The sequence below is a fragment of the Gymnodraco acuticeps genome, unplaced genomic scaffold (genome assembly GCF_902827175.1).
Source record: "Gymnodraco acuticeps unplaced genomic scaffold, fGymAcu1.1, whole genome shotgun sequence".
Lineage (NCBI taxonomy): Eukaryota > Metazoa > Chordata > Actinopteri > Perciformes > Bathydraconidae > Gymnodraco > Gymnodraco acuticeps.
This window is the reverse complement of record NW_022992344.1, coordinates 725,858-797,946: the sequence shown is the minus strand read 5'-3', so window position 1 is coordinate 797,946 and position 72,089 is coordinate 725,858. Positions and strand designations below refer to the sequence as shown.

Genomic DNA, 72,089 nt, shown 5'->3' with positions numbered 1-72,089 from the left:
GAACACAGCCTTCACCCGCAACCTGCTTAATGGAAAGAGTAGAGCCGCACCGCTACTCGCCAAACAGAAAGAGGGATGTAATTACACCCACGTTACCGGCAGAGGGAGCGGGAGCGAGAGCACTGCCTTCACCTAGCTGGATTAATAACTAAGGCAGTTTACCAGGAGCGGGGGCGAGAACACTGCCTTCACTGGTTGAGCTAGAGGCGAGTGCCAGATGCAGCGTAACCGGGAGCGGGTGCGGGAACACAGCCTTCACCAGCTACCTGTTTAACGGAAAAAACAAGGCAGTTTAGCATCTACCAGGAGCGGGGGCGAGAACACTGCCTTCACTGGTTAAATTAAGACGAATGCCAGATGCAGCGTAACCGGGAGCGGGTGCGGGAACACAGCCTTCACCAGCTACCTGCTTAACGGAAAAAACAAGGCAGTTTAGCGTCTACCAGGAGCGGGGGCGAGAACACTGCCTTCACTGGTTAAATTAAAGACGAATGCCAGATGCAGCGTAACCGGGAGCGGATGCGGGAACACAGCCTTCACCAGCTACCTGCTGAACGGGAAGAGTAGAGCGGTGCTGCTACTCGCCGAACAGAAAAAGGGATGTAGCTACACCCACGTTACCGGCAGAGGGAGCGGGAGCGAGAGCACTGCCTTCACCTAGCTGGGTAACTTCTAAAGAAAAAACAGCACGGGAAACTCCGGTGCTTAACCCGGCGTCAGCCGAGTGGCTGCAGCCGCTACTGCTAACTAGCCAAACAAGAAACACAGCTCAATGCTAATGAATTTTGGCACAACGCCGCGGCCAGAACAAGTACAAAAGCACAGCAAGGGCAACTCCTGGGAGAGGGAGCGGAAACACCTCCGTCACCAAAAACGTTCAAGCCCAAAGCAAACAGTAATCAGGACAACTAGGCTGGGAGAGGGAGCGGAGACACTGCCATCACCAACCAAGCCGACACCAACCTGTCCGAATGAAGTCTCTGCGCAGCCAGCCACAGCTACTGGAGGACGGGTAAGCCCGCGGCCCCGACTGGATGAGTCGCGAAGCTGCACGCAGCCAGCTGTTTGCAGAGAATCCTTGACAAATGTTCCAACCGAACGAACGCTGTAGGCTACAAAAATGTAGCCAAGGTACTCTCGCACAGCGAGAAGATGAAAGGAACAGATCCTCTGACGACACCGGCTGATATAGCCGGTGTCACGTGGGTCACAGGTGACTTTGTTGTTATTGGTACTCGAGCTGCGCATGCGCGCGATGGACATATCCAGTGCTAAAGCACCGCCTCTGGCGGTCAGTAGGGACGAAATAGAACCCATATCTGGACCCAAAGTGTTCTGTTTGATTCCCATAGCAGAAATAAAGGTAGACAATTACTAAATCAACCCCTGCACTGAAATAGAAACATTTTGTAAAGGCTGTGTACTAGTAGATAATGCATCCAATGCTCAAACTGTATGCATCTGTACATGTTGCAAACTTATAAAAATAACTATAGTAGCAGTATGCAAGCATTCACAGAAATGCTGAAAAGTTCATGTTAGAAACTGCAGAGTAGTGCATAAAACTAATGCAAAGTAGATGTACGGTGTGTCCTGTCCACATCACCATAGTGGCACTTTGCATGGACGGGTCCCCTGTGACCGCTGCCTGAAAGAGTCCATGATGGGGGAAATGTATAGCTCTGCTGACAACAGGGGAATCAATAAGTGATTATGTGGATGCGGTGCAGCATGATGTTATCACCCCTAGGGCAACACATACTACACATTCACAAACACAATCAGCTCAAAAAATAGACACTTAATGTCTTTTTTTACAATGCAACACAACAAGAGGTGAGTAAAAGGAAGAGAACATAAGTGAAACACAGATAGAATACAATCAGTGCAAGGTGATGGATCCCACTGTTTTCTTCATGGTAACTTCCTTGAAACCCAAAGACCACTGTCACCCCCCCCAAGCCGAGCCCCGGGTCGTTGCACAGTTTGCTTTAAAAGGCTTGCCTGAGTCTTTCCTCCTCCAAAAACAACCAACAATGGCAGGCTTCCTCTCCTCCCTCCTGGGTGCTGATTTCACATTCACGTCCATTATGCATGAATGTCAATGGATGCAGTGAATCAATGCAAAACAGAATAATAAATCATGTATTCCATGGGTTCTTCCTGCCTTAAGCAATGCAGGGGAGAGAATTGAATGCCACAGCCTGCTTGGCAAAACAAGTTTTTATGGTGGGAAGGCGGGCCTGATGGTTTATATGGAGGAAGTGTTGATATTCTCTTTTCCGATGCTCTGTATGAACATTAATGGTAATGTTCAATTGCAAGTGGTGTGTTAATTTAGCCTCAGACCAGGTATGAATGTTACAAAAGTGTGACACAGCTGAAAACATGCACACACCTCTTCGTTTCTGCATCCTCCATGCATTTGGATCAATCAAGTTACATTTCATTAGAAAGATATAGCCCAATATCCCAAATTACACGTTTGTCTCAGGGTGCTTTACATGGTGTACACAGCATATGACACCCTTGCAGTGGACAAGGGAAACCTCCGAAAGAAACTCCGCAATTAATGGGGAAAAATTCAAGCGCAATAATGGAGGGATCCTTCTTCTAGGACCAACAGTTGTGCAGTAGATATTGTGTTTAACCATGACATTTAATTTCAACAAAAACAACCCAAATGGTGAAGATGATAATGTAAGGTGTACAACAAGTTACGGATCAAGGTGGATGTCCAAAATCCGCCAGGCGATTATAACGTGTGGCCAGGACTCATGAACTTTAATACTGGTAACCTGCCAGGTGAATTAGTAATATTCATTTTTGGGACAAGTTTGCATACAGATAAAGAGAAGAAAGATGAGAGGTGAAGGTCAAAGTCCCACCACAGCAAGCCTAGAGCAGCATAACTATGGGATGGTTCAATGTAAGTGTTGGAGCTATATCTCTTTATATTATTTAATACTTAAACATTTATTTCCTTGCTGTTTATAGGGTTTATTGTAAATGTATTCTTAGTTATTGTCCTAAGTTAAATTAATTTCTATGCTTTTATTTTGAAGGCATGTTTGAGTACTGGGTGATTAGAGCTAGTGTTAATTTCGTTGACTAAAACTATGACGAAATATGTTCGTCAACGACCTTTTTTTCCATGACGAAAACGAGACAATGACGAGACGGCACCGACGGCAGTAAACAATAACTGTAACGAAATCATCATGCAATATCGTTGACGAAAAGTGACGAGACGAAAATGTAGTTTACATTACATTGCATTTAGCTGACGCTTTTATCCAAAGCGACTTACAATAAGTAATAATTAGGGCCGGGAATCGATTAAAAAAATTAATCTAATTAATTAGAGGCTTTGTAATTAATCGAAATGAATCGCATTTTAATCACATATAAATATTTGACTTGAGAACAGTGAGAAGCAATTTTTTTCACATGGATTTTAGTATACCATTAGGCGCATTCACACCGCAGTACTTTTCCCACAAAGGTTCATGAGAACTTAGTTCATGAGAACTCTTTGAACCTGGGGGTGGATTAGGCAAATGAAGCCACTGATGTCACTTCTTCTTCTTCTGCTTTGGGTTTACTGGCAGGCCGCAAACCACTTCACGGCGTATACAACACATCCTCACTCCCAGGTCGGCCTATGTTGACGTTATGTCAAGTCCCCTGTCGGCTTTTTCCAACGCAAGGGGGGGGGGCCTTAGCGTCCATTTTCAACGCAAGGGGGGGGCCCTTAGCGTCCATTTTCAGCTTTCCGGGATGTCCATATGCTTCTATGGACGCTCATGGAAGCACGGCGTTCGTTTGTGTCGACTGCCCTTAAAGGCAATGTGAGCGTCCATTCTCATTGGATAACGGAGAATTGTAGACCCGGAAGTAAGTATTCCCCTTACTGTCGATTGATTTTACAGTGATATCTGCACTACTCATCGACTAAAAAACACCAGATTATCCTTGTTAATTACACAACATTGATTGGTTTAAATTGTGTGCAATGCTTTTGTATTTTTCCCCTTCGATTCGGAGAAACAAATGTTTTTTCGGAGTAAAGGATGGCAGAAGACACTACAATACCCAGAATCCCCAGCTATCGTTTGGACTACACCATGTGCTCTGTTTGACAAACCCTGTGATAGTCCTCAAGCTCTGTGATTGGAGAGTGTGCTCCGAGGGTTACGCCGAGCCTCGAACAGCACTTGAAATGGGATGGAACCACGCAGACTGTCCAAAACTGGATTTGAACGGGTCCACCGCGTCCCCCCTCCCCCACCCTGTCCCCAGAACTACAAATGTTGGCTATTCTGTTTCGCAACATGTTCTGTATCTATGGCACGTCTCTACTGGGAGTTGTAGTTTTAAAAGACGTTTTCGTATTTCCCATAATAAGAAGTTGCCAGTATTAAACTGTGTACATCCCTGGAGGTTAGGGGATAGGAAACACTCACATTTAAAACATATAATTAATAAATGGGTGAAAATTGCTTGTGCCCATAATGGGCAGCATTAATATATATATACACACGTGCCAGCTAAGGTCAGAAGAGCTTTATTTAACAGCTGGTCTTATGTTTGTGACCCCTGTTGTTAATTGATAACATTACATTACATTACATTAATTGATAAGCCTGAAACATGCACTTGTTAAGGTTCAGAGGCACATTTTGCAAATATGGCAGTATAGCCATCGATCAGCTTAAGATAAGATATACTTTATTGATCTCAAGTTGGAACATTTGCGTTACATCAGCATGTGTAACAGTTAAATATGCAGTGGTGTTTATTTGTAAATCATTTAGTATAATCACACAAATTCTGTGTTTTATATTCAACAATTCTGTGTTCTTTATTTATTGATTGTTCAATACCTGACAAGGTCGGAGATGAAATATCTTCATACATCTTATAAGAGTATAATACATTATGTATAATATCAGTTAAAATAAGTGCTTCAACATAGTTAACATTGCTGGAGGTACGCACAAATATTGATAGATGTCTTGTAATGCACTATTGAGGAACCTGCGACCCAAGTTTTTCATTCAATGCATAACTACACCATAGTTGTGTAGGCCTATATGATATGTCAATAAACCTTAGAAAATCTTGAAATCTTGAAAGGGATGTGCAAAATAGTCATTATATACAGTCTTTAATGAACTATTAGTAGAGAATAACGAGTAATTAATATACTTTATAGGGATCCTATTAATATCTAATGATAAAAATAATGAAATTCAATAACATGCTTTAACCACTAGGTGTCCCTTTATATCACATGTATGGTGTAAATACAGCCTATCTACCAATGGGATCAAATATAAAAGTCAGCCGAATTAGTGTTGATACTGCAAGGAGACGTATTGTGTGAAAAGAAATGTAAGATGTTGTTTAATGGCTGATATATTTATGATCCACGTCACGTTTTCAGTTCCTCATGTTTGTCTAGAAGTCTTCTCATCAGGGCTCTATAAATACAGAACTACGGCAGATATGTAATATTTAATGCAGCCGAACCGTGTATTACAATGCCGTTATGTGATGACTTCCAAAGAGAAAAGCAAGCACACTCGGAATAAAGTATTATTGTATTTTTTTTCAATGTTTTCGGTCTGTTTCCGTTATTTGTTAATGACGATGTGCTGTGAGATGTGAGACTGGAATTGCACAGGGGAAAATAACGTAGGCTATCTTTAGATGCGGATTTTGTTAAACTAATATGTTTTCGCTGTGGACCAACACTATACATTGACGGGGAAGGGGGTAGCAATAAAGATAACACCATTAAACAGTTACACAACATAACAGAAATAATATCGATAGCAGCGTCCCTAGCAACCACCTTGGTAACAATGAAAACGTTATGGACGCAATTTCCTGAAGTAATCTTCATAATAACTAGCAAACTAAAGATCATGTACATTCACTGCACACATAATCTGAAATAACAACTCATATTTCTCGCATCAAATGACATCAAAACGCATTTTAATGGCCAAACTAACTTTAAAATAGGCATTTTCCATCGAGAATAAAACGAAGTTCGGCCATGTTTTTTTTTTCTTCAGGGAGAAATGTGAAGATCACGTGATGTCAAACAGAGCACATGGTGTAGTCCAAACGATAGCTGGGGATTCTGGGTAGTGTAGTGTCTTCTGCCATCCTTTATTCCGAAAACATATTTGTTTCTCCGAATCGAAGGGGACAAATACAAAAGCATTGCACACAATTTAAACCAATCAATGTTGTGTAATTAACAAGGATAATCTGGTGTTTTTTAGTCGATGAGTAGTGCAGATATCACTGTAAAATCAATCGACAGTAAGGGGAATACTTACTTCCGGGTGTACAATTCTCCGTTATCCAATGAGAATGGACGCTCACATTGCCTTTAAGGGCAGCCGACACAAACGAATGCCGTGCTTCCATGAGCGTCTATAGAAGCATATGGACATCCCGGAAAGCTGAAAATGGACGCTAAGGGCCCCCCCCTTGCGTTGAAAATGGACGCTAAGGCCCCACCCTTGCGTTGGAAAAAGCCGACAGGGGACTTGACATAACGTCAACATAGGCCGACCTGGGAGTGAGGATGTGTTGGCGTATACTGCCGCCCAAAGTCCCCGGCCGGAAGTCCCCGAAGTTGGGGACTGGCTTCAGTAGAAGCTGCTGGGAGTCCCAGCAGCTTCTACTGAAGCCTTCCGAGTAAATCGCCAGAACGCCGACACCTCCTCATCTCCACCGCTCCCATGTTTTATTTTGTGTTGCCATAAGTTAGTCTCTCTGCGTTTCTGCGCTGGGCTAATGCTAATAATGCTAATGCGAGGATAATAAAATGGCGGCTTCACAAAACTTTTTGGGAGTTTTACGGGGCGTGGTTTGCAATCCGCCCAGCCAATCAGACATATAGCTCTTTTCTCACAAGAGAGCCGTACAAAAGTCCCTGCTCTCTAGCAGCTCTCTGCTCTCTAGCAGGGACTTTTGTGGGGGTAAAAAGGTTCTCATGAACTAATTTTAGTACCGGCTAAAAGAGGCTAACGTCCACGCTAGCTTCCACGCTAGCTGCTATATGTTTTGCATTGAGGTGATACTTGAGGCTTGATGTGCTGCGGTGATATGCGAATTCCTTTTTGCATAATTTGCACACAACCGTGCTCTTATCGACGCTTCCATCCGTCCGTTTTTTAAAAGAACATTTCCCACTGTTGTTCACTGTGGTTTGTTGTTGTCTGAAGTCATGAACGTTAGTTGGTGCTCCAGTATAATCGGTACGCCTGAAACTCATCCAGTGAGAAACGTTCCGCGGTGCAAAAATAAGTGCGATTAAAATGCGTTAATTTTTTTAACGCGTTAATTTTTGTGTAATTAATTAATCTTAATTAACGCGTTAAAGTCCCGGCCCTAGTAATAATATATAATATATTTTATTTCTATAGCGCTTTTCTTGAACCCAAAGACGCTTAGTCTTTATCTTAGTCTAAGTGCGTTCGACCAACAAAATACAAACTTGAAGAAAACAGAATCATATAAGTACATCAGGTTTCATAGAGCAAAAACATTTCAAGTGCTACTCAACTGGCTTTAGGTAAGCCAGTCCTTTATTAGTATATAAGTGCTTTGTTAATAGTTCTATTGCTCGAAGTGGAGTCAAAAGAGATGAGTTTTCAGTCTGCGCCGGAAGGTGTGTAAGCTTTCTGCTGTCCTGATTTCAATGGGGAGCTCATTCCACCATTTTGGAGCCAGGATAGCAAACTCACGTGTTTTTGCTGATGGGAACTTGGGTCCCCTTCGCAGCGAGGGTGCAGCGAGCCGTTTGGTTGATGCAGAGCGGAGTGCACTTGCTGGGGTGTACGGTTTAACCATGTCCTGGATGTAGGAAGGGGCAGATCCATTCGCAGCATGGTACGCAAGTACCATTGTTTTGAAGTGGATTCTAGCAGTTACCGGAAGCCAGTGGAGGGAGCGGAGGAGCGGAGTGGTGTGGGAGAATTTAGGAAGGTTGAAGACCAGACGAGCCGCTGCATTCTGGATGAACTGCAGAGGTCGGATGGCACATGCAGGTAGACCAGCCAGGAGGGAGTTGCAGTAGTCTAGGCGTGAGATGACGAGAGCCTGGACCAGAACCTGCGTCGCTTTCTGGGTCAGCTGGGGACGTATCCTCCTAATGTTGTAAAGCGTGTATCTGCAGCAGCGGGTTGTAGCAGCTATGTTTGCAGTGAAGGACAGGTTGTTATCTAGGATCACACCCAGATACCTTGCAGTCTGAGTCGGGGAAACAATAGAGGTGCCGATGTTGATTGTTAGGTCAAGAGTGGGACAATCTTTTCCCGGAAGGAAAAGCAGTTCAGTCTTGTCAAGGTTGAGCTTGAGGTGATGAGCAGACATCCACTGAGAGATGTCAGCTAGACAAGCAGAGATGCGTGCGACGACCTGGGTCTCTGAGCGGGGAAAGGACAGAATTAATTGGGTGTCGTCGCAGTGGTATGAAAAACCATGCGGGCTAATGACAGATCCGAGCGAGTTTGTGTACAAGGAGAAGAGGAGGGGACCAAGAACAGAGCCCTGAGGGACCCCTGTAGTTAATTGACAAGGGTCGGACTCCGACCCTCTCCAAGTAACCCTGTAGGTGCGGTCTTTGAGGTATGAGGTGATGAGGGAAAGTGCAGAGCCTGAAACTCCAAGTTCTTGGAGAGTGCGAAGGAGGATCTGATGATTCACCGTGTCGAATGCAGCAGACAGGTCCAAAAGGATGATGACAGAAGAGAGGGAGGCTGCTTTAGCAGTGTGCAGTTCCTCAGTGACAGCAAGGAGGGCAGTTTCTGTGGAGTGACCTGCCTTGAAACCAGACTGGTGCGGATCCAGAAGGTTGTTCTGATGGAGATAACAGGAGAGTTGTTTAAAGACAGCGCGTTCAAGTGTTTTAGACAGGAACGGGAGTAGAGAGACAGGCCTGTAGGTTATAACATCAGACGGGTTGAGAGTGGGTTTCTTTAGGTGAGGGTTTACTCTTGCCTCCTTGAGACTGTTTGGAAAGTGACCAGAAGTTAGAGAAGTGTTGATGAAATGGGAGAATATCAGGAGCGATAGTCTGAAGGAGGTTTGAAGGGATAGGGTCCAGAGGACAGGTGGTAGGGCGGGCAGAGGTAATGAGGGTAAGAACCTCACTTGGAGAGAGAGGGGAAAAGGAGGTCAGTGTGTGGGTGAAAGGAGGGTCTGGTGACCCAGTGGTGAGTAAAGGTGAGTCAGAAAAAGAAGAGCGAATATCATCAACCTTTTTTTCAAAGTGGTTAACAAAGTCGCTTGACAGAAGGGAGGAGGGGGAAGGGGCTTTGGGGGGGGTCCAGGAGGGAGGAGAAGATGGGAAATAGTTTTTTGGGATTGGAATAGGAAGATTGAATCTTATCTTGAAAGAAAGTGCTTTTTGCCTGAGAGATCGAAGCAGAGAAAGAGGAGGAGATCCTGATAGGTTAGGAGGTCGTCTTGGTGTTTGGATTTCCACCATTTCCGCTCTGCTGCCCGAAGGACGGTTCTATTAGCACGCAGTGCGTCATTTAGCCAGGGAGCAGGAGGGGACTGACGAGCCTGCCGAGATGTGAGAGGACAGAGAGAGTCCAGAGAGGATGAGAGAGTAGAGAGGAGAGTTTCTGCAGCAGAGTTTGGAGGTAGGAGTTGGAACGAGTCAGAGGAAGGGAGGGCTGAGAGCACCGATGAGGCAAAGGTAGAGGGTGAGAGGGAACGAAGGTTACGGCGGACAGGTGCAGGATGAGAAGAGATTAGTTCGTTATTTTTGGAAAGGGGTAGAGAGAATGAAATGAAGAAGTGATCGGATGTGTGGAGTGGGTTTACAGAGAGGTTGGAAGTAGTAGTAGTTTACTAAATAAAAACTATGCCAAAATCTCTCTTTACTTTCGTTGACGAAAAATTAGGAGACGAAATATTATCAAAGATAATGTTACATCTCTGATAGTCAGTTTTTCTCCCAGCAGTTCCATTTCCGGTGCTGCGGCTGGGCAGCAGCTGTGTGTCTGTGGTGCGCGCGGCGGTAGATTTGAATTACACCGGGCAGCGGCACAATATGAACTGTCAGGAAGACTTGGGTCTAACTCATGGTCTAACTAACCTTATTTAACAGAAAACAAAATGGCAACAACAGGGCTTGGGAGCGGTGGTCGCACTCACGTTAACCGAATACCCCCCCCCGTCAGCGCGAGTGAGTGATAAATTGTGCACTCGAGGGGTAATAATGGATTATGATGGAAATGTTACGATCCTGTCCGTCAAAATGACTGACAACGAAAAAGTCTAAAGCCACCACTGCTTGGGAGAAAGAAACTACGTGATATTTGGGCCCATTGTCGCTACAATGAGGCGGAGAAAAAAAACGAATGCATTGTTTTATCAGAAGGGAAGCAATGTGGCCATAACACAGCTGGTAAAAACACCACAAACCTGACCAGATACTCTCTGCAAAGCTGCATTCGTAATCATTCAACCTGTGTTTTTCATCAAATAAGGACAATATATAATCTTATTTATTTATATATACTAAAATGACAAATTATTGGTTTTGGCTAGACTAGTTTGACTGAAATGTTGTATCTGACTATTGTCTGGACCTGGATCATTGCCCTGCGTAAGGTCTGCTAACTAGTGCCTCAGCGGCTGTATCATTTTAAGTTAATTCTCTGATTGATTTTTATATGATTTTGGCCGCTGCAGTAAGCCTGACCCAGCCCTAATTATAAGCTTTATAAAAGATGAGAGTTTTAAGCCTACCCCAAAATGTGTATACTTTCTATAACTTCAACTGATGAGGGTGTGATGCTGTTTGGGCTCACATCTGTTTTTCTGGCAGGCATAAAACTGATGAAATGGAGAAGGATTGAAGTGGGTGGTGGAGGGGGGGGGGGGGGGTAGCAGGAGAAGAGATACCCAGCGGCTGACTGCTATTGTCAAGGGAGTTCAACAAAGTGCAGCAAGGCCCTCCAGCTGGATTTTAGAGAGGAGCATCAGCGTGTTTGTGTGCATGCATGTCACCCATTTGTCTTGCGTGTGTGTGTGAGCTGATTGTCCACTGATGTACATGCCATCATGCTCGAGTGTGTGTATATATAGTAGGTGATGTATGTGCTTCCGAGAGGGAAACACACATCACGAGGGGTGGCAGGTGTGCACCACAAATGAGGCCACTGACTGACGGCTTGTCTTTGTGGCCAAGCTTGCCCCAATGTATCCACTCTCCCTCTCCCAGACTTCAATCCCCCTTTTGTACTTTGATGGACAATATGTCCTACTTCCCTGCAATGCTCGGCCGCTGTATAATTAAATGTCAAATAACCGTAAACCATCACTCGGAACCAAAATGTATTATTTGTGGCAAATAGAGCACTAAATCGGAGCTAGAGAAATGTCTGACTTATTTGCAGCGTCCGTGCTCTCGCATTGATATTGAGGACGATTGGATTGCTGCAAGCCCTTGTTGCAAAGTTATTGTCTATCCAAATTCCAAATCAAAGCTGAAACCTTCGAGCAGCTGTCTTTGCCGTACAGCTTCAGCATTTCACATCTAAGGCAACATTTTGAAAGAGGGTATATTGTCATGCCACGTAGAGGAGAAAAATGAAAAATTCAAAGAAAAAACATTATGTTGACCACAAAACTATGGGACTGACAGTATATAGATGGGTGACAAAAAAGTGACGTACTGTTAAGGCAGTGGCTCTGGGTATACAATGGGACGTCCTTTGATCATAATGTTTGCAGTTTGATCCTTCTGTCCACAAGTTAAGATGTCCTTGAGCAAGACACTGACACCCAAGCAGATCCCAATTGGCAGGCCAGCACCATGCATGTCAGCTCTGCTACTATATGCATGAATGTGTAAGTGAATAAAGCACAAAGCAAGGTATAAGGGTGCTATACAGTATAAATGCAGTAAAATATTTGCCTTTTTCTCCATTCATTTGTTGAGGCTTTCCTTTAAATTGTCTCCCATTTCTACAATGTAATAAGATGTTGAAGTTATAAATACATTGAAATGTATATATCATTTTAGTAGTTTGGTAGTGAGCCACCTTCAAGGACACATTTAAATCTTAAGGTTTTGTATTAAAGGCAATCTTTAAATCTTCACTGTAGGGGTGTAACGGTTCACAGAAGTCACAGTTTGGTTCATACCTCGGTTTGGGGGTCACGGTTCGGTATGGGTTCGGTACAACAAGGAAAAGCAAAAAAAAAGTCCCAAATGCATAATTTTTTTTGCTGTTATTTATTTGTAACAGTAGTGCAAGTTTTGGTGTGAAAATAAGGAACTCTAACATTTGAAATCATTAACTGCATTACACAGTTAAAAACAAACCACAAACAGTAACACACACACCAATGGCCATATTATTTATAATGGCTGATGTCAAACAAAAAGGTTAAATAAGCTGTACAACTAAAAAGAATGTCTTGAAAATATTAAAATAAATAATAAGAAAGTGTTTCAATCACAATAAATAAAAGGCAATACAGAACTGTATAACATCTCCTGATGTCAAAATATAAAACTAAATAAAATCTGTACCTTTAGGAGCAATGTCTAACATGTAAAATTAACTTGTGAGTGTGTGAGGCCATTATGCCTAAATAAAGGTACTCAAGCTTTACTCTATTTTCAAGTTGTTCTTCAAAAAGATGAGGTTGTCTACGTTGTCAGTAGTGAGGCAGATCTGTTGGCGGTAACTATGTCACCTGCCGTCGAGAAAACCCTCTCGCTGGGACTGAGACTGACTCGGATGTGATTGAACATGTTTGACGTGTTACCACTAGCATACCGCACCGCTGTCGAACAACGCCGACACACCGTCCTCGTCCGATCCACAACTCGCACCCCATCATTGTTGTAGTCCACAGGGAACCCGAAATGTTCCCACACACCTGATTTAAAAGAAGCATGTGGGTCTTCTAGCTCCTGTGTGTTGTGTGAACTCGCCATAGCTACTAACTTTTCTTCTTCATATATTGTGTTCGTTTTGTTGTGTTTTGTTCTTCATTTGTTATTTACGGGCGGCTGGCTTTTAGGCGCAATGCCGCCCCCTGGATTATATATAGTGTAATACTGCCCTGAGTGACAGACTTTTTTCCCACTCGTAAAAAAAGGCGTATTCGCCGTGTGACTGCATGTGCCGAACCGTGACGTCCGAACCGTGACGGGACGAATACGGATACCGTTACACCCCTACTTCACTGTATATTTGTTATAACCACTTGTGGCAGCAGAAACACTCCAAACACAGAAATCAACACCTTTTTTGAAGGTGAAAATTGGCCTATTATCCATCAAACACAATGTTAGATGTTTTGCTTAAACACAGCTGATGGTTTTTGCTTCTTGGTAGAGCAATGACACAGAAGGAAACAGAAAAGGTGTTGCCTATAAATCCAAAGCAATCAGCTAAAAGGCACTGAAGTTATCTGAAGTGTTGGGTGGGCATTATATTTGACCTGATTAACATGAGCAGGACTTTTAAACACGTCATTAATGTTTACTTTGCAAATCAAATTCTCGCAATATCACAAGAATTCCAGCTTATATAGAACACAAGATCCATCCAATCCATCTTGTTATTCTCCAAATACAGGGGTACCGGGCTCAGTCTGTCGGGACTTGGATGGGTTACATTTCACTGTGTGGGTTGTGTACATGTACACGTGCGTGATAATAAGGAGGGTGTCAATCATCCGTTCCTGAAAAGTAAAATGGATGTGTCCAGACCACAATTGACAGGATCATAAGCGTCCTGTGAGAGTTAAAGGTAGGGTTAGGTTCGGTGACAAAACAAGGTCAGGCAACCTTTTTGTTCAAAAGACAAATGGCAGTTCCTTAAAAGGTTTGCGTATTTGCAGCACAGCATGTGTTTCATCAGAACAGAATGTTCCTCATCTCATTGAAATAAGCAAAGAATGGAAGTGAAGGCTCCACCCACTGGCTTCGGTAAGAGTTTGCTTGATAGATGGTTCTTTTATCTACCTGCCCACTATTTTTCATAGTGCCACACTTTTTCAAAGTAGTTTCCAATTATGTCAGTTCAAAGGTTTCTGTGGGAACAAACCTTTTAGCTCGTCAGGTTGACAATTTATAGCCAGAATATCTGGTTTTCCCCTTCTTTTACTGCACTACAATTTTATATAATATAATTCCTCTCCAAAGATTTGCCCTGTATCCAAGATATTAGTTTATTGTATTCTGGCATTCATCTTTTTCAAGAGGGATGTGCAAAAAAGTTATATCAATGAGAACGAATAGTTGGAGCCTATCCTTTTACACAAGGGAAGTTAAAAGAGCAAGCTACAATCTGTAAAATGTACTGTCCAGTCAAAAATGTACATTTAAACGGTATGTTGTGTGAGAAATCATTAACACTTTAAATATAAAACATTACATATTGCTTGCAGGCTAACAAATCAAACACTGCAGAAAACCATGACATGACAGCTTCAAGACCACAGATAATAGTGTTATCATTCAGCCATCAGAAATATGCAGTTTCTTAGCCATGCATTTAATATGCTGTATAGGTGCATTAAGAGTACAGTACCTGGCATTGAATTAAATCACTCATCTTGTTTCTGAAGGAGTAGCATGCATTACACAGTAAAGTATTGATCCGTCATTCAGGACCTTTTAGTCTCCTTTTCCTCATTCAGGTTCTTCACAGAACTCTAAGCTATTATTTTAGATAGGCTCTATTATGTTTTTTAGGATTGTCCCTTTCCTGTAGTGTGTTTTGCATGTAAATGGTCTGCAAAGGGCTCTGGTTTCAGACAGAGGGTGAAAAGAGGTGCTGCAGCACAGACAGAATGAGAATAATAAAGACCTCTATGAACATTAAAGTATGTAAACACGTCACAATAGAGGCACATAATACAAATATGAACCTGAGCATTATACTGTATGTCTAAAAACATCACTATTGTCCAATCAGAGTGCATCTTTCCTAATCCAAATCATGTTTCATCGTCCTCGTTATTAACAATGTAATCATCCCACAAATGCTTGTGGTCTGCCATTAAACATTTTCTCCTTGGCATTCATTTCTTAACTCAACACTGTGTGTTTTGGCTAAAGGGAATACTGTTTATTAGTCTGTCTATGATTTAGGGCTGTACCAAATGTCATTTTATTCAAATATAAAGATTTGATAGCGGTATTTATAGAGGAAATATTATGCTACATGCCACATTTCTCATACTCCCTGTACCTCTATTCACCCTCTGTCTGAAACCAGAGCTCTGATTGGTTAACAACTTAGAGATTTCCCACCCCTTAGCCTATCACATGAATTGTATTTGAGCGCTTGCCAATAGAAGCGCAATTGTTATATAGTGATGTCACTATGTTACAGAGTCCAATGGAGGCGTTTCAGACAGGGGGAGGTGGGGAAACTTTGGGATTTTACCTTTTCCAGACCATTTACATGCACAACAACCTTTATAACACTATAAAGGGAAACCCCAAAAAGCATAAAAGGGCCTCTTTAATTTTATATTTGTTTAATCCTCAAACAAAACCCTCAGTACTTCATGAAATTAAAGCAGTAAGTCCTTTCTTGTTAAATCAACTTTTTTTGGCAGCAGTGCTAAGTATTCTTTCGAAGGCTTCAAAGCAAAATGTTGTGAATTATGGAGTTTATTACAATACATTTGTCTTTTTGTCTTTACAATGCTATTGGAGATATTCTTTCTACATCTGTGCAGAAATACCAGTTTTAACATAATGAATAAACATGCAAAAAAGGCTTTGCTGTATTCGATTGTGGAGTTTATTTTTTTTGTTAAATTGACTGTCAACATTATGAATGTAGCTTTCAATAATGGCTCTGGTATTAATGCACATTAACATGCACAAGAATATGAAAGTTGCCACGTTTGACATACTCATTTGTGCGTTGTGTAAAAATTAGGTAGATGTGATAGTGGTTATATTGTTTTAATGGCTAATTCAATATCTGGCCAAGTGACAGCAGTGGGAAACTATGTGAATTCTGACACATTTACAGTGATGTAGATCAATGCGCTTTATGCCTGAAAAAATAAATAACATGAATAAATGTGCATAATATGGCAACACAAATGTGCATATCTTGGGCCTGAAACTGAACATGCAGGTGGAGTATAATAGCGACATCAATTCCAGATTCAGTACCGTCAAAGGAGTCGAAACACATTTCCACACAAACACACTCCCACACAAGCAGCAACTCAATCAAGTGAAGGAAATGCTAGCGTTCCGTATCTAATTGAAAGTAAGCAGATGGTTGTGGGCTTTCATGAAAGGAACTCAACATCAGGTGCTGAGACGTCTTGACGAAAATACAGCAAGGGCCGCGGAGAGAAATATGAACTAATCTCAGTTCCGTTAGATCAGACACAGGCAGGCCCACACCCCGGAGAGAGCCTTATAATCGATAGTAAAACAGTGAGAACAAGTCCAAGCCAAGACACAAGAGAGCAATAATAATAAGAGGCAGGGAAAGAGAAAGTGAAGGAGGAGAGAGGGCAAGCATGCAGGCGGGTGAATTGAGGAGAGAGCAGTGATAAAAAAATTAAAGATAGAAGACAGGGTGGGAGAAAAAAGAGAATACAAATACAAGCCTTTGGCAGGGGATCTTAGCATTTAAAGAAGTGTTAGTATTGCCTGAGGATGTGTCGATGGTATAGCTAAGTGATACAAAGTGCAGGGAGAGGATGAAGCGACAAGCATGGGGCAGTGACAATAAATCTTCTAACACTTGAAAATGAGTTGTTTCTCTCAAGGCCTAATAATGAGCATGAATCCGGATTCTGCCCCTCAATAAATGGTAAATACTAGTGGTATTAAATTATATTTTGGGGGGATATACACATATGGTCATGCTTTCAAGAGGACATATAATGCTCATTTTCAGGTTTATATTTGTGTTTTGTATCTTCTTTGACATGTCTCCATGCTTAAATGTTCAAAAAGCTCTTTATTTTTCTCATACTGCCTGTGCTGCAGCACCTCTTTTCACCCTCTGTCTGAAACCAGAGCCCAGTCTGCTCTGATTGGTTAGCTGGCCGGCTCTGTTGTGATAGGTCAACCACTTAGAGACTGGTAAGAAATGTCCCACGGTATCGTAGTAGTCTCTCTGCTGCATACATATTTTGAGCACTATCTGGTGTTACAGTGGTGACCTTGACTAATATCTCAAATTATTGTGCCACTTGAAGAAAATGAAGCATGGTTCGCCTTCATTTCCACCACCTCTTAAGCAAATGAGTGCAGTTGCTATTTGTCATGGATTAGGTGTACCATCTGACTGAGGTAGTGATAGTTCATACTAATGTCCATCAGTCTTTAGCCAATGCATTACATGAAGATTGTGCCAATTCCCCCGCTTTCTTTGCATTTTTGCTGCCATGAAATTCATGGTAAAAATATGTGCTGGAATCACATGAGGAAGTTAGGTTACAACATTTTACGGTTTGCCAAATAATCGCGAGCATTAACATGCTGACAGTCCAAGTTAATACATTATTTGGGAGCTAGGGAGACACATGAACATGTATACCACTGTAGTAAAACATATGGGTTCTGATGCAGACAGCTAACAGGTTAAGCTCCAGTATCCTCTCCTCTCTTTCCCCTGGAAGTATTGCAGGTTTGGCCTTTATCGTTATTTGGTTTTATATCTAAGCTGGCTGCTGTGATGAGGTAGTTCTTGGAGCAGTACACAGCTTATTAGATTTTGCAGGATGTAGCACTCTCCTCTTCCTGAAAAATGAGGATTAAACCGCCCTCTAGGAAAGGCTGAATTGCCGCTCAATTTATGTGGTTACACAGCCAGGAGAACATAGCGTGCCTGGCACAATGCACGCTGTGTCACAAAATGGATGGGTCCCTTATGGGCAAGCTAATGTGGCTTCTTATCAACATTTGATCCAAATTGTATCATGTTCTTTTAATGAGGTTGCATTAAGCTCCGGTTTGTGTTTCCCAGCGATTGGAGAAATACGTCAGGGCACTGTATGTGTGATGTAAAGAGAATAGACTCAGTTGCCAACACGTGCACAACACCAAACCCATTTAGAATGTTATCAGCCTATTGAATGGGAATTATCAGTGGTTAAAGCTTCTATTCTAATACTTTAGATAGACCAAATGGCTAAGTTTGAAAGTGAAATTAAAAACAATAAATGTTCTTGAACACAACAAAAATACTTCTTTAGGTGTTGAGCCAACTAAACTCCAGCTTATTAAGGTATATGCAACAATGTAATTAGGGTTAGAAACAGATCATGATTTTGGTTAATATAAGTTTGCAAAATGAAATGAAAACTACATTTATGCAAAAGATGATTTCACACTAACGCAAATGCCAGTCTCCTGGATGAAAATCCTGTGTTACCTTTGACTCCACCTTTATGGTGTTGTGGCTCTTTTATACTGGGTCACATATCTTCGCCTTTTTCCATTCTTAACTATTAAGGACATGTGAAAAGATGATAAAACGTACAAAAGCACTGAATGATTTAGGGCCAACATCCATTTCTGATCTTCTGCCACATTATGAACCATCCAGAACTATCAGGTCTTCTTGGACGGGTCTGCTTTCTGTCCACAGAGTCAACACTACATTTGGAGAAGGATTATTCCGTTTTTACGCTCCATATATCTGGAAACAAATTCAGACATTTATTTTTGTCTTCTATTTATTCATTTTGATTCTTGTGTGGAATACCTTTCTTTTCCCTACAATGGTTGCTTTTACACAGTCATTTGAGAGGCTGTGAAAACGTGTAGCATGGGTGAAATGTATTGTAATATGGATGTACAGTCTGTGTAATAAAGGTGTAATATAGGTTTTATGAGTGTTATATGCATGTAATTGGGTGTAATAATAGCGTAATATGGATACAATATAAGTTTAATATATTTTTTAAATGTACAGGTAAAATAAAAGTCATATTTCAAAGAACAATCTAGACATTTCTAGGACAATTTAAGCCTTGATACAATAGATAATAGCCATTAATTAATTTGCCCATTTTAGGGTTGTTCTATTTAAGCTTGATTTATTTGTATTCTGTTGGCTTTTTGATATAATGCATTTAAATGTCATTTTTTTAATGTGTTTATTTTGCACTTTCCTAATGCTTTATTTATTTTATTTTTGTAGAGCAATTTGAATTGCCTTGTGTTGAAATGTGCTATATAAATATACTTGCTTTGTTAGTTGATGTAGCAGGCAAATATGAACACATATTTATTAGGATGATAATATTCAAACTGGGTAATCTATCCTATCACCTATATACACATTAGTGTTAACCTTGAGTGCATATAAATATGGGAAACATTGTCATAAAAACTATCAAACACTTATTTTATTTACTCCCACTAAGCATATAATCTAGCCTTATTTAACCCTTTTAAAAAAGACACATGGTTGGACAACCAGGCCACGTCAGCAGAGGACTATTCATCCCTGTGGAGGATTTATGCCTCAAGCATTTTGGCAACACTTTGGATTAGAGATAAAGAATGTGTCACTGAAGGAAGTGCGATCAGTAAACACAGAAACTGAGAAAACAGATTTGGGATTCAATGTGTAACACCATGTTCCGGAAACACCCCCATCTTGGTGTTCTAGCTTAACTTCAAAAGGCCTGCGAGCATGTAAATGTATGCTTATTGTATATGTGTATGTGTGTGTGCATGCCTGTGGGTGTGCGTGCATGAATCCAGGCCATTTGTTTCTTCATATTTATTTGTTTACTAAAAAATATGTTGAGCATTATCATTCCGCAACACGTTTTCATGCCGGTTCACTGAACTAGCTAAATCGCGCAAGGCCCTGGAGCACAACATGCATTTAGGAATGCATACAAGCGACAAATAATTAGCTATAAATAATTTACAATCAATATACCCTTCATGAAATAGCCCTGTTTATACTAGCTGTACTGCCTTCAGTATAAGCATATTTTAAAAAAAACGTGTCACATAACTCTCCTTGTGAGCCACCCACTCGAAAAAGACACCGAGAGCAATGCATATGTTCACTAGTTGCTGTGATGCTAAGCCATACCTGCCAAATGCTGATTTCTAAAAATAAGGACGGCTCTCTAACGTCAGAACACTCACATACCCTCTTCAAACGTTCTCTTCAAAGGCCCCTCATAGTCCTGGCTCAATATAATGACTCCCATCTCGGGATAAACTTTCCCCAACATGGCAATGATTTACATCTAAAACAACAGCCTTATCTGCTGCTCATGGCTGCTGCTGGAGGAGATGGCATCCTTTTTCCCAGCCATACCCTGAAGGAAGAATACACACACATCTGTTATTGACCTGCAAGCTGGCTAATGAGGAGTGGGCGCTGGACATGTATTTCGACACTGGAACAAGCAAGTGTGTGTGTCAGTGTCTGTGAGTGAATGCTGCAGCAACTCTCCTGCTCGTAGTGAAGTTAGGCTGCCTCCCATATGGCCGAGTTTTAACGTCCCACAGTGTAAGGCTTCTGTTGTTGTTATCGAGAGTATAATGGTACATGACAAAGCCGCACAGCGTGTTGCACTGATGTCTCCATCAATCAATGCCTCGTGCTGCAGGCTTTTTTTTCTTCACGAAACTGTGTCTCAGGGCTTCTTAACATTTAACAACCTATTAATGTGTCATACCCACTTAACGGGAAGAAACGGTGGGTTACGTATTGTAACCCTAGTTATATAAGCACAGGCGGAGCCCTCTACTGGACTCTATGGATACTACCTCTCAACCATACTATGTGAGCATTCATCAACTGAGATATCTATAACCGTAGCCGGCCCCCTGGGGCGGGCCTACCTGAATGCGTGCGCAAGCCCACCGTATATAAGGCGGCCTCGCCTCCTGACTGTCATCCTACACTTCTTTTCAGCGAGCAGCATAGGACAGACAGGGCCCCGAGTAGAGGGCTCCGTCTGTGCTTATATAACTAGGATTACAATATGTAACCCACCGTTATATCTCACACAGGAGCCCTGATGCTTAAACGCCCTATCGTCCAACAACATCGAGTCACCACACTGCCCCTGACCGGGGCATCAGATACCTGCTGACCCACAGCCTCTCACCAGTCCTGTGTTGCCTCAGCAAGCACATATGATGGAGACAGACATGTCCAAGAGCTTTACCGGCCACACCGCCCCCAAAGCACACACACAGTTGTTCAGTGCGCCTAGTGGCAGCCGTGCGCTCCAAGTAACATGCTAGCGTACGCACCGGGCAGAGGAGGTGCAATTTAGCCTCCTTGGCCCCACTATGGGGTGGAACATTAAAGCCTCCTAACTGAATAGCCCTTGACCTGAACGAGCTCCTTAGATTATTGGGAACAAAGGAGGGGTTCGGTCTGAGTGTCGCCCTGCTACGGTCACCCCAGATCACTAAGCAACTTGGGTGCACCGACAGAGCGGTCAGCTCCGACACTCTCTTGGCCGAAGTTAAGGCAAGTAGCAACGCTGTCTTCCATGACAGTGCTTTCAGGGAGGAGAACTCCAGAGGCTCAAATGGTTCTGTGACCAGAGCCTCGAGCACCAACGGCAGGTCCCACTGCGGGGCGGAGGCGTGCACTACTGGGTGCTGCCTCCTGACCCCCTGCAAAAACGAGTCACCTGGCTGCACCAGTCCCATCAACTGTTTTACAGTTGACATATGGAATTTTCTGCATGCAATGTGGAGATTCAGGCTGAGAAGATCCAAAATGGGCATGAATTCTCCTGTCTTCTTTGGAACCAGGAAGTACAGGGAATAGTGACCTTCCTCTCTGTCTTGAGAGCGCACTGGGTGTTTCTCAATCTCGAGGATGCTGGCTTGGTAGTCGCGTACTTCCAAGTCACTTCCTTCAGAAACGAAGCAAGTATGCTTCCAAGCCACGGCTTCGGAAAACGAAGAAGAATGTAACAGGCTAACAAGTGTGTGCTGCGTCGGTTCAGCCATTCTCCGCAAGGGTTTTTGAAATTGGTCCGTGCGCAAAGCATTGTGGGGATTTTAAGGACGCGAAGTGTACCCATGTGCAGCCTCGAAATTTCCTCCAAACCAAGGACGCGGTCCCGGTGGAATTCCAAGTCTGCTGGAGATTGGAACAGTCCTTCGGCGGCACTCGATGACGTGCATCCTTCAAATATTGGCTTGGAAGCCAGAATCCTCAAGATTGAGAAACAGCCACGTCTCAGCGTCCTGTCCATCCATTACATGTTACTTGTTAGACGTTTTTATCCAAAGCGACTTACATACTCAATACTGTGGGCAATCCCCACAGGAACAATTTGGGGTGAAGTGTCTTGCCCAGGGACACAATGACATGCTGACTGCAGTGGGGTATGAACCTGTGCTCCCCTGATCCAAACTCCAACGCTCTATCCACTGCGCCACACGCCTCCTACATTCATCCATCCACTCTGTTAATACACAGCTGTGCTTCCATTCCCCATAACACTGCGTTAGGGGATGTGCAATCAGCTGCGGGCTTGCGCATTACCTAACTGGGCCGGCTACGGTTATAGATATCTCAGTTGATGAATGCTCACATGGTATGGATGAGAGGTAGTACCCATATAGTTCAGTAAAGGGCGGAGCCTGTGCAGGGGTAGACATTAAGGGTATTAAGGGCAGGTGGAATTGTATTATCACTGGCCCCACCATTGTAACCACTGGCCCGGAGCATTCGTCCAAAAAAAATCGACTAATAATGAAGAAAATGAACACTTGTTGCAATAGTAATGTATGCACTAACTACATTACTACTTGTACTACAACATTTGAACAATCAGTTCTTCCTCATTTTCCTCAATTGTTCATATTTGGTTTATTAAAATAATGATATTGTGGTCATTGTTAAAAAATGTCTGCTATTATGAGTATTATTATTTGTATAATGCACTTTCTGCCTTCCTGTCATTAGGAGTTAGAAATGTAATGGCTATGGATTAGATCCTTCATTTTCCTAAACTGCTGGGACATTTCCCTATAGCCAATACCTTTTATATGTTCAACTCTTCACTTACTTGTCAGCATAGGTCGGCATTGATGTACAGAGCCGACAGAAGACCTTGTTTATATTGGCATCATAGAGAGGTGCAGCCAGTGACGCGTCATAAATCCAGGAAGTAAGCTGCTGGTTCCCTCGACAAAAAGCAATGGGATTTCTCCACAGGGTTTTGGAAAATAGCTGTAAATAAGGTCTGTGGAAAACAAACCTGTTTGATAAATGCACGTTTTGTTCAGCCGGATAATCTCCACATGTCTACCCTACTTTTATAATTTTCTAATCATAAATCTAATCGATAGATTATAAAAGGGTTTTAGGATGCGTCACTGCACCAAGAAGCCAACTCCATCGATCAAGCTGGCTGAAACTTTCTCTCCCTCTTCTTCTCATGCTCCCTGTCACTCTCCTTTAACTCCTCCGGTGACTTTCTTTTATTTGAAGATTGTTTTTTGCCCGGTGCTTGGCCGGTTACCGCTGGTATTAAAAACATTTTGGCGAATGGTTAGGTGGCGTGATAGTCTGTAGTGAAGGAGCGCGCTCACGGGAGCCTGCTCGCGCTGCGCTCCGCAGCAAACAGCCGTTTGCTTTTCACCCAACAAAGACAAGCGACTCACGAAACGCTATGTTGTAGCGTTAATAAACGAAACAATTTAACAAAATTGCTAGTCAAAATACCAATACCACAGGAAACATTTTTTTTTAAACAATATTTTTAGTGGCCCGAGCAGGCAAGTGGAAAGTGTCTAAATAGTGCTTCCGGGCCAGTGGGCCATTTATAATGTCGAGCCCTGCTGTGTGAGATATAACTCAGCTAACTGACGATATGAACCATTTTTAGTTAAATGAAACACAACTCTAACGCCAAGCCTCTGAATTAGCACTAAGCGAAAAATTGCTGACGCACTTAGCACAGAACTCACGGTAGAAATACTTTCTTACTTATTGTATCTGCACAAACAAGATATCAGCTAGCAAGCTGAGATTCCACAGATTCTAGGGGTATAAGTATCATCACTGAGCGATCAAAACCTGCGGCAGGGGAAGCAAACCCAGCCATCACACAAAGTAGCTTTACGGAAAATAAGTCTTATCCTTTTGCTGTTTTCTGATCAAAAGTTGTGTTCAATGGCATTACAATGCATAAAACGCTGCTGAAGGTTAATCCAATGTCTCCTTCACTTTGAAATTATTACTGATAATCCATCATTCAATTTTTGTCAAAAACTGAGATTTTCATATTAGCTGTTATTAGCACTATTAGAGCTACAACCCAGCTGCCGGTTTTGGGCACACACCACTCATTCACCAATGGGTGATGTTTATGTAGCTGGCGCTAATGTTTTTATGGATTAGCTGTCAGATAATTTGTGTACGTGGCTGGGCAGCCGTTGAGCAGCCATTGCCCCTTTAAGACACACCCCCCTTCTTTAGTCAGCTAGCCTTTCCATATAAGGAAAACACTGCAGCTGTACGTAGTCAACATCTCCCACTACACTTTAAATGCCCACTGGTACCTCATCCAAATCAGCTATGACTATTACGAGTGCTGGGACCGGAACTGAAGCCGGGACCATGGCCGTGTGGGCCGGCACTGGAGCCGGAAACATGGCTGCTGGGTCCCAGGAAGGGGTTCGAGGCTTGAGACAGGCAATCAGGACTACTTGTAAAAACCTTAAGCCACTCGGGCAACAAGCTCCAGATCCACCTCCATGCATGCCTCCTTCAGGGCAGCCTCCTCGGCCGCTCTTGAAGACACTCTCATCCACTTATACTCAAGAGTTTACATCAGTGGATCCAACTCTTGAGGGGAAAAAACTGCTCGGTCCATACTGGTCTGTTCGTACTGTCAGGTTTGGGGAAAATAGGACCCAAGTGCAGTTTAAAAAAAGACTAAAAAAGGTAAGGTAACAAAAGGCAAGCTTTATTTATAAAAAGCCGAAGACAAGAAAAACAAGAAACTAATTAACAAAAACAAAACCGGGGAGGATGACAGACAGGAACAAACGTACAGGCGGGAACAGGCAGGAGACATGGACAAGCATAGACGACAGGTAGCAGGGACATGAAACGACGACGAACAGACATGGAGCACAGGGGAAGACAAGACTAAATACACAGAAGGGTAATCACAGGACAAGACACAGCTGGGCAGGGGAGGCAGAAACATAATCAGACACACCAGGAAAACTAACGACAGGAAGGCAAACACAGGGGCCGTTTCTCAATCTCGAGGATACTGGCTTCCAAGCCAACATGCTACGTCATCGCGTGCCGCCGAAGGACTGTTCCAATCTCCAGCATACTTGGAATTCCACGAGGCCGCGTCCTTGGTTTGGGGGAAATGTTGAGGCTGCACATGGTGTTGGAGTCAGAGCGGTCTAAAAGCTTGGTGAGCTGGGTAAAATCATAAAAGGAAGGAATTAAAATACACCAGGATACAAGTTAAACAATATTCTGTTTTAATGACAAAAGGCACAATACAATTTACAGAGTACTCTGGGCTCAATTCCACTACCGTGCTACACCGAGACGGTCAGTCAGAAAGGGCGCCGAGCATCAAAATATCATATTATTTATACACACAAGTGGGGAGTAGTTGTGTTGGTTCCTCCTCCCTAGCTATTTGTTATTGGCGATTTCACTTCTGAGCGAGCTAGCCAGTGAGTTGGCAGTTTTCCATTGGCCAGTTTCACTTCTGGGCGGACCCAAGACAATGCGTCAGCAGCCGTTGATTCCGTCTGATTCGCTCCCTCTCCTTACAGTGTGTGTGTGTGTCTAAATAAGGATGTGTCCTGCCATGCAAACTGGTCCTACTTCATACAGAGTAATTAAGCACACACATATATTTAAGCCAATTACTCCAAAATGTTGTGGCAATTTAGCACGCACGACATTCTCTAACCTCGAAGTCAGCTCACTTAACAGGAATACATGTATTGATACATTCAGAACGACCATTATCCCATGGCCTCTCTAGGAGTCTTGCAGGATATGAATTATCCAATAACTAACGTCTGCACAGGAGCGCACATACATTTCCCCCTATGCAGCTACGCACCAACATTGTTATCGTTTCTTAGCTAATACATGCTGGATATGAACCACTAATCAACAAGGCTTTAATTGTATTAGGTCTGAGGAAGCTCCTCTCTTGGAGTTCCTCTGACCTCTTACCAATTCAATTAACATGGGTACATCTGCTGTCAATTTGCAAAGACCATTGATAATTAGCAAAGAGACTCCCATGCCTCTTCTACTGACTTTCTGAAAAATACTCATCCACGGGTAATCTTTTTACTCTAGGCAGAAATCACCGGCTGTACTGCACCATTACCTACTCACAAATAGCCAAAAAACCACCTTCTGTTTATTAACAAGTCAAGTGGAAGAAAAGACCATTTGCGCTAAATCTACTTCTACTAAAAATGGGACATCATTATAGGAACATCAATATAAAAAACCTCTATATTTAAGAGGAAAAAATTGACTTGTCCATCCAAGTTTTAACACACATGAATATATATAAAAACACACATATATTAGATGACATTAAAAATGAATATACCAGAAATACGATATACTAAACTTTCTGCTTAATACGTTATTTTAATACTTCAATGGGTAGACTTTGCGTCCTTAAAATCCCCACAATACTTTGCGCACGGACCAATTTCAAAAACCCTTGCGGAGAATGGCTGAACCGACGCAGCACACATTTAAATGTAAGTATGTAGTGGCGTAGAACATGTGTTGGTAAATATGTTACTTTGTTACATTTGTTTGTTATCACCAAAAATGTGTTCCGTGAAAGTAAAGCAAGTTCATAATTAGATAGACATCGTGAGGTATTTATTTTCGGTACAGTTTATGTTGAAACTGTTAGAGAGAGTGGCACACTTGTTAGCCTGTTCCATTCTTCTTCGTTTTCCGAAGCCGTGGCTTGGAAGCGTTTCTGAAGGAAGTGACTAGGAAGTACCAAGCCAGCATCCTTGCGATTGAGAAACGGCCAGGGAGTAGGATCAGACAACACACAAGGAGGAAAACAGTTCAAAATGAAAACATAAATCCAAAACCATGACGAGCTTTATGGAGCAAATGGGGCAAATTTGTCTTACCTTTTGCTGTTTCTGATTAACAGTTGTGTTCAATGGCATTAAAACGATAGAAACGCTGCTGAAGGTTAATCCATAGATTAAGAAGAGGTGTTATCACTGCTACTGTTCTGCCCTCACTGTCGTTATGAGTACAGATATGCAGACAGATAACTCCTCGACAAGTGGCAAGCGTTTATCTTCTTTAATAAGATGTTTACATCCACAAGTCAACAGAGTAAAACTGAAAGAAACACAATATACATTGAAATTAGACACTTAGCTGTGATGCAGAAATATATAATACAACGGTTAATTACGTCACTCACAAACATCACAAAATATGCATATCAAATGTTTACATGCAAAAATGCTGTGTAATACACACTACAAAACATGTGCTAACCATACATCAAACATCAATGAATAGCAATCTACTTAAACATTGAAACCTCAAAATAATCGTTGATATCCTCTTAAGAATACGTACAAAAGCCAAAAATACTTACAAGCAATGCTTTCAACAACATAGCAAAGAAGGATGGATGCAGATTCAAACAATGATATTTCTCCTCTCTGTCCCTTTCAACTACGACCATGGATGTATAATAAGAACTGGATACAGCGTGGGAGACGGGCCTCATTAATTCCTATGAGAGTTGCTCATTAGCGCATGATGACAAAATGGCCCAACTTTTGAGAGAGTGAAACGTCACAGATTACCCGGCATGCCTGAGAAGTACCCGTATGTGCGCTCATAGCGCATGCGCAACTTTAACCAAAATGCTCGTTCACATCAAGCACGTCAATTTGCGTACACGTAACTGCACCGCGCGTTCATGACAGCATGGTAATGGATTGTTATGATGGATTTCATATTAACGAGGCGGCAGTTAGCAGCTAGCGGCTAGCTAGTAATTATGCTAATGTAAACATCAATCGTTATGTACTTATATTACGCTGTAACAGGATCTAGTGATATCCAACAGAGCTTCATTTAGCATGAAAGACTTATTGCACTGTGTATATATATATATATATATATATATATATATATATATATATATATTTATACACAGTGCAATAAGCTTCTTAGTGCAATAAGAAGCTACAGGGACGTTAATCTACGTCGGTAATATTAACTTTATTTAATACAACATTTACATCATACAGCCCATGTAGCAGGTTATAATATTTTACAAATGATGAATTACAGCAAACATGTGCAATATCCATTATTACAGCTCCGTGGGCTGGCAGTAAGGCGATATGGTCCGTTCTTATTTTGCATCCATGGCTAAAGATAAACGCATGTAGTGCTGAACACGTAACATGAACGTGCCGGGCGGCGCGGTCCCGTGGGTTAGATGCGCGTTCATAATGCAGAGGGAAATAACTCTCAGAATAACGTTATTAGCACCTTTTTACAACTTGAGGAACGAATGTTTTTAATAAGGGCTATACAAGTGTTCATACTGGGTTGTTTATTTAGTTTAAAACAAATTATCCAACGAGTTACAGACCACTCTTTCCCAATGTAAGTCAATGGGAAAAAGTGTTTCCGGGCCCAGCAACCTAAAGGAAGTGTAGTACCGCCGTTTGGCCAGCAGGAATATTCTCATCAGACTCCGGCACACTTCCTGGGGGCTTGACTACGACTCACATGTGGGTATAGTGATAGGGAAAGACTTACATTAAAAACACAGGAAGTGTCCTGTGTTTTTAATGTAAGTCTTTCCCATTGGCTGGTACTAACAAAAGAAGAAGAAACAAAAAGTAACTACACCACCTGCTGGCTGGAATAAGACAGCGTCTTAGACAGCACAGCTACTTTAAATGATTGTGGAACATAGCCTGATAATAAAGACATATTCATAATATTTAACCTGTTAAGCCCCAAGCCTTAAAAGCTTTAGGAATCCAAACTACAACATATAAGTACCCTGTATCAATATTGATGCAAAACAAGTGAAACCTTTTTAGAGAGATTTAGCACAAAAAAAACACTTCTGGGGTCATTTGGGTGGATTTGACCTATCTCTGGCCCCCCTTGCTCGATTTTGCTGATTGACATCTCTTTCTAACCGTCAGAGCCAATGGAATCGAGGGGAACTCCCACATACTCCTTATTTGGTAATGTGTGTGTGTGAGACTGCAGCCAAGACCGAAAGCTGCGATAACTCTGTGGGCTACCATTAGCAGCTAACTTTTACTCTTCGATTTTTACATACAAATGGAATTATGGATTATAAATTAAAAAAAGTATCACCCAGAAACATTATCAACCTATGGATTAACCGATTCAGCCACGTTTTTTCTCGTTTTAATGCCATTGAACAAGTATTTTGATCAGATTGACAGCTACGGTGAGACGATCTCCCGTAAAAGCTCCGTAAAGGTACGTGTTGTGATGTCTGTGTTTGCTTCCCCTGTCGCGAGTTCGGATCACTGTGATGATATATATACCTAAATAATCTGTGGAACCTCAGCTTTAACCGGATATCTTGTATGTGCAGCTACGATAAGTAATAAGGGTATCTTTTATCTTGAGTTCTGTGCCAAAGTGCGTTAGCATTTTTCGCTCAGGGGTCATTTAGATGCTTCTTATGAGACTTGTGTTTTGTTTCGTCAGTTAGCTGAGATTAATCTGGTATAACACATTAATAGGTTCTTAAATATTAAGATTCCCTGAGACAGTGTCGTGAAAAAAAAAAAAAAGTACCTGCCGACGGGGACCTTGGGGTTTAACAGGTTAATAAAGAAGTGTTAATTAATGGAAAAACTTCCTTTAACAGCTTAGTTGGAATCGGGTCTAACATGGTTTAGAAGAAAGAATCATTGAATTCAATTGTTCAAGGTTTATGGGTGAAAAGCATTATAATTTACTATCTAGTGTAATATTATAACTTACATTTCTGGGAGCTGTTGATAACACTATACTGGTCAAAGGCAAGAGGTCATTAATTTTGTTTCAAAGAGTAACAATTGTATCATTAAAAAAGCACATACAATCATTACTACTGAGTGCTATGGGAATAGAAGGCTCAATCGAGCTATGGCTCTCTGTCAGCCTGGCTACAGTGCTGAAAAGAAATCTTGCATTATTCTTATTCTCATCTATTAATGAAGAGTAGTAAGCTGCTTTCGCTTTACACAGTGCTTTTTATAATCATTGAGAGTAATATGCCAAATTAAACGAGATTCTTCAAGTTTAGTGGAACGCCATATCCTTTGAAGTTGTCTCTTTTGCTTTATTTTTGCGGGTTTCGGCATTATGCCATGGAGCTAATCTATGTTGTTTTATTTTCTTATTTTTCAAAGGAGTAACAGAGTCTAATTTTGTTTAATACTGTCTCTGTGCTTTTTATCCTTCTTCAGTGACGATCCTTGCCATACTGTGGAGTGGAGCATGTGGTTTGCTGGGCACTTTTTGCATGCAGATAGGTATATGGGTGATTTGCAGTGAGTGTTAATTGAAAGCAGCTACACGTGGTGATATTGGCGTGATTGACTAAACTCACTATCAACACGTCCAGAAGAATGTCATGCAAAGCTGCCTGCCTTCCTTTGATTCTCTCTGAACTGCCTGATCTTTCTAATGTCAACCATTTGTGCAGATAGCATGAAGTAGAACAGATTGCCAGTGCTAATCTAGTGTTAGCGTTAGCATTTCTCCCCCGGGCTTAAATGGTTTATTATAGAATGATCACACCGGTGTGACAGTACTCTTCAAAGGGTTCACAAAATATGACTACTACTCTTACTGTTTAACATTTTGGGTTACTTGATGTTACTTCATGGCTAATACAAATGACAAGGCTAAGACTGTAATGCTAACTAACGTGCTTGCTACTAGCTAGGTAGCTAACTTGATCTAGCCACTGGGCCTTTCATCAGACGGGAAGCGAAAGAACGAGCAAGACCCATTGCTGGTATGATAACAACCTGGTACCAAGCACACAGGCATCTTGTTAAAGTTATCTTATCTTAGCTATCTCTTATATTTAGCGGAGGAAAACAATTGTGACATCAGTTATGACATCACTTACGCGACTCTGGGATTTGTAGTCTTTCTAGTTGCGTATTTTTTATAGTCTTATATTTCAACAGTTTTACGACAAACTGTGACTTTTTTGACATGGAAATGATTTTTTAAGATTGACAAACATCATATGTAATTCGTGGCACAATTTAAACGGGATCGAAAGATAACTTTTCTCTCTCCATTGACTTCAATACATAATTTTTCCAAAATAAGGTCCCATGGACCGGAAAATTGTTTTACCATGTTCAATCTGAATTTACTTTCAAATAAAAAATGCTATATTGATTCTGATTTTTCTACATCCAACTCACAGGTTTATCATTACTTTGAGAAAAAAGATTATTAATTTACCCCTTTTTAGAAGTGAAGTTATAGTCATTTGTTCTGGGAATGTCATTTTCGAGCCCGAGACCTGAAAAATAGGCTTAACATGTTAAAGCTGAATTAATAGATTTTGTTTTCTCAACACATTGGGTCAACAAAATGAAGCTGAAAACACTACACTGATATATTATACCTAAATAAGTTGCTGTAGTGAACATGTCGGCAAACACTTCCAACAAACAAAGAGCCAAACTATCAGTCATTTGGAATTGTGTTTCTCAAATGCAAACGGATGTAAGTCCAATATTTATTCTCCTTTACGCTCAATTTTGTTCTCCACCAACTCCTGGGAAACATATCCGTCTCAAAAGCTTCCGAAATTCTCCAGGATAAGCAATTCGCTTTTTAAGCGACGGGGATTTTGTGGATTTGTTTCACATATTATGTATAGTTGAGACTAGCAACGCCCTGTGGATGTTATTCTCTGATGTGTTGTAGCTGGACTCATAGGCTGCAACATGGATGGGCGAACAGCTTAACAAAACTAAAACAAGAGTGAACGTCAGTCATCAGTAATGTGTGCGTGTATGGGTGTGTGAAAATGTGCAACAGACAGAACAGTAGCTGTGTCCTTAAGAAGATTCAGTCACCCAGTTGGATGGTGGTGGTCTTTATAGCTTAGCTGGTGGGGCTCATAAAGGTTGATAATCTGGATCACATGTAACAGATAACAGAGAGCCAACACATAGTGGACCCCTACTGGATTGGTCGTAACAGTTGTACTATATATTCATCTTTTTCACCATGAACACCAACTGGAGGCTTCTCCTCCAATTTCTACAGTTACATAACCTTAACCCTAACCCTAGTGTTACTTAAAAGGTCTTTGAGGTCAGACAGTTCAAATCAGTTGAGACTGACTTTGGGCACTGATTCAATTATGTTTTTAGCACCGTTCCTGATGGTTGTGAATAAAGTTAGTCTGAAATCCTTGCAAGAGAGACCCAATAAGCAAAATGTTGTGCCCCTGTGCATAATCTCTAACGGATGGCCCGTTGAAAAGAAAGGCACATTTAAGTTCTATTCTGGTAGCTTCTTACTTTTTCGTCAGTGCTAGGAAGGTACCATGTAGACGGTTTATGACACTTTTACTGCTTAGAACAGCTGCATGCTGCTGCTATACATAAGTGTGATGGGAGAGCAGTGTGCTGTCCAGAAGCAAATATTATGAGGTCAAACTGAATAAGTAGATCCATAGAGCTGAGAGGACCGCAGAGTTATAATTCCCAGATGGGGATATCATATCGCTCTCATGCAACACATAATCATCCGTGATCCATTGTCTCTTGTAAAGATTATTGTTGGAAAGCTCATTCCCTCTCCTCTGCATTCATGGTGAGCTTCAGCAGAAGTGGCGGCTAGCAGTCGTTGGAGAGCACCCACAGCCACCAAACACTGTTGGTTCATGTGCTCTCTGTAACGCTGTGCGGGGATGTGCATGCATGTGTGGTGTTATTCTAACACCAAAAGGTCAGAGAACTTTGGTTTTCATCTTGAGTGAAGTCAATGCTCTGTCACCCCGAGCCTTTTCGAAAGTGTTGCGATACTGAGCCTCTCTGTTTTAGTGACACTTTGGTCCCGAAAGACCCCCTGGGCTCTCAGGATGAAAATGTATCTCTCTGTATTCAACCTACAGCTTGCCAGGACAGTTCTGTCTGGAGGCACTTAGCGGGCAAAGTGAGGGACATCTCTCATTCTTATTTTGTCTTTCTCTGGTTCATGTATTTTCCTTTACGACCACAGAGAAATGCTCCACTTGGAACAAAACTTTGATTCATCTTTCAAATAGAATTCAGGATGAAGCCTTGTCATGTGAATGTCAGGGGGCAAAACAGCAAATGAAAAAGTGCTTCTGTAATACATTTTTTAAGAGATTTTAAGAAGATTTTACTTATGACTGTGCAAAGGCTAAACCAGTGTTAGTGTTACGGTGTGCAGGAAGCAGGACCCAAATGCAGATTTAAGTGACAAAATAATTCCTTTATTTCAAGGCTACAATAATCAGAGACAGAACAGAACACTCACCGCAGTTTACTCACAACACAAGACAACCCGACAAAGAGAGACAGAAAACCCAGAACTTAAATACACCCAGGACTAATCACATAAACACGAGACAGGTGAGGAGGGAGTAGAAAACACAGAGGCACCAGGTGAACACAATTGGGTAATCAGGGAGGGAAACAGACAGAAAGCAAACAGGCAGGAAACGGGGGTGAACACTTTACAAAATAAAACAGGAAACCCAAAGATAGAAAAAGACAAGAAAAACACCAACACAGACAGATCCTAACAGTATCCCCCCCCCTCCCCCTCAAGGGACGGATCCCAGACGTCCCAAAACAAAAAATAGTCCAAAACCTCAAGCAGGGTGGATGGAGGGGGTCCGGAGGAGGGACGCATCACTAAGCCACCAGGGTGGGTGGAGGGAGTCAGGAGGACGGGACTAAACTGACCGCCCAGGGGCACGGCAGAGGACCAGGAAGGGGTCTCGGGCAGACGGCCCGGGGGCAAGGCAGAGTCCAAAAAGGGGAAGTCGGGCGGACGGCCCGGGGGCAAGGCAGAGGACCAGGAAGGGGTCTCGGGCGGACGGCCCGGGGGCAAGGCAGAGTCCAAAAAGGGGGACTCGGGCGGACGGCCCGGGGGCAAGACAGAGTCCAAGGTGGGGACCATGGAGGGCGAAGGCAACGGCAGGAAGAGTCAGGGGACCGGGCCCGAGGGCGAGGACCGCGGCACTCAGGGGGCCGGGCTCGAGGGCGAAGACCGCGGCTCTCAGGGGGCCGGGCTCGAGGGCGAAGACCGTGGCTCTCAGGGGGCCGGGCTCGAGGGCGAAGACCGGACAGCTCCGGAGGCCGGGCAGGAGCCGGTGTTGACCGGACAGGATCCGGAGCCGGTGGGACAGGTGTCGGCAAGATTCCCCACGGAAGAGGACCAGGAGTTGGCAGGACCCCCGGCAGGAGGGCAGTCGGCGGGACCCCCAACGGGACAGGACACAGGATTGGCAGGACCCCCGGCAGGAGCACAGTCGGCGGGACCTCCAACAGGACAGGACACAGGATTGGCAGGACCCCTGGCAGAAGCGCAGTCGGCGGGACCCCCAACGGGACAGGACATAGGATTGGCAGGACCCCCGGCAGGAGGGCAGTCGGCGAGACCCCCAACGGGACAGGACACAGGATTGGCAGGACCCCCGGCAGGAGCGCAGTCGGCGGGACCTCCAACGGGACAGGACATAGGGTTGGCAGGACCCCCAACGGGACAGGACATGGGGTTGGCAGGACCCCCGGCAGAAGAGCAGTCTGCGGGACCTCCAACGGGACAAGGCATGGAGTTGGCAGGACCCCCAGCAGAAGAGTAGTCTGCGGGACCTCCAACGGCACAGGACCCTGGAGCTGGCAGGACCCCCGGCAGAAGAGCAGTCCGCGGGACCTCCAACGGCACAGGACATGGGGTTGGCAGGACCCCCGGCAGAAGAGTAGTCTGCGGGACCTCCAACGGCACAGGACATGGGGTTGGCAGGACCCCCGGCAGAAGAGCAGTCTGCGGGACCTCCAACGGCACAGGACATGGGGTTGGGAGGACCCCCGGCAGGAGAGTAGTCTGCGGGACCTCCAACGGCACAGGACAAGGGGTTGGTAGGACCCCCGGCAGGAGAGTAGTCGGCGGGGCCTCCAATGGCACAGGACAAAGGGTTGGCAGGACCCCCGGCAGGAGAGTAGTCGGCGGGGCCTCCAACGGCACAGGACAAAGGGTTGGCAGGACCCCCGGCAGGAGAGTAGACGGCGGGACCTCCAACGAGACAGGACAAAGGGTTGGCAGGACCCCCGGCAGGAGAGTAGACGGCGGGACCTCCAATGGCACAGGACAAAGGGTTGGCAGGACCTCCGGCAGGAGAGTAGTCGACAGGGCCTCCAACGGGACAGTACATGGAGTTGGCAGGACCCCCATTGGAACCTCCAACGGACCAGGACATTGGGTAGGGACTTGAGACGGGACTCGAGAGGGGACTCGAGAGGGGACTCGAGAGGGGACTCGAGAGGGGAACCAAGGGGGAACTCGAGAGGAGAGACCAGAGGAGGGACTCGAGAGGGGACTCGCGAGGGGAACTAGAGAGGTGAATCGAGGAGGGACTAGAGAGGGGACTAGAGAGGGGACTAAAGGAGGGACTAGAGAGGGGACTAAAGGAGGGACTAGAGAGGGGACTAAAGGAGGGACTAGAGAGGGGACTAAAGGAGGGACTAGAGGAGGGACTAAAGGAGGGACTAGAGGAGGGAACTCGAGAGGGAACTGGAGAGGGAACTGGAGAGGGAACTGGAGAGGGAACTGGAGATGGGACCTGAGGAGGGACTAGGGAAGGGAACTCGAGAGGGGACTCGAGAGGGGACTCGAGGAGGGACTAGAGAGGGGACTAAAGGAGGGACCTCGAGAGGGAACTCAAGAGGGAACTCGAGAGGGAACTGGAGAGGGGACTGGAGAGGGGACTCGAGAGGGAACTTGAGATGGGGCCAGAGCTGGGTCTGGAACCATGGCTGCGGGGGCCGGAATTTAAGCCAGAGTCATGGCTGTAAGGTCCGGTTCTGGAGCCGGAAACATGGCTGTAAGGTCCGGTTCTGGAGCCGGAAACATGGCTGTAAGGTCCGGTTCTGGAGCCGGAAACATGGCTGTAAGGTCCGGTTCTGGGGCCGGAAACGTGGCTATAAGGTCCGGTTCTGGAGCCAAATCCATGGCTGCTGGGGCCAGAACTGGGTCTGGAACCATGGCTGTGTGGGCCGGTTCTGTAGCCGGAACCATGGCTGTATGGGCCGGAACTGGGTCCGTAACCATGGCTGCTGGGGGCTGAACTGGTTCTGGAACCCTGGCCCTTTGGGCTCGTGCTGCCAACCTGGCCTTGCGACTCCTTCCTTTAGGAGCCGTTTGGAGGCTCCGTGGACCTCCAAAGGCCAGACGAGTACCAGCGAATGGCTCCTGGACGGTAGCAAACACTGGGTGAGAAGTAGGGGCTGACGCCAGACGGACCACACCGATGCGTGTGGTATCAAAATGGGAGTTGGAAGGCCTGGGGCTGTCAGGCAAGGGATAACACACCGTGAGAAAATCCAAAATCCTGCCCGATAAGAATTTAACCAAGCCTGGCTTCTCCATAGTAATCCGGCGTGCCTCTGCCAGGACAGCCTCTCGCTGCTGAACCCTGGACGTTCCCAACCATCGATACGAGCAGTCATCCAAAGCAAAGGAAAACTCCAATAGCTCCTGCTCAAAAGGATCTGCTGGGCCCATATTTGGGTCGGGTTGTAATGTTACGGTGTGCAGGAAGCAGGACCCAAATGCAGATTTAAGTGACAAAATAATTCCTTTATTTCAAGGCTACAATAATCAGAGACAGAACAGAACACTCACCGCAGTTTACTCACAACACAAGACAACCCGACAAAGAGAGACAGAAAACCCAGAACTTAAATACACCCAGGACTAATCACATAAACACGAGACAGGTGAGGAGGGAGGAGAAAACACAGAGGCACCAGGTGAACACAATTGGGTAATCAGGGAGGGAAACAGACAGAAAGCAAACAGGCAGGAAACGGGGGTGAACACTTTACAAAATAAAACAGGAAACCCAAAGATAGAAAAAGACAAGAAAAACACCAACACAGACAGATCCTAACAGTTAGTTAACTTTCACATTGGAAAGAGGTGTTTCTAGGGGATAAAAGGAGAGAAGCAAATACGTGGAATATATTAATCACCTTCTGTGTTCTTATTTTACCCTCACTTAATCACTGTTACTTGGAAATTCGCCACATTTGAATTTGATTGAGTCAATTCAAACTTTGGTGCCTGCTATATTGACCAAAAAAGCGGCGTTATACTGCTTAAAATGATGTTGTACTTCAGTGACATAGTTTGAGAAAACAGAAAACTACAAACCTTTGTAATTTGCCACTGGGGAGCCACTGAGCGCTGTGCTCTAGATCCCACTCAACAAAAACAATCCTTAACATGTTATAACAATTATATATTTACAAAACACAGAGTACATGTCCAAGAAATCACACTTTCTAAGTATAACTACAGATGACCTGGAAGACTTAGAACTTAGAATTAAACAGGCACTGAGGAATTATTTACTTCAGCGGACTGCGTTTGTTATCCAAACTGATTGGACATTCAGATAAAAGTTGACACATTTTAACCTTGAAGTGAATATCACTTAAGCCCTTTGCCCTGTTGCACTTCTAGATCAGCAGTATGTATCGACTTGCATCTGAGCTCATTAGACTCTGGACCACGTTTCCTGTTTATTAGGCATTTCACATACAGTCAGAACGTTACTCATTCTTAGTCTATTTCAGTCTATCCATACAATTTGATTTTAAAACGTAGAGGAATCCAAAAAATATTACTATCGATCCAAAAGTCACTGATATGATAAGACTGATGGTTTGTGAGAGAGAGATTCCTATTAATTGCTTATGTTATCAATATAACCTTACATTGGCACTGCAATGTTGCTGATCTCTGAAATGGGTGGGAATCTCGTTGTGAGTTACGTTGTTCGCAGCAGCCTCAAACACTAAAATAGCATTGACATGTTCAAGACTAGTCAATATGCCTGCGCTGCACGGAAGAACAACAATATTCATTTGTGCATGCTGTGAAATAATTGTTGAATAGCAATAGATTATAATTAATTGCATTTATTGTAGTGCTGAAGCACCCCCCAGGATTGCCAAAGCACCCCTAAGCACCCCCAAGAAATATGTGTTTTTTTTGTTTTTTTCGAAAATTATTATTATTATTTTTATTAAATTAAATCAGAAAAATGATTGATTACATCAATGCAAATGTGAAACAAACAAATGTTTGACCAAAAACATAAAGCCAACACAGGTGATATGATTATGCCAATGGCCAGCACCCATTAGATTTTTGACCTACCCATAGGCTAAATTACTTTGTGACACTTGAGTGACTTCCTGTTAGTTGGAGCCCCACATTATTTGCTAACAGCAAAGTGACAAATGGATCGTTTTTTAGTCCTTAAACGTCCACATGTGGACACTCAATCAAAACCAACTGAAAGCGAGAGGGATTCTGCACATAATAGGCCTCGTGAGTACAAGTAGCTTACTTCTGGGTCTCTGTGTTTCATTCAAGCTCTGCTCTGTGTGTGTGTGGCACGAGCCATTTTGTGTGCGTGCGCAAGCGAGCGAGAGAGAGAGAGAGCTCGCGCACCGGTGGGAGAGCTCGCGCACCGGTGGGTATCTACCGGAGATCGTTATGGTTAGCATCTGGTGCTAGCTAGCCAAGCTAACGGATATAAGGAGCTTTTTCAACAACAAGGTGGAGGGAGAACTCTCTCCAGATAACCTCAGCTCAGGTGAAGTAAAGGACTCTCAGTGTTTAGATAGTTAACTTTAGTCTAGTTATCTCAGTGGGTCTCAAACGGTTTGTTTTAAAAGGGGAGTGATTTGTAAAATATCTATAAAGAAATAGAAAATCTGTTTACAGTTCTGTTTCATATGTATGTTGAGAGATACAGTATATCCATAGATCTCTTCATTTTGCTCTCAAAGTGCACCAGATTGATGCTTTTAACTTCAATATTAAAAAAAAAATCTTCCCGGGGGAGCTTGCTCCACTAGAGGAGGTGAGGCCCACTCCCCAGTTGTAAAAATAGCACTTTACCCCCGCGTATGCCGTGAGCTGATTACCGAGCCTTCATTGTAACAGTCGCGGGTACACTGTGTGTGCGTGTGGGGAGTGTTGCAGTAGAAAATTCAACTGTAGCGCTGGTGCATTAATGGAAAACTATTGAAGCAAACAAGAGACAGAAGTATTTGAATTTTATTAGACACCGAATTTATAGCATTGAAAATAATTACTTTGAAAATCATGAATCTGAATTTGTTTTGCTCCGAATTTATCTATGTGAAATAAAAATTTAAAAATTCAAGTTAAAAAAATTCGAATGTTCAAATTCAAGTGAAAAAAATTCGACGTCAAATATTTCGGTGTTTAAAATTCGATGTAAAAAAATTCGGTGTGTAAAATTCGACGTCAAAAATTGCGATGCAGCCTCATCCGGGCTACTCAGACAGGATAAGCAATCGAGCCCTAATGCAATCAAACCGACTTCTGGCCTATCAGAGCCAAGCGGCAAACCCCGGGACAGTGCGGTGAAGCCCAATGCTGCAAACTGTAGGCGATGGATGCAGATGGGAGCAATTCCCGTAGACCCTTTGTTAAAATGTCCAACTTAACATCAGAAAATGAACATGTTTCTAGCCTGGATCTACAAAAACATATTCTGTATAGAGTTAGATTCCCCCTTCATGACAACGGGACTGCTGCTCCTAGCTCCTCTCTGCTAGCTCCGTTAGCTCCGTGATGCTACAGCGGCTCAGCTCATGAGGAGAACACTACTTGAACTCGGCCGTGTTTGTTGTGTTGGCTCCTGGTGGACTATTCGTCCTGCAAATATAGGATTTATCTGCCGTTGAAACAGACCGTCCATGAATGCAGTTTCTTCGGTAAGTCAACCCTGCGTACTTTATGTTATGTTACTGGTGTTTTTATTAAGCTAACGTTAATGAATGTTTAGAGTTGGGGTAGCATTTGAGCAATCGTAGCTCCATCTGTGCTAACGATGCTATGCGTAGCATCCAAGAGTGTAAAACATTAAGTGGGATGCTACTGTCTACCAAAAGGCTTCTGTGCGAGGTTGCTAAAATAAGGTCATCTTTGTACGTTAGATAGTTAGTTTGCTATTTAGGTTACTGTATGCATTGTTAAGGTTCATTTAAATTCGCTATGCTCTACTATAGCATACAATAGACTAGCTAACGTCAACGTATTGTTGAAGAGAGGCTTAGTGTATATTAAATCAACCTCACAATGAAATATGTGTATCTTTAAAATATGAACGTCACATTTCAAGATAATAACGCTCCCTTAGATATTGTAATATGGTTTGTTGAACTGGAGTTATTTATTGCAGCTAACCGCCTATCCGACGAACATTGTTGTTTTAATATTATTACCAATGCCTCTTTTAATTGTATTATCCTCACACTTGAGAAACAGCCTCATCGTGGCTGTAGAACAGAACATGTAACTTAATTCCTGCATTTAAGGACGATGAATAGCGTAGTCAATGCTTTAGTGACAAGGAAATGATTTGTTTAAATATTATATATGACGTTATCTGTGACTTCAGTGGAAATTAAGCTTATCCATTGCATTGCATTTGTTCAATAGGTTTGTGTCTTACCCCTATGTGTGTGATACATATGAATATGGCATATGAAAACAAATTAATTTGACTGACTCATGAAAACCTCATCCAAAGTAACAGTAAAATAAAAAGGACCTACACAATAATACTCAATCAAACTGATACAGTATAAGGACTGTGATATCCAGCCATTTCTGAAGTATAACAATAAGATTATGACCTGTTTTTAAAAGAAGATAAAAAGTTGTTTGCATGGAAAGAAGTCTGTAACCCACGCATGTAACTTTACATCTGTTTGTTCAAAGTCTCCTTAAGGTGATCCAGACAGGCTGGACCAGAGTAGGAGAGACAGACCTGGACCAGAGGAGGAGAGACAGACCTGGACCAGAGGAGGAGAGACAGACCTGGACCAGAGGAGGAGAGACAGACCTGGACCAGAGGAGGAGAGACAGATCTGGACCAGAGGAGGAGAGACAGACCTGGACCAGAGGAGGAGAGACAGATCTGGACCAGAGGAGGAGAGACAGATCTGGACCAGAGGAGGAGAGACAGACCTGGACCAGAGGAGGAGAGACAGACCTGGACCAGAGGAGGAGAGACAGATCTGGACCAGAGGAGGAGAGACAGATCTGGACCAGAGGAGGAGAGACAGACCTGGACCAGAGGAGGAGAGACAGACCTGGACCAGAGGAGGAGAGACAGACCTGGACCAGAGGAGGAGAGACAGATCTGGAGTCCTAGCAGCAGAGAACTTCAGCACGGATTCCAAGGTACACCTTTTTCATGCTTTACAAAGAATGCATAAAGTAATGACTCTAATACACTGATAGACATGCCATTAAACATGACTGAATACTAGATCACCTACACATCAGTGATGTTGAGTGGACTTTCTTAGCAAAAGGTTACATTTACATTTTACCAAGCAACATCACATAGTGAGAGCTGCGACCCTTTGTCTTTCAGTGAGACAACCGGACAGAGCAAGCTTCTACAGTTGCACTAAGTTTTGATAACAGTTAAATATTATTTTAATAATACATTTATTTCAATGTTGATGAATTTAGAACGGTTTATTCATAATCTGATTATCTTTGCAGTACACTGTTGGATTTAAAAAACACATTCAAATAAAAAATCATTATATTTATGAACAAACAAACACACCTCTTTCTTAAATAACACACTTGCTCAGCAATAATATGTTTTTTGATATTTCTGTTAGGAAAGGACACGCCTGAGAGACAGGACTGCTTCACCATGTTCTCTTTCTCTGAGGGTCCAGAAGAACATCCAAGAGGGAAAGGAAAAGCTGATGTGATGAGATTTAAGAGCAGTACAGGACATTCACTAAGAGACACTTGTATTGTAACACAAAGACCTGCACACTGAATAGTTTTGTAGTCTAATAGGAATTGTCTAATACAATTCGAATACTTCTGTCTCTTGTTTGCTTCCATAGAAAACCCTTAATGTTTGAGCACCCTCTATGAAACGTCAAGCTACCCCACAGCACCCCCTAGAGAAAATCTCTGGCGCCGCCACTGACGACAAATATAAATAAATGAATACATTATAATTCTTAAGATTTCAGTCATATTTTGTTTGGTGCCTGTGACGGGGCTCTATTTGTCCGTTCACAAACACTGGCCTAGTCGGTCGGGTTAAGCTCCAAAACTTTAATAACAGCAACAAAACAAAAAAAACGGAACCAGCACAATTTAAACAGCAAAATAAAAATCCAAAACAGGCCGTCCATCACTCATTAGAGTAAACATGCTCTGGTGTTGCCTTCTCTGCAACCATCTCCTGAACATGTCCCAGCTGTTGCCTTCATTGCAACATTCTTCCAGTGATCCTCCAGGGCCAAAAACCGTCAATGTTGAACCCATAGCCCCTCCCACAAACTTACCGTCAACAGGTGACGCAATTACCTCAAACCACATTGTCAACATTAAAAAAATCCGACCCAAACATAAACAGGTTAACCACCTCTTAACATAATCATTTAACAAATTAACAAACACACAATAAATAATACATTGCATGGTTCCTTTTTAGGAAGAGAGCAGGAAATGTTTGGTGTGTGACTGTGTGTGCGTGTGTGTGTCGGCTGTCAGTGGCGGAGTCAGTCACTCATGTGATCCGCTCTGTCACAGTGCCACCCATGGTTACCGATGGTAAGTGCATGTTTGTTCAACTCATAGCTTTGCCGGATTGTGTTAACATTCTAATAATACCACATATTCAAAGCTATTTTAAAGTGCAGCTATACAAACCCTGGGCAAAAATTATTATTTGTGCATTGATTTGATAAAGAATCCAGATTTGTTATGGTGGACTAGCCTCGCCCCTTGATTTTTGTTTGTTACGCTACTATCGATTTATTTGATATTGTTTTTTTAGCTTGATCCCAAACCAGAGGAAGCTTGCTCCCATACATTATATAAGTTAGCTTGTCACAGCCCAATCTGTCGGCCATAGAGCAACGATGTAAATCCGTTGACATCAATGGGTTGCGTTTGTTATTTAGAAAAAGAAAAAGGTCAAATCAAGCTAACTCTTGCTGGTTTCTTCGATATTCCGAACAAAAACTAAATTGAATTGTGGACCCCAAGACGAACAGCCAATGCTCACGCTAGTGCAAATGTGGATCCTAATAAAGAAATTGCATTACTGGTTTTATTGAATAACTACCACTATAACAAGGGGACAGTAGATTGTTTTAGAGCTGGAGTTTGAGATGATCAAGTTTGTAAGAAATATGACAATAACTTTACGGCATATTGATTCTCTACTGGACAATGCTCTTTGTTTGGTCCATTTCATTGTATTGACTGACAGATGGGTCAACTGGCACAATATTAAGTGCTGACCTCACCTACCAAGCCTTATTTTAGCTTACACTGGTGCCGAAAACGAGCATACCCTTTGCAAATTGTCCTTCCTATTTTCCTGATGGCAGAATTAACAGTTTTTTATTCCTCCAAAAGTCACAGTGAGATGTGGATGGCTCAGTGACTTCAATTATCCTGACCAGTGATGTCCTGTTGGACCACTTTTTCATTGTCTATATCTATTGATCGTGTGACTACATTAGAATACGTGATGGCTAATGAGACTCAAGGTTTTTTTTTGTTGGGTTGTTGAAGTCATTAAAGCCTGTTCTCTTTCGTACCTGGCTTTGTTTACATCATCAGTCCGTATTGATTCCAATGTCGCATTGAAATATTGATGGTTATATAGGACCAAGATTATTTTGGGTTGCTGATGGAATTTGAACACTTCGCTCTTTGCTAAACACATCTACATACAGATGTAGCACTCTAGAATGGACCCCACCCAACGGATTCCAGTGGCTGGAAATGTAAAGCCCTCCCACTACTACTGAGAGGGCGTTGCCAGATTTCCAATTAAAGAGCAACTTGCAGGTTTTTTTTTTTTTCTACATTTATGCTTAAACTTGCTTGAAAATTCCAATTAAAAAAAGTGAATGTAGGATTTGATATGTTTTACGAGACATAAGGGCAGGAATTCAGAGGGAAAGGAGCAATTTTGAGCTCTGCTCTAAAAAACGGCTTTTTTTTAAGGTCATACGTCAAACGCGTCATATTACATCACAAAGGGTAAACATCTCCGCTCTCTGACCGCGGGTATAGTTAGTAGTTGCGTTGAGTTGAGCGGTTGTGTTTTAGTGAGCTGGTATTTTTACATTGTATTTCACCATTTGTAATCATGGTGCAGTATTGTGTGTGTGCAGGTTGCACAAACACCAGCCTGTCAGGACATCGAGTCCACAGTTTCCCTAACAGGAAAAGAAAGCTAGCTAGCTTTTGGTCCTGGGTTCGTTTTGTGCAGACAAAGACACTGAACTTCAATGCTGCGTCTGTGACGAAAAACGCAGTCGTTTGTGGCGCTCATTTTCGACCGGAGGATTATGAGTCAAGTGATGTGAGGGAGTGCAGTATGGGATATTGAAGCCAGGACCGTGTGAGGCTGATAGCTAGTGCGGTTCCGTCAATACACACAGCTCCGGCAGGAGCAGCAGCAGCCGCCGGAAGCGGCGGGAGTGAGAGCGCGGGAGCGTCGGTCAGAGATTCAGCAAAACGAACACGTGAACTGTGCACCGTAAGTATTGTTTTTCTAACGTTTGCTAACTTCCAAATTAGTCAGTATAATGATTTCAATAATGACAAGCAACATGTGTTTAGTATTTATTGTTGTAAGTTAATGTTGCTAGCTTGTTAAACCCACTTGCTAAGTCATAATGGATAATGTTAGCTAGAATTGGCGTGGGGACTTTATTTGCATAGCTAATGGCGCGTGTGCTATTTATTTGCATGTGTAATCATGTGTTTCATGTGTGTGTTTTCAAGACTTTGGGAGACAACAGTACTGCAGATTCACCTACAGCCAGTGATGCTGGGCTTATAGACCCAGAGCAAGAGGTCGTCTCTCCACTGGTTCCTCAGCCAACATCTGTGCTTCACTGCGGCTCACAGTGTAAGCTCAGACCTTTCCACCGTTCATCAGATAAATGTAACACAGAAAAGGTAAAGACAGGTAAAGACTCGGCATAGTTTTTGTACATGTTAAAAACATATTAGAAAAACATCTCAGTATGATGCAGGCTGTTACAACTCCGAGACGTGCTATGACCTCAATAATTAACATATAAATGAATTAAAACATCTCAGCCCGAATGTCAACAAAACCTGAACATAAGCTTTGTAAAGGTAGATTGTATGGCAGGGCTGTTGTTTATGGCAGGCACAATTATATAATATATATATTTTTATCCTAGCTGTCCAGGTACAGCCCAGGATGGTCAGTGTGGGGTGTCAGACAGAATCTCCACTGCCCAGTCCTGCACACAGTGATGATGAGGCATCTTCTGTAACCATGGACCACCCTGGGGATATGCCATGGAGCCCAGAGGAGGAAATGATGAGCGAGTCGTCTGACGAGGAACCATCAAAAGAGCCCCTGCAGCGAACTAATGTTGATCTCAAGTAAGGCTTCTTTTAATTTGAGATGATGTGTATTCCCAAATTGTGTCAGTCAGAAATAACAAGTGGTTTTTTTTTTTTTCAGTGCTGCTGACAAGTTCATTGTGTGCCAAACCCAGCTGATGTCCTTGTTCACCATTTGCCCTTCCTCTTGTGGGGAAACCCAGGGTAATGTGGAGCAGCAAGAGGGAACATATATAAAGATACAACAAGTAAGAGGATATGTGTGAATTCCACTGATGTAAAAATAAAGGTTGTATCATAACCTGTATGTAAATATTTGTTTTATTTTATTTTTATGTTTTATCAATTCACTGTGTCTATACTTCATTAGTTTTATGGTATAATTGATTTTTGACTGACTAAGAGTTGTACTGGCAATGTTCTGCTTTTCACATCTCTTAGGTATGTGCAGCATGTGGGTATGAGCGTTTTTGGCAGAACCAGCCAATGCTGTACAGAAACATGCCAGCCTGCAACCTGTTACTGAGTGGGGCCATCCACTTCTCAGGTTGCATGGCTACCCAGACAATACGGATGTTGAAACTGTTAGGGCTTCAGTGCATCAGTGTCGGCACCTTCTTCCGCCATCAACGCCTGTACACAATCCCTACTATCGTGCAGGCCTGGCAAAATGAGCAGGCTGGGATCATCCGAGAACTGAAGGAGATGGGGGGTGGGCTAATCCTCTCTGGTGACTGCAGGTAGAACACTTCAGCTTGTATTATTGATATCAAAAAGAGGTCAAAAACAATATTTCAATTACATTCATTTAGCTTTATCCAAAGCAACTTACAATAACTGCATTGCATTGTTTTTTGGGCTTTAACGTCTGAATTAAACTGTTTTTGACACTCATAGGTCAGACTCTCCTGGCCATTGTGCCAAATATGGCACCTACTCCTTGATCGAGGACAGAATAAACAAGGTTTTGGATCTTCAACTTGTCCAGGTAAGTTAACGTTATCAGTCACACAAATCAGATGTGCTTTCGTCTGATGTGACACGGTTAGTGATATGACTGCATAATGTTGTTTTACAGAGCTCAGAGGTCCCAAGCAGCACCTGGTGTGAACTAGAGGGTCTGAAACGCAGCATTGACTTCCTTAAGGAGCAACACATGCAAGTTTCAGCAATTATTACGGACCGAAATCGCCAGGTAAAGACACACAAGAACGAACAGACATGTACACACAAAGATTCTTGGCGCACCATATTAACAGCAAAAACTACATTTTCTTACTAGTTATTAAGTAATTAAGGTGTTGTGTTTCACTCTTTAGGTTGCCAAGTGGGTGCGGGAGGAGTTGTGTCCAGGAGGAACGAGTCATTTCTTTGATATCTGGCATATTGGTAAAAGAATGTTTCTTGATGTTGGTAGGTTTGATTAGGCTGAAATTTGTTTATAATTACATTTTCTTTTTTAACATTTTGTTTCTGTTGTGAAACAGGTCTAGGGAAAGCTTTGGATGCTGCTGCAAAGGAGAGGGAGTGTGAGGACCTGAAGCTGTGGAGGCCAGCCATCATCAATCACCTGTACTGGACTGCAGCTTCAACTTCTGATGGAGATCCAGATGTGATGGAAGCCAAGTGGCAAAGTATGGTGAATCATGTTCAGGACATCCATGAACACGGCACTCCTGCATTTCCCTGCTGTGCACATCCACCTCTGGAGGGAGAAGCAAGGGACAAGGAGTGTCTGGAACCAGGTAACGTACTCTGTACACTGTGTTGCTGAAACATCTTAGTCGTCCAAGTGCTTGTTAGTTTATTTTGGTTCCAGAGCCCTCCATCAATATATAACCCAAAGTGTGCTAACACATTAACATGGCGTTATATAAATAACACCTGATAGTATCACACAATCGTGCTTTATCATTGTAGGTAATACATGCATATGTAGACAATTCTAGTAACATCAGAACAAAATATGTGTTTGTACAGGAACAACTTCAGCCATTAAACTGGAGAGGGTGACTTTGAGAACAGCATTGGTGAAGGATGTCCGGAAGTTGTCTCCACAGCATCAGACCTATTCCCTGGAGGCATTTCACTCCCTCATCCTCCACTTTGCACCAAAGCACACTGGGTTCTCCTTCCTTGGGATGTACAGCAGGTAAATATGATGTGATGGTGAAAGAATGTGTACAGCTTAGGGATGTTAATAATTAACCATTTAACCGTTAACGGACAATACGAAGTTTAACCGACTAATGCTATCAGTTAAACAGTTTATTCACATATGTACAAACAACTTGTGAACGGCATAATCTGCTTTTTCTACAGGCTTCTCATGGCAGCCCTGCACTTTAACCATAATAGCAGCAGAGAGGTTGCTCGAACCAGTGATGGTGAGGTGCGTTATGCAGTTCGCTACCCAAGGTTCTGCAAAGATGGCTGGGTAGTTCGCCCTATCAAGGAGAAGCCATTATACGGTTAGCTGTTGTGCGAAAATTGAAGTAACTTGAAAGTTTGAAGTGAAAAGTTGATACAGCGTATTTTTGGTATATTCATTTTAATGACACCTGATATATAAGAGGTGTGTTGCATCATGTTATCACTAATATATGTGTGGTTTTATACATTCCTGTGTGTTAATAGTTGAAGGAACAAAGTACATTTTTCCTCTTAAATATAGAGGTTTTTTATATTCAACAATGTTCCCTTTTTCTTAAAAGTAGATTAGCGCAATAGTCTTTTTCTTCCACTTTTACATATAATCAAAAGGGTGGTTTTTTGGCTAGTTGCAAGTAAGTAAGGTGCAGTATAACTGGTGAGTTCTGTTTTAAGTGAAAAGATTACCCGTTAAGTGTTTTTCAGAAAGCCTTGTTGCAGTTCGAGGCCATGAGTTTCTTAGGTAATCATCAATGGTCTTTGCAAAATAACAAGGGAACTCCAAGGGACATTTTCCCCAGATAGAAGGCAGTTACATTCTTGTAGTTAATGATGCATGACAGGCAGACCTATAAAAAGGGCCTTGAGAACTGGGTCACACAATTAAGGTCTGAATAAAATGTATGTATTAAATTGTGCTGAGCAATGCCTGTGGTTGCATTCTATTGACTTCTCTGCTGTATTCTTTCATGTGTGTGGGTAAAATTGCTACAACATTGTGGAGTAGTTTAATAGCTTAAACATGTTTTATTACTCTGCATAAAAGGGGGATGCAGTTGTGCAGGACAGGAGACTAGGTGGGGGAGGGGATATTCTGCTTAAGATCTCCAACAAACAGGGAAATCTATTCTACATATCTTGAATGGTATATGTGTGTGTTTAATTACTTTGTATTAATAATAGCAGTCTGTGTAAACAAACGATGGAGATATGAGAAATGAAATGATTATCTTTGTGAGCAAGGGGATATTCTTTGGACACAGCTCAAGCCTCTGGAATGTGCAGAAAAGGGTGTGTGTGAAAGTCTATGCAAGAAAGTGAGATAACGGACACCAGATGTATTTTGCTACAACCTCAGAGACACTTGTTTATTATCTGGCTGGCTCGCGCTGATTCGTTACGACACGCCATCTTTTTGCATCTCCCAATGAGATGACCTGACCCAGCTCCTCCCGTCTTGTTGTATAATATAAGCTTGCTCTGTATTGGGTTCGTTCTCTTTTTCCTCCTGCTGCGAAGGCCGAAAGATCACAACAGCACGAGAAACCAGAGCAGGAGTGCTCCTAATTGTATTATATTGAATTGTATTGCATTGGATTATTACCTTTTATAATTAAAACAGATTATTGTTTAACTGGTATCCTGGTGTTTTCTGATTTCCTTCCTGTTGTGATTTCAAGCAGCTCGCCAAACGACACGCGGGGCCGAGGTGGGTTTTGAAACCACTCTGGCGCCAACACTGTTTTACTCGGTCCCTAAATATTATTTATTGTGTGATGCATCTGTGATCACTTGTTTCCTTCCTTCAGCATACGCTGCAGCCCTGATGGAGTCTCTGAGTGAGGGCTACTCCAGGTCACCAGAGACTCTACGAGAGAGCAGTGCAGTCTTGTCCTCCACTGCCCCTGCCCCCCTTTCCACTTCCTGCCAGGAGATCGCCAAGGATGAGGCAGTTGGCCTTTATCTTAACACAGGAAATTAGTGTGAAACCAGCAGATTCTAAAGGAAAACATGCCTACACACAGCAATTTCAACACCTTCTTCATCCAACTTGTTGGCTCGCTTAGAGGTCTCCCTTGCTGCTGTCCAGTGAGATTCTCCACACATGAACATATTAATATATAAACATATTCTATTTATATTTAAAATGTGTGCATTTTATTATAAAGTTGTGTATATTTACAGACTGTTGCAAAAACTAAGAAGTAGTAACATCTTCTTGGCTGTGGACTTGTACTCTACATAATTATGTTGAGGTCATGGTAATCTAATTCAATAAACAATAACTGCAATGAACTGATAGCATTTTCTGACTCGTAAAATGATTGGATATGGTGTAATTTGGTAAATGATTGTGTTGAAAAATGTATATCTTTAAAAACTGCATTGGTGTATTAGGGCGGGCCATACGATTTTTGTATGTGTTCAAATAACGTATTTTGGTGGTTATTAATGAAAAGACACTATCTATCAATCAATCAATGTTTATTTGTGTAAATTGAAAAAAATACCACATTTATCAGCATAGGTAGACAAAATGTTTGGAAATGCATGTGTATGCGAACACATAGTGCGAACACACTATGATTGTGATTAATTGTATTGATCGTCACCAAAATGAGGCCACTCAAAACCTTTGTAAATTCCTCCTCCTTCTTCTGGGAACTGTCTTCTGATGGCAGACACAACACATGAGGGTAAGGGCTTCTTAATGTGCCTGCCTAGAACTCCATAGGCCCAGCGGATGACCTGCCTGTAAGCTGTGTAGCGGTATTGCCTGGGGATAGGGACACAATATCTACAGGTAAACTTGATAGCCTTGTTAACATCATCAACAAGTGTTATATAGTATATCATCTACAGGTTCTGGGTTTTGAAACCTGCTAAACACTCGGGGTCAATAGCAACTGTATTATCTTGAATAGTATTTATCTTTTTAATTGTAATCTAAACATACTCATGTCTGCTGGCCTGAAGCGGGCCATGCTCCTGCCTGAAGTTCATGTAGGCTATCTGTAGCACAAAGGGATTCAGACAGCATGCTTCAAAGCCATGGGTGCAGTGTCAGGCATGTTATGTCTGGTCTGGGGGTGAGGTTCTCCACCAGGGCCCAGAAGGGATCCACCTCCCTGCAGCACATGCTCTCCACAGCTGAGGTCATGGGCTGGCATTCCCCACACAAGCACGTACAAAACAAAACGTTTATCAGGAAACCGTATTACATCTTTCTCCCCCCCTTCGCTGCTCTTCCCCCCCCTCCTTCCCTGCTCTCTCTCTCCCCTCCGGTACAGCACTGTAACGTAGTGTGGATTTGCATTAGGTAACGCGAGATATGGCTGATACTTGCGCATTAGTTTCTGTTATGGATCAGTATCAACAGTCCTGCCAGTAACATTACTATATTATCAATACTACTTTAGTTATAGCCTGATATATGATTCATGTTTATTAATACGTTACACCGGCCGCTCTCTCCCTTGTTTACCCTTTGTTACGTCACACGCGGGAGGTCACGTGCCGAGGCTTTTTTATGCGGCAGTGAACATTTCTTACAAAAACGACGCCTGTTGTCACTGTAGTGTATATTTCTGTATATTTTTTTGAAAATCTAGTGTATTCATCATTTTCCTACACATTTATTCACAGGTGTCTTTAACCTGGAAGTTGCTCTTTAACCATGAGATGGCGCTTCATTCACAAATACACAAAGACATGGGTGAACTTTGTTCTTCAGTTTGTTTCCTGGACTTTCAGTAATGTTTGCAGCTCTGCAGTTGGGTTTTCTGAAGAGCATTTAAACACATATTTGTTATGGTTTTCACAGGCTACTATAACGAAAAAACATCAATATTTTAGCTGAAATAAAGTATATCTAATCTTATTATCTTAATTGTAATTCAATAATATATAGTCTTTATATATTAAATCTAGGGCTGTCAAGTTAACGCGTTAATAACGCGTTAACGCAAAACAAAATTAACGCCACTAATTATTTTAACACGATTAACGCATGTGTATTTTTTTTCCTCGGCCGCCCCGTAGTTTCAGAGCGCATCGAGTTTAAAATACCATCTACAAGCTGATGCTGACAGCCCCGCTCCTGCCGCCCGTTTGTGGCAGACCACACTTCCACGTTCACCGGCAGGCACCAACTGGCTATTGGGAGGACCGGGAGGGTGTGTGTATGTGTGGCCCGAGCGAGCGAGAGAGAGACCTTACGTGCATTGTTGTTGCTGTTGCTGGTGCTAGCAAGCTGCGCTAACGGATATAAGGAGCTGTTTAAATGAAAACAGAGGAGCGACATTTCGCCACAACTGCGCCGAGCACTTGACTTTATGCAGGAAGCCAGACAGTGGGACATTGTACGAAAAGTCAGCACACTCAGCACGGATAGTGCGCAACATGATTGCAGCGTCCAGGCAGCTCCCGTTCGAGCATATGCCTTGAGTTGCACATAGCTCCAACGATCCATCACACACACACACACACACACACACACACACACACACACACACACACACACACACACACACACACACACACACACACACACACACACACACACACACACACACACACACACACACACACACACACACACACACACACACACACACACACACACACACACACACACACACACACACACACACACACACACACACACACACACACACACACACACACACACACACTTTGTATGGTATTAGAGGTTCCAGGTTGGATTGAGGCGAATATTTGTAATGTTCAGAGGTTGTTGTGTTTAATATTCATGAGAATATTTGTCATTGTTCAAATGATAATAAACATTAGCATAAAGCATATTTGTCCACTCATATATTGATAAGAGTATTAAAAACTTGAAAAATATTCCTCTAAGGTATATTTAGAACAGATCAAAAATGTGCGATTAATTTGCGATTAATCGCGATTAACTATGGACAATCATGCGATTAATCGCGATTAAATATTTTAATCGACTGACAGCCCTAATTAAATCATAATAATAATGTAAATGTTTACACTTCTTTATTTGTTATGCTTATACCTACCTATACAATAGTTTGCTTTAATATGCACTATATTTTTTGTAATATTGTTGGGGTGTTTTTACACAGTACAGTAGATCGAAGTAAATCAACTCATACATTAAGATAAATTAAGATGGACCTTTATTAATCCCTGTGGGGAAATTCAGTTGTTCAAACAGCAACAGGGTAAGAGTGAAAAACAGGATAGCACAAATTCACAGATTAATACAATCAAAAATAAGATCAGCGATAAAAATAATATTAATAATGTATTGTATTATTAAGTAATATCATACATTAACCCCATTATAGCAGATGCCACATTGAATGGATGAACACATTTATGCATCAATAATTACAACGGAGTATTTCTAAATATAAGTTGTAAAAATACTTATATGTATTTAATACTAATAACATAATGATTCATTTTACTTTCAGATGATAATACTTGGGCAATTGACAATTTTGAATGCAGGACATTTACTTACACTAACATGTATTTTTACCTAGGTAAATAATCAGAATAATTCTTCCACCTCTGAGTTTGGACCCCGTCACTGTTTTTAAAACTTTAATTAAATGTTTGACATTCCAGAGACCCTTTCAGACCGGCAATGCTGCCCTGCAGGTGTTGATCACCTTGAGGGGGGCTGTCGAGCCTACAGTATTTCATTTGTATTAAAGCCAGACCATTTTTAAATATAACTGTCTGATTTTGTCATTGCACAACATTTGTGAATAAACTACATTTGTGATTGTTATGGCAATAATATTACAACCATTTTCACAGCCTCAGCTTGCAATGTTTTAATTGTTTTATACCATTTATCAAGACCTACTGTATACCGGCAATGGAGAAGAAGGGCGAAGGGAGAGTTGTCACATTCCGATGGGCCATCATTTGAAACAAAGAGAGCACTCCTGGGTTGCGGTCAGATAATCAAAAAATCAGCTCCTAAATTCTAACCCTATCTCCTATTCCTTGACCTCTGAGTGAAACTTCACGGGGTTAAGGAATAGTGGATAGGAGAATTCAAAAGGATTTAGGAGAAGAGACTGCGGTACTTTAGAGAATCCGACTGCACTTTCACTATCCGACGTGTTTATGATGCGCCAGCAGACGTCATGAATGTGCGTCTGCTGCTGTGGGGAAACTATGGAAACTACAGTTTTCTATACAACGGACTACAACATGGATGTTTAATAAGAACGAGGGACTACTGTAAACTCATCTAGAGACTCTGCACCGTGCTCTGATGCTGTTGCTTTATGAACGTGGACAACAGAGAAACATATTCTTCATGACCAAAGTTGGAATTGAAATAAAAAAGAAAAGTGAAACGTATGCTCATCACCCTCTCCCTCCGGTCCACATTAATACAAATGATCCCAATACGTATGATTGTATGAACTATGAAAATATCTTAAAATCAGTACAGAGTGTGGAGATTGATGTAAAGTATTATGGCAAAAAGTTTGATACAGCGTAATTCTGGTATATTCATTTTTATGTCACCTGATATAGGCTATGGGATGTTAAGTGTTAGTTTGTGAGAGAAATGTATGTGCGTTCATTTCAAGACTCCTAAAAGAGCAGGATAATTGAGTCACACAATTAGAGAGACAATGGCCCTTCTGATTCTGGGTGAGCTGACTTCGGGTGTATGGAAGTTCAGAGATGGCCTGGGGGTATGAAGACAGTTAGGCGTTGTTGGTGAGCTGGTCCTGAGGAGGTCATGAGATGATGACTGTTAAATTCCCAACAAGCATGGCTTTCATAAAGAAAAACCTATGACTTGTGTGATAAGCTACATAATAAGATGTGTTTTGTTGCAAAGTGAGCCCGTTTTGTTCTCTGCTGGCACGCGCTGATTCACGGTGACACAGCATCTTATGCATCTCCCAATGAGATGACCTGAAAAGATGACCAGCTGACCTAACCCCTCCTTCTTATTCTTGTATATCTCCTGTTGGGTCCTGGCGTTCGCTCTCTCTTCTCGGGCTGCCAGGACCGAAGGATCTACGCAGCACGCGAACCAGGGCAGGAGTGGGCCTACTCCTTACATTACAGTATAATTGTATTGTATTATATTGTATTGTAATGTATTATATTGCATTGCATTATTACCTTTTATAATTAAAACAGATTATTGTTTAAACTGGTATCCGGGTGCTGATTTCCTTCCTGTTATGATTTTAAGCAGGACTCGTCAAAACGACACGCGGAGCCGAGTGGGGTTGTAAAAACTTCAAAACTCCTACAAGAGGTATTTATTATAAACGTTAGTCCTTAACATCTATCACTGTGTATATCACCATTCAAACATCTTTTAAAAGTTGAACAAACCCCACACAGCTCAGTAAAGACTGTGAAATGTTGACTTTATTTGATAATTTCAGTAAAAACTAACGTTCATATTTCTCTTTTTGATTATAATACTGATGAACGTTCAAAACAAAGCACTTTGGCAACTTACCACATACGTTTTAAAATGCTTAATAAGCACCGTAACTTTCATGATATAATTTCTCGGTCATAATCGGTTGTTTCCATGAACGGCCGACTGTTGTGTGGAACAGAACAGTTGTGGGACAGCATTTTCTCCTCTCCTTTCGGTGAGGGAGGTCCAGTGATTCCTAAGCTAAAGGAGGTTATAAAGGAAGTTTGAAACCTCCTTTCCTATCATCTAGAGCAGTGGTAACCAACATTTTCAAGCCCAAGATCACTTTTTATTCCAAAATGTAAACCGAGATCTACCAATCCGATATCTTCCAAAAAACCCACTTAGGAGTAAGACTACTCATCGTCATATTTATTTTTGCAATCAATTTATGTTACAACAGGCTCAATGTACGTGTAAAGATGCACACAAAGAAAGACACAGTTATGCACAGTTATCTGTGCAATGTACAATATTCATATTTACGGTAGGCATATCTGTTCAATACAAACTTAATATTTACAGTATCTGTTCAATGCACTATATTTAGTTTCTCAGTTAAATTAGTAATATTCACATGTACAGATATTAGCCTACAGTTCAATGTAATCCATATTAAGTTTCTCTGTTCAATGCACAATATATTTTCAATGCTCAAGTTGCTCTATCAGCCTGCCTTTAATGATACTGCTTTTGAAATCTGGCTGATTGTTAGTGATTGCCAGCCGGAGGCAGTCAGTAAGATGTGCGTCAGTCATATGAGTTCTATACTTGGATTTAATTATTTTCATTTGTGAAAAGGCCGTTTCACATAAGTATGTGGAGCCAAAGTAGGCCTTCAGTTTAAGCGAACATGACACAATCAGTGGATACCTCTCTCTACTCACGAGTGACCAAAAGTCCTGATCTCTTGCTCTGGCCTTCAATTCAATGTCGCTTTGCATTTCAATGATCTCCATGTCAACACCCATAGGTAATGTTAACACCTCCTGCATTTCAGCTGACAGCGGTTCAATGTCAACGCTGAGGAAAGGGTTTGATACAAAACCAACTACTTGCCCCATGTCTTGTAGCTCCACAAATCGAGCACCAAATTCTGATGTCAATTTGTTCAAATGGGCGCAGAATTGTTCAGGATGGAAAGCAGTTTTGTCTGTGAGGTTTTGTGACACCTTTTCAAGATTTGGGAAGTGTGTCAGCCTCGCATGTCTTAACTGAGTGGTCCACAAACTGAGCTTCACTTTGAATGCGAATTGAGTTGACAATTTTAACAACAACATTCATTACATGTGACATGTCAATTGCTTTAGCTGCCAATGCCTGTTGATGTATCACACAGTGATAGTTTACAAATGGTGGAAAGTCTGGGTCTTTTCTGCACAGCGCAACAAATCCTGAACGAACACCGAGCATCGCTGGTGCCCCATCGGTTGTGAAGGACACTATTTTATGAATGGGAATCTTGTACTCACGAACATAGTCCTTGAATGCCTTGTACACATCCTCACCCCTGGTTCTTTCTTTCAATGGGATAAGGGCAAGAAAGGCCTCCTTGACAGTAAAATCTGTGAAAACCATTCGGACAAACACACCTAGCTGGGCTGTGTCTGTGGCATCGGTAGACTCGTCAAATTGAACTGAAAGGTATTCCGAGAGAGACAAGTCTTTTAATACTTGCTGGGATACATCTTCGGACAATGACTCAACTCTTCTGGCTACAGTAGGTGCACCAAGTGGTACACTTTTTATCCTTGCTTTTATGTCCTCTTTGTTTTTGAAATCCGCAAACAAGACGTCAGCTGTGGCGCTCATTGCTTCTTTAAATCATCTCACCATCCGTAAATGGTTTTTTGTGCTGAGCCAAAATAGGGCTAATCCGGAGGGACGTTTCTATAGCTGCATTGCTCTTTGCACGCGCACGTGATGAAAAGCGACTGCTGTGCTTTTAGTCCTCTTTTCAGTTCATCAATTATTTTGGTTCTTAATGCGCTGTTGAGTGGATATGAGTCTTTGAATTGACCATGGGTGCTCGCATGATGGCGCTCCAGGTTGCCCCGTTTCACCAAGGCTACCGCCTGTTGGCGTATGAGGCATATAGTCTTCTCTTTCGCTGATGTGAAAATAAATTCATGCTCCCATTCCGGATGGAAATAATACGTTTTTCATTTATTTTTCGCCGGACCCTCAGCCATATCGATGTTGGTTAAAGATTAGCAGAACTTGGTACAGTTTAAGTTACTCCTCAAGATGACCGTTAAGATACGATTTTTAACCCCACCCACAATTGCATACAGCAATTCATAGACGTCAACATATCTAATAACCAATTGGAGTTTGTAAAATGACCTGTGCGTGATTCAAATCAACAAACCAGAGCTAGGTCTAAAAAGTTTGTTTAAACAACCAACCAACCAGAGCATGAACATTTTATTTTTTTTGGAAAATATTTGTATTTTGGAAAATATTATTTATTTATTTTTTAAATGCTAGGGATCGACAGTGAAGGCTTTGAAGATTGACCAGTCGATCGCGATCGACCTGTTGGTTACCCCTGATCTAGAGAATTCGAACGGCACTTATCATGGCTGCCACTGAGGGACTTCCGGGTCATTTCACTCCGTTAGGAAGGTTCCTAAGCTAAATGGACTATTCAACTTCAGCCCAAGCTTAGTTAACAGAGGGGGGAGGGGAACGTTTTGTCACATTCCGTGGATAGGAGAATTCAAAAGGATTTAGGAGAAGAGACTGCGGTGCTTTGAGAATCCGACTGCACTTACTATGATAAACAAAACAAAAAAAAAGGATTAAATGTATCTTATCTCAATGCAGAATATGATTATATCCGTGACGGTGGGAATAAAAAAGGATATGCTACAGTATAGTAATAAAAGATAAATCCCACTTGTTGTACCTGGCAGAGCAAGAAACACTCCAGCCTTTTATTTAAACGTGTTTGTTGCAACCTGGCTCAAAAGGCCACAACAAAAAGGAGACACAACATGTCAACGGGTAGGTAAAGGTGTTTATTTGCACCACACTGTTCAAGTCAACTCATGGTTTATACTCATCAGAGCCGGGTGCCTGCAGGAAAAAAACAGAGAGAGAGAACAGACAGGAGCAGAGAGGCTTTAAAATAGCTGCAGAGCACCAGTCCCAGGTGCCCTGAGTTACTGCAATCAGTGCGTTCAATGCAGCCAAGATAGGACAGCCACACCCTCTACACTGATGAACCCACAGGGGCATCACAGCCCCCCCCAGAGGCCCCAAAGGGATCCCGAAACAACACCAAATATCCAGAGCCAGAGAGACTTCCTACCCCACCGGGGCACGAGAGAGAGCATCCACCACAACGTTGTCCTTGCCCTTAATGTGCCGAATGTCCAAACTATAGGACTGCAGGAACAGGGCCCACCTCATCAGCCGCCGGTTCGGACAGTTAAGTGAACAGAAACAGGTAAGGGGATTATGGTCGGTATAAACTACAACTGGGCTACTCCCAAACCCACATACACCTCAAAGTGCTGGAGGGCCCATATTAAGGCCAATGCCTCCTTTTCGATTGTTGAGTAATTGAGTTGGTACGAATTAAACTTCTTTGAGAAGTAACAAACTGACCTATCAATACCCTCAACCTCTTGCAGCAAAACCGCACCTGCCCCAACATGGCTAGCATCAACCTCCAGTTTGAATGGCTCATCGAGGCGCGGCGCAGCGAGAACCGGAGCACAGCACAACAGGGTCCTCACATTCTCAAACGCTACCTGACACTGGTCAGACCAAATGAACTTGACTGTACCCTTCAGCAAATCAGTCAGGCGTGCAACCACTGTGGAGAAGTTCTTACAAAAGGCGCGATAGTACCCGACCAGACCTAGGATCCGCATGAGTTCCTTCTTAGTAGTGGGCACAGGAAACTGCAAAACGGCCCGCACCTTCGCGTCTACCGGACGAACTTGTCCCTGGCCGACCACCCGGCCAAGGTACGTCACTGTCGCCCTAGCGAACTCACACTTGGCCAGGTTAACAGTGAGATGCGCCTCAGCCAGGCGACAGAACAGAGCACCAATGCGTTTGATGTGGTCATCCCATGTGTCACTAAACACCACTACGTCGTCAAGATAAACAGCAACCCCCTCAAGACCTGCTACCACTAGTGCTGGGGGGAAACGATTATTTTGAAAACGATTAATCGGGCGATTATTTGATCGATTAGTCGACTAATCTAACGATTATTTTTCTGTTGTTCAATTCATAAAAAACGTAATGTAAAAAAAACGTAATGTAAAAAAAAATGTTTTCACGATACTGTGTCTCAGGGGATCTTAATATTTAAGAACCTATTAATGTGTTATACCAGATTAACGGAAATAATCTCAGCTAATTGACGATACAAACCATGTTTACCAAAACAAAACACAAGTCTCATAAGAAGCATCTAAATGACCCCTGAGCGAAAAATGCTAACGGACATTGGCACGGAACTCAAGATAAAAGTACCCTTATTACTTATCGTAGCTGCACATACAATATATCCGATTAAAGCTGAGACTCCACAGATTATGTAGGTATATAGTATCATCACTGAGTGATCCGGACTCGCGACAGGGGAAGCAAATACAGTCCTCACAACACGTACCTTCACAGAGCTTCTAGGGAGATCGTCTCACCACCGTAGCTGTCAATCTGATCAAAAGACGTGTTCAATGGCATTAAAATGAGAAAAAACGCGGCTGAATCGGTTAATCCATAGGTTTTTAACGTCTATGTATAAAAAAATGATTGAATTTATAATCCATAATTCCATTTTATGTAAAACATCGGAGAGCAAATGCTAGCTGCTAATGGTAGCCACCACAGCTAGCTGCTGCTTCTGCTAGGCTATGCAGCAGTCTCAGTGAGATATAAATATATAAATATCTTTGCGTTTTGGACTAACTTTAAAATATTCCCATGCTTTTGAAGACCTAGGGCGAGATGTTTTCGTTTGGGGGCTTCGTGCGCAATCCTGTGAGGAGGAGGTGGTAGCCGTTTCAGTCTCCATTGTGTTTGAAGTGCGATTGCGAACTGCTTGTTGCTTTGGGTGACCCACGTGTGTGTAGCGACGCGTCGACGCGTAAATATGTCGTCGACGATATTTTGAAGACGTCGACGACGTCGACGCGTCGCTACAGCACTAGCTACCACCATGTTCATGAGGCGCTGAAATGTCGCTGGCGCATTACAAAGCCCAAAACTCATCACTGTATACTCATACAGACCGAAAGGTGTAACAAACGCTGAAATCTTTTGCGCACGCGCTGTCTGTTAGAAATTAAAATCAATGTTTTGATAGCATAATGTACCCTAAACATACCGTCAGTTTAAATGCTGTTTTATACTGAAAAACCAGAAGTTCTTGTGCACAACCAGTTGTTAAGCTTTTATTCTGAAAATCCTTCATGACGACATCCGGGACTACCGCCCATTAGTATCATTAAAGTGGCTATTGACGCCGTTAACATGTATTACATATAAAGTTATGAAAGAGATAAGGAGGAGAAAAGGCATGTGGAAGTAAGCAATGAATGTAAAATGTCGAAATCCTGTTTAACGCGATATCGGACACAGACGAACGAGAGGGGGAAGTCCCTTACGTCACTACAGCTCACAGAGAGGAGGAGCGAACAGCGAGCAAGCGGGAAGGACGAATGCTTGTAAGCTCTTATGCACGGCAGAGTCCTGCACGGGTCTGATTTTCAAGACCCGCTCCCGCCCCGCACCCGCGACGTGCAATACCGAACCCGCCCCGCTACCCGCACATATTGCCAATTAGTTCCGCAACCCGACCCGACCCGTCGGCACAAGATCCGCAACCCGACCCGAACCCGCATAGCCTATGAGCAGTGAAAACGTGCAAGTATTAACACACGCAGTTTCATATTTGTCTCAGAAAGCGTGGGATGTTGGTTATTTCCTCCATCTAGGAACCAAAAGCCTCCCAGACGTTGGATTTCGCTCTTGAGGAAGTGTTATTGAAAATGCTGTATTCTCCGCTAGAGAGCTTCACCTCAGCCATTTCGAATGTGGCGCGCACAGCAGCAGATTGATGCGCTGCAGAGGTTATGATTATGCGCGGTCCCGCGGGGGAGAGGTCTGAGGATTTTAAACATTAAACTAATTTATTATTATTTTAATATATTTATTATGCAATACCCGCGACCCGACCCGCATCATCTTTGTTTTACCCAGAACCGAACCCGGAAAAAAGCGTTTGAAAAAATACCACCCGCGAATCACCTTTTTTGCGTGTCACCCGTCGGGTACCCGCAAAAAAGGACCGATGCAGGACTCTGATGCACGGCCAGCACCGGGGAGAGGAAGCTGCAGACTTTCTCTCCTGTCGAACCATATCCTGTTTGTGACTTTACCTTTTTTATTAATTAAAGTACCAATTTTGAACCTCCAGAGACTCCATTTAGTCTCCTTTTTAAGCTTCTCTTTCCTGGACGCTGAGAATAAGAACACAGTTAACAATTGGTCTTTCCTGGACGCTGAGAATAAGAACACAGTTAACATGTCAAAGGAACTTGCCAGTACCCCTTTAACAAGTCGAATTTACTGACGAATCTAGCAGAGCCCACCAAGTCAATACAGTCCTCCATCCGTGGCAACGGGTAAGAATCTGTTTGTCACCTTATTAACCTTACGATAGTCGTTACAAAACCGCGGAGACCCATCTGATTTGCCAACCAGCAGACGCCCAACTGGAGAACGACTGTACTGCAATCTGATTGTCCAACATGTACTGGACCTCAGCCTCCAGCACCCTACAACGATAAAATCGCTGCTTAATTGGAGGACTGTCCCCCACGTCGATATCATGCTCCACGAGAGTTGTGCGCGATGGCGTATCGCCGAACAGTACCACAAACTTCCCGATTAAAGCCGCCAATTCATCTCTCTGTGCTGCCGGTAAGTGACTCAACAAGCGATCCAATTGGCATAACGACTCCGAATTCCTCAGCCTACCAGACATAACAGGTTCATCTGGTGCCTTAACATCACACTCCTCAGCCAACCCTCGATCTGAAAGCACAGAATCAACCATCATTATGGGGCCCACACAGTGGCGTAGCCAGGAATTATTGTGTGGGTGGGCCTGGAGAAATGTAGGTGGGCCGGGGGGAGACATATTAAGCGTGGGGTCTGAGCTGAAACTTCATTAATGATTTTAATGATTTTTGAATGCACTAATAGAACATAAGCATAAATTAGCAGTGAAAACAAAAACATAGGCACGGCGGCCTCAGAATGTGTGTAAAACTGACATCCACATAGGGTACACAACGGTACTACTACTTTTAGCGCTTATGCTTATGCTCCAGGTTCAGTACCAACCACATCATAAAGTACACGGACCATACAACAGTGGTGGGACTCATCAGGGACAACAACGAACAGGCCTACAGGGAGGAGGTGAAACATCTGACAGACTGGTGTAACACCAACAACCTGATCCTGAATGTCGATAAAACAAGAGATCATTGTCGACTTCAGGAACAAAAAGCACTGTTACCCACCACTCCACATCAACGGCACAGCAGTGAAGACTACAGACAGCACCAAGTTCCCGGGGGTGCATATGTAACAGGCCCCGCTATGCAGGGCGCGATGACAGATAGTATTTCCTGTAAAACACGAGAAATTATGAGCAGAGAATTCCTTTTACTGCTCGTTTGGAGGATCTTGCCAGAATTTTATTAACAATTGGCACAAAACACAATTGTCCTTGCCCTTTACTGCTCTCAATATAAACACATGTTCATGTCTTCAAAATATACTTGTATGCTTGAAGTATTCAAAAATAAACACATTTGTGTATAACCAAGTGTCATTAACATCATGACTCCAAATAAGCATGTACTGCTTCAAAACAGATATTGGTGCTGTATTCAAACACTGTTAATTACCTTTTCAGGCAAAGTATTAGCATTGGTCTAATATATGCTAGCATTAGCATCAAGCAACACGCATTTATAATAATTAAATTATGACTGACCATAGCACCCATAGACCATACAAAACACACCTAAAACACTTCTTAGCTATAAACAATTCACTTGTATCACTAGCGACCGCCATTATATACATACACACACAGCCACCACGAGGTGGTCTTCTACACGGCATTAAACATAATAAACAACATCTAAACACCACTTCAAACTTAAGACATTGTGATTTATAACATTTGTGACAATCTGTACACATTACTGACCTGTAAAACACGAGAAATTATGAGCAGAGAATTCCTTTTACTGCTCGTTTGGCGGATCTTGCCAGAATGGCAAGCTAACGACAGCTCCGTCATCACGTCAGACATGTTACGGTAGACGCGTAAATAATAACAAACCCCTTTACGGCAGTGTTACTCTGCCATCTACTGCCCCCTGCTGTCCATTGTTAAACAGGTAATATAAAATGATATTAAATATAAACATACAATTGTGATCACACACTTTGTGTGGGTCACACATATCACAAGCAGTCTGACCTGGTCCACTCACACGACATCACTATTTAAGAAGGCACAGCAGCGCCTACACTTCCTGCACAGCTCTCCCCTCCCATCCTCACCACGTTCTACAGAAGCACCATAGAGAGCGTGCTGACCAGCGGCATCTCCATCTGGTCGAGAGACTGCAACGCCAAAGACTGGAAGTCTCTGCAGAGAGTGGTTAGGACAGCAGAGAAGATCATCGGAGTTTCTCTCCCTCCCATCAGAGACACCGCTCAGAAACGCTGCCTGACAAAAGCCCAGAACATGTTTAAAGACCCCACTCATCCTCACCATGCTCTGTTCTCCCTGCTCCACTCCGGCAAGAGGTTCCGCAGCATTAAGAGCAGAACAGCCAGATTCTGCAATAGCTTTTTCCCCCATGCCATCAGACTGCTGAACAGCAAGTAGACCAGTAACACAGAGATTACATTACGCTGTGTAAAGAGCACTTGTTATATAATATGTCTATTTTATTTATATGTAGGCTATAGTAAGTCTTTATATTTTAAACGCACACTTTATCTTTAATTTTATCAGCACCACGTCACTATTATTTATTTATATGTACAATTTTAGCAAGTTTTTATATTATCCTGTTCCTGTAAACCAGTACGTTTTAATAGTACACTCTGTGTCTTGTTGAAATGACAATAAAGTATTTCTATGTCTATGTCTTATCGATCCGGTCCTTTAACACCTACTTTTATCGGTTCTTTTGGAGAAAAAAATAAAGTAAACTAACTAAACAAATTGTGAACAAAATTAACATTGCTTTTTATTTCAATTAAATAAATAATATTTCACATCAAAAGAAACAACAATGTTTTAACAAATCGTATTAAATAATCTGATGACAGAATTGTAAACAGAATAGCTGAAACTTTAACAAAATAAATAACTCAGTTTCCTCTAATCATTAACCCATGTTTGTATCATGTAGTTAACTCTGTGTGTTGCTGCTAGCATACATAACACCTGACGTGTAAACGTTACTCGTGGATGGAGCTACAGAGCTGCTAGAAAGACAGTCGAACCCGGTGCATTTCTCCGTCTGAATGTGGAGCACTTTTGATAAATGTTTAGACAAATTGCTCGTGTTACCGCCCTTACATGCTAAACTCTTATTCCACTTTTGGTAACGAGTATTTTCCACATCGACACGGCTATAGTTTAACCACACCTCGGAGCGCGTTCTCTCCGCCATCTCCTCCGTGTGTGTGTGTGTGTGTGTTGCTGCATGGAGCAGCTGCGTGTGTGTAAACTGCCCCGCTCCCTCGCTCATTCACTCACGGCAAAAGTTACTTTACTTACTATAAAAACTCACGGTAAAAATAGGCAGTCCCTATTCCATTGTCATGAAGGTGGAATCTAACTATATCCGGAATAAGTTTTATTGGATCCAGGCTAGAAACATGTTTATTTCTGCTATAAAGTTGGGCATTTTAACATGGGGGTCTATGGGAATTGCTCCTTTTTGCATCCATCCGGCGGCCACTAGATGAACTGCAGTTTGTGGCACATCCTTCTGGGCTTCCCGGCTCTGCGCTATGAAGCGCTGATTGGCTGTGGGTGGGCCAGACGTGCATGTGGGTGGGCCCAGGCCCACCCGGGCCCACCCACAGCTACACCACTGGGCCCACACCCAACTTTTTAGTCATGAAGCTATCCCCAACGGTATCACGAACATAGTACGGTTTCAGGAGGTTGACGTGACACAGTTGAGACAACTTCCTCCGATTTGGAGTTGCAATCAAGTAATTTTGATCTGACACTTTACTCTCAACAGTGTACGGGCCAGCAAACTTGGCTTTGAATGGTCATAAAACATAACTAAATACATATGTGTGTCCCGGGCAGTGTTGGGCAAGTTACTTCCAAAATGTAATACATTACATATGACTTATTACTTTATTTTTTAAGTAATAATATTACAATATTACTGTCTCTGAAATGTAATGAGATACACTACTTTTATATTACTTTTGAGTTACTTTCACCAAAATAACCGCAAAATAATGGCTAGGTATTTTAAATGCTAAAATGTAGTTTAGTGCAGCAACTGTGTAGGCCCTTAAGGCTACTAACAACTTGTATTACAAGGCTTAGTTGAACACTCGATTCTGATTGGTCAATTCAGTTGCTAAGGAGGATCAAGAAAGAGAAAGTAAAAGAGGGTAAAAGACGGAGCGCTGGACGTCAGATAAATAAACAGAGGAAGACAGACAAGAAGTAAACACTAACAGGAACACGGTATGGGCTCTGCAGTGTTTAAGGACTTGTTAGTTGATCAGAAACTGTGAACAGAGTTGGACAGTGCTGCCGTAAAGTCGTTGTTGTCACAGTTCCAGCCGTTGGTGCGCCGTGGAACGGACTTTTTTTTTTCTTAGCGGAAGAAATATGATCATTTAAAGTCAATAACATAATTTCAATTAATATTGGGAGTCGATTCCTTAGTTTGTTTAGTATCTGGGCATGTAATAAGCGGGATAATCCCCTGCGAGATGGAGTTCATGACTTTATGAGCTGTTCATGAGCACTCATGAAACATTCATGAACAACTCATTATATGTTCACTTGTCATGTTGATGAACCAAAATTCTTAAAATGCTCATGAACCATTTTAAAGAGCAGTTCATGACATTTTTATGAACATTGTTCATTCATATAAAGTTCCTGTTTTGCTCATGACAGACTTTTATGAGCAATTTATGAACTTTTCATGATCCAGCCAATCACAAAATTATAATTAAAACCCCAAAAAGTTTGCATGAGCATTACATGAACTTTTCATGACTATGAGCATTTCATGAATTTTGGATGATTGTGGCAAGTTCAGAATATTTTTGAATATTCATGAGCATTTTATGAACTTTTGATGATCAGTGTGATGATTTTAAAGACCTCTTGAATATTCATCTACTATTTGAACATTTCTTTATTTTTTAAAACTTTTAATCTTAAAACAAAACAATAGTGCATTTGAAACTGAACATTATCTGTATTTATTTTGGTGACATTCATATCATTTTATGGTTTATCTGTACTGTTTGAGAAGCAGTACGAGTAAGTAGCGCCAAGGTGGAACCTTTGGCAGGTGAGCGGTGACATCTGGGTTATCTTAGGGGGGACACTTCCGCCCCTCCAGTCAGAAGCAATCCAGACGATCAACCGGATCCTGTGTATAATTATTGCTGCTGCACTTTTCTGTTTTCTACAGGTCAGTACATGATGAAAATGATCGATGTTAACTTGTGTGAATTAGATATGATGTTGGAGATGTTTAGGAGAGTGTGTCAGAAAGTTTTGAGCATGTTTGACATAGTAACGGTATTTTAAAAATACTAAACTGTCGGCAACAATCGATGCCATTTTCGCGGGCTTCAGCCGCGCCTGGGTAAATGTGACCTGAGCGAAGGCTCGCAGGCAGGTTAGCTGCTGCGCACGGGTAATATGTTTTGTTTACCTGAGTGAAGTCTTGCAGGCACATTGCCTTGTTTTTTGTTTATTAACATTGACAGTGTATTTTTGTGATCTCCATAATATGTTCGCATATTTGGTAAAGATAGATATATTGATAGAAAGTATTATTTGATAGCGTTATGTGTTTATATTGACTATGTTGAATTTCTCCTTGAGATACAGTAATGTGACAGACGGATAACTTAAATGGAGAAATGTGATGTTTGTAAAGTACAGCTATTTGAATGTAACTGTGTACTTTGAATTTTGAATAAGAAGCAATCCAGACGATCAACCGGATCCTGTGTATAATTATTGCTGCTGCACTTTTCTGTTTTCTACAGAAATCATTTATTGTTGCTGTGGTACCCAAGCTTTTGGGACCCGTAACAAAAAAATGTGTGCAGCTGAGTGTCAAGAACTGTGCTTCAAATAGTGATAGGATTCATTGTAGTGCTCCACCTGTATACATGTATGTTTGTATGTTTGTTAATTTGAATAAAGTTCCATTGTGATTGACATAATTGTTGTTTTCTATGGTTGCCAATTGACCCACAGTCAATGGTTCATGTACATGAACAGTTCATGAACAGTTCATAGCCAGCCATTGAATTATATTCAGTGACTGGGTATGAACTGTTCATGAAGTTGTTATGAACAGTTCTTGATATGTTCATGAACCATGGTTAATTCATGAACAATTCTTGAAATGTTCTTGGTTGAATACTGAATATCCCTACACTCACTGAAAACTCCATTTCATGAATTGTTCATGAACCTGCCTAAAACCATATTCCATGAATTGTTCGTGAACCATTCCAGAACAGGAGTTTCATGAGTAGTTCATGAACTGCCCTAGTGCCATTTAATGTTCATGGAACTTTCATGAACAGTTCATCAACTTGTTATGAGCTGTTTATGAGCTGTTCATGAATATGGTTCACTAATATTCCATGAACTTTTCATGACAAGTTCATGAACAGTTCACTATCATCTCACCGGGGCTGTGCTGCGACTTGGTCATTATGGGGAAAAGAACACCCTTCAGATTACGTATACACCAGATTTACTAATCTACCGGCACAATTTTTCTCTGGTGTCGGAATGTCTTGCGATGTTAGTGAATTCTTAAAAAACAAAACACCATTTCATTTCGGGTTAAAATGAGTTGTAACTGCTTTACTGAGAATTGTAACAGGTAGTATATTACCCAAATGTCATTACTAATGCATTACATTACTTCGTTACAGCAAAAAGTAATACATTACTGTAACACGTTACACCCAACACGGGTCCCGGGCCATAAATGTAATTCAGTCAGACAACTCACGTGTTCCTTTAACATGTTTATTAGAAGCATATAGTTGAGTTTGGCGACTAGGCTCGGGCATCATCACTCCATAGATATACATAGCACGATGAGTGATGATTAAATAACTAACCCCGGAGCCTACAGGTGGAAGCTGGGGTGGTAGTGGGGCAGGCAAGCAGCAGCGACGTAGAGGTAGCTGCAGCAATAGCAGCAGCAAGCAATGCATGGAGAGAGATCTGGCAGGTTAAATAGAGCAGCATATTAAGGAGACTCTGTTTGGTTGGTTATAGAGTGGCAAGGGGGCGTTATGTATGAATGCAGCATAAGTGCTCAAGTTGACTGCCTGAACTAGCTCGCAGGCTTCGCCCGATTTCAGTCAGACAACTCACGTGTTCCTTTAACATGTTTATTAGAAGCATATAGTTGAATTTGGCGACTAGGCTCGGGCATCATCACTCCATAGATATACATAGAACGATGAGTGATGATTAAATAACTAACCCCCAAAACTGCATGGAGATTAGATACTATCCCCCAAAACTGCGTAGCCCGGGCCTGACGCTGGTGATGTAAGACTGATAAGTAGAGGGCCTGGCGAGCTGCCATGTGGCCATTCCCCCTAAGCACAGCGGCTTTAAGGTGAATATACTACTAAGTGAGACTGCTATGTGTAGGCCTGAGGAATAGCCGAGAGCCCATTCTTCCCTGAGCACAGCGGCTTTGAGAGGAATATACTACCTATATATGCTACCTAATGAAACTACTATGTGAAGGCCCGGGAACAGCCCGAAAAGCCATTACCCTTAAGCACCACGGCTTTGAGGGGAATATACTACCTAGTGACTGCTATGTGAAGGCCCGGGAACAGCCCGAAAAGCCATTCCCTTTAAGCACCACAGCTTTGAGGGGAATATACTACCTAGAGAGACTGCTATGTGTAGGCCTGGAAGTGACCAGTGCCGACCCCCCTCCCAGCACCGCGGCTTTGAGGGGAATATACTACCTAGAGAAACTGCTATGTGTAGGCCTGGAAGTGACCAGTGCCGACCCCCCCCCCCAGCACCGCGGCTTTGAGGGGAATATACTACCTATCAAGACTGCTGTGTCTAGGTCTTTGTGGCAGCGACAATGAGCTTTCCCCCCCAAGCATGCAGCTATGAGGGGAATATTATATACTATAATGAAATAAATCTAATCTAACCCAGCAACCACCTGGTATGCAATAACAGAATTCTATAGATATACATCTTTGAACGTTACTCATCATCGAGTAGTGCAAGAGCTCATGGTTGTTTGTGCTGAAAGGATCTCATTCATGTGAGGCATGATATAGCGCTGGTAGGCAGAAGATGACCGACGGCCCAGGATACTCAGGGTTGAGGTAGGCCGATATAGAGCTGCGGTTGTGGCTGTGCAGATTCTTAAACAGTGGGAATAGCGATCTAGGGGCAGGTCGCAGCTTAGGCAGAGATCACGCAGCTTGGAGGAGAACCCTCGTCGTTGGGTTTGCAGCCATCGAATAAACATGGGTGCCGACTAGTGTTAATTTCGTCAGCTATTTTTTTATTTAGTCTTAGTCCTGTGTTACATTTTCTTTTTAGTTTTAGTCATATTTAGTCACCTTCATCCTGTTTTTATTTAGTCAAGTTTTAGTCGACTAAAAGTCTGAGCATTTTAGTCTTATTTTAGTCGACTAAAACAGTAAATATTTTAGTCAAGATTTAGTCGACTAAAAGTCTGAGCATTTTAGTCTTATTTTAGTCAAAGAAAACTAATTATTTTAGTCTACTTTTTGTCAACTGTTTTGTCAATGAAAAAAGTATTTTTTAGTCATCAGATTATATAGAACATTTCAGTCAAACTAGTCTAGCCAAAACCAATAATTTTAGTATATATAAATAAATAAGATTATATCTTGTCCTTATTTGATGAAAAACACAGGTTGAATGATTAAGAAGCTTTGCAGAGAGTATCTGGTCAGGTTTGTGGTGTTTTTACCAGCTGTGTTATGGCCACATTGCTTCCCTTCTGATGAAACAATGCATTCGCTTTTTTTCTCCGCCTCATTGTAGCGAAAATGGGCCCAAATATCACATCGTTTCTTTCTCCCAAGCAGTGGTGGCTTTAGACTTTTTCGTTGTCAGTCATTTTGACGGACAGGATCGTAACATTTCCGTCATAATCCATTATTACCCGTCGAGTGCACAATTTATCACTCACTCGCGCTGACGGGGGGGGGGTATTCGGTTAACGCGAGTGCGACCACTGCTCCCAAGCCCTGTTGTTGCCATTTTATTTTCTGTTGAATAAGGTTAGTTAGACCATGAGTTAGACCCGAGTCTTCCTGACAGTTCATATTGTGCCGCTGCCCGGTGTAATTCAAATGTACCGCCGCGCGCAGCACAGACATACAGCTGCTGCCCTGCCGCAGCATCGGAAATGGAACTGCTGGGAGAAAAACTGACTATCAGAGATGTAACGTTATCTTTGATAATATTTCGTCTCCTCATTTTTCGTCAACGAAAGTAAAGAGAGATTTTGGCATAGTTTTTATTTAGTAAACTACATTTTCGTCTCGTCACTTTTCTTCAACGATATTGCATGATGATTTCGTTACAGTTATTGTTTACTGCCGTCTCGTGATCGTCTCGTTTTCGTCATGGAAAAAAAGGTCGTTGACGAACATATTTCGTCATAGTTTTAGTCAACGAAATTAACACTAGTGCCGACCCATGTGTCAGAGGGCAATGATGCGAGAAGTTCAGCATGGAAGATAAAGGACAAAGAAAACAGTGTTAGTTTTAGCAATGATTATTCGGGGTTCCTTGACTCCCAAAACAGAAATGTCAGACATTGAATGTTTCAAAAAAGTGTGTATATTTGATCTCCAAAGTTAATTCAGTAAGGGAGAGATTATGCTGAGGATTAAAAGGTGGCTGTGTATATTCGCCACCTGAGTAACCAAGAGAAAGCTGTAACAACTGCATCTGACGTTTATCAATGTATAGTGAAACCCCTTTGCCTGAACTTATACATTAACCTTTGCACGGGTGCAAAGTTAAGAGGCAGTCTTTATCATTGCGTGGAGGACGTGCCTTCTAAAGGCCCTTGAGGAGCAAATTAATGAACTCTAGCGTGGCTTAATACTTAGCACTTGAAGATTGCAGGATTCTAATGAAAATACAATTAATGCATGAACAACTATTATATCTATTGCATAAGTACACAGAGGAGGTTGGGACAGAAGAAGATAAAGTACCAAGCTGAATTGTATGCTTAGAATCATGCTCTTGGTTGGAGGCAGAATATGGGAAATCCTTGAGGGCTTGACATGTAGATCCAGAGTCATTTGGTTGAACGAAGGGCATG

At 42.4% G+C, this 72,089-nt stretch overlaps 1 protein-coding gene and 2 long non-coding RNA genes across 4 annotated transcripts; 1 reads left to right on the top strand and 2 right to left on the bottom strand.

Moving 5' to 3' along the window:
• Positions 1 to 25,185: 25,185 nt before the first annotated feature.
• On the bottom strand, positions 25,186 to 27,735 carry LOC117541569. Its single transcript, XR_004568325.1, has 3 exons — positions 27,655 to 27,735; positions 27,170 to 27,389; positions 25,186 to 25,448 (listed from the first exon to the last, which is right to left on the bottom strand). It is a non-coding gene; the product is annotated as an uncharacterized LOC117541569 (long non-coding RNA).
• Positions 27,736 to 44,894: 17,159 nt separating this feature from the next.
• On the top strand, positions 44,895 to 49,893 carry LOC117541557. The gene is made up of 11 exons (XM_034208760.1): positions 44,895 to 44,940; positions 45,189 to 45,315; positions 45,617 to 45,824; positions 45,907 to 46,033; positions 46,227 to 46,525; positions 46,683 to 46,773; positions 46,864 to 46,980; positions 47,105 to 47,174; positions 47,273 to 47,530; positions 47,766 to 47,937; positions 49,745 to 49,893. The coding sequence occupies exons 3-11, from the start codon at positions 45,637 to 45,639 to the stop codon at positions 49,776 to 49,778; spliced, it is 1,356 nt and encodes a 451-aa protein (XP_034064651.1). The 5' UTR covers positions 44,895 to 44,940; positions 45,189 to 45,315; positions 45,617 to 45,636; the 3' UTR covers positions 49,779 to 49,893.
• A 510-nt stretch (positions 49,894 to 50,403) lies between these two features.
• On the bottom strand, positions 50,404 to 63,919 carry LOC117541570. 2 transcript variants are annotated; one of them, XR_004568326.1, is made up of 3 exons: positions 63,668 to 63,919; positions 62,970 to 63,077; positions 50,404 to 50,712 (listed from the first exon to the last, which is right to left on the bottom strand). It is a non-coding gene; the product is annotated as an uncharacterized LOC117541570 (long non-coding RNA). The 2 variants fall into 2 exon arrangements; XR_004568327.1 differs by lacking the exon at positions 50,404 to 50,712 and adding an exon at positions 61,858 to 62,475.
• Positions 63,920 to 72,089: the final 8,170 nt, after the last annotated feature.

Excerpts from the sequence above, each read along its gene's own strand:
- LOC117541557 (XM_034208760.1), top strand. The coding sequence starts at position 45,637 with ATGGTCAGTGTGGGGTGTCAGACAGAATCTCCACTGCCCAGTCCTGCA. Across the intron at positions 46,034-46,226 it reads CATATATAAAGATACAACAA|GTATGTGCAGCATGTGGGTA; the intron begins GTAAGAGGATAT and ends CACATCTCTTAG. Across the intron at positions 46,981-47,104 it reads TTACGGACCGAAATCGCCAG|GTTGCCAAGTGGGTGCGGGA; the intron begins GTAAAGACACAC and ends TTCACTCTTTAG.